Raw genomic sequence first — 52,462 nt, 5'->3', positions numbered from 1 at the left:
TCTAACCCTAACTCTAACCTACTCTAACCCTAACTCTAACCCTAACTCTAACCCTAACTCTAACCCTAACTCTAACCCTAACCCTCTAACCCTAACTCTAACTCTAACCCTAACTCTAACCCGAAAACGTTGTCAGGACTGGGCTTGACTTTAGTTGATTTTGGTATTTTTATTTGTATTGTGTTGGTTGATTTTGGTTGATGTGAGGGGTAGGTTTAGGCGAAAACCTCGTCAGGACTGGGCTTGGTTTTGGGTGATTTTTGGTATTTTTTTGGTATTGCATGGCTTGATTTTGGTTGATGTGAGGGGCAGGGTTAGGCGAAAATGTTGTTCAGACTTGGTTCATTTTGGATGATTTCTGCTATTTTTTTGGTATTGTGTTGGTTGATTTTGCCTGAGTTATTGCTGTTGTATTGCTTGTCTTGCTGGGGTATTGTATTGTGGTGTATTGTAGTGTGTTGCTAAGCTATCTAACCGAGAAGCGAGACACCGAGAGAATACGTTTTTATACGAGACGACGAGAGAGCTAACGGGTGGGTGGGTGGGGACGGTCTAACATATGATTGCCCTGCTTATCCTTATCCTTATCCTTGACTATTGTATTGTTATCGTAAGTTATCATATCGTAGTCTATCGCGTTTCTTATCCTTGACTTGCTTATCGTATCGTAGTCTTGACTGTTGTGATCCTTATCCTTGTCTTTTGCTTGTTTTCTTGATTTTTTGCTATCGTAGTCTTGACTATCGTATTCCTTATCCTTATCCTTATGGCCCGGGTCGAATCCTCGTTCAGACTTTGCTTGATTTTGCTTGATTTTTGCATTTTTATCGGAGTAGTTCCCACGGTTGAGTTGCTTTGTTGAACCCTTCGATTTCGAGTATTTTGCTTATAATTCATTAGGATCTTATCCTATTGATGTCATTAGACTATGGATAGACTCCCCTTGACGAGGGCTACGACATTGGTTTTCATCAATTAGTTGATCAGGTATTAGCTTACATAATGTCTTTGTCTTGTCATGGAGTCGAGCCTCCGATGGAACTGTTCCAGTGGAGATCATTGTTGTTGACACCCTGGTACTCTGTGACCCTCCAGTGGAACGGTTCCAGTGGAGATCATTGTTGTCGATACTCTGGTACTCTGTGACCCTCCAGTGGAACGGTTCCAGTGGAGATCATTGTTGTCGACACCCTGGTACTCTGTGACCCTCCAGTGGAACGGTTCCAGTGGAGATCATTGTTGTCGATACCCTGGTACTCTGTGACCCTCCAGTGGAACGGTTCCAGTGGAGATCATTGTTGTCGATACCCTGGTACTCTGTGACCCTCCAGTGGAACGGTTCCAGTAGAGATCATTGTTGTCGATACCCTGGTACTCTGTGACCCTCCAGTGGAACAGTTCCAGTGGAGGATTATATTTGTGAAATGTCTTGAAACGACCCCTTCTTAACCACGACCCATATAGAAAAGTGCTATATAATTAACGTCTCTGCAACTCTGAATGTGCACAGTGACTATCGCAGAACACTGGCAGTTGTCCGAATCACCAAGGTTGGTTTTTGTTAGTCTTTTAATCTTTTGTGTTCACTGGACAATCTAGAATTAGTGCTGTCAGTGAGAATATGTGCAGATTGCCAAGCTGTTCTTCCAACCAGCTGCTTTGACAGTACATCAATAAGAAGGCATCGACAAGAATCAGGAAGATTGCCAAAGCTGGTATCATACATCTCTCCAACCAATTCCACCAGCCACTTGGACAATCTGTCAACAAAAAACCAGCCACTTGGACAATCCATCAATGAGAAGCACTGGTATTTGCTATTCTTCCAACAGTGTACACTTACTAACTGAACCTCAATCTAGTTTACATTGTTGCAATGTCTGGGCGCATTCCACATACTCAACCACCCTGATGAGACCATAGTGCACTCCAACTCCCATGTGGAAGTTGTTTGAGGTAGTTCAAGACTACTGCTGGGTGAATGAAACACCATATTTCAGCACATCCCATCATACCAATACTGCCTCTGCAGAACCACCAACATCCTCCAGAACCTCATCCATCAAGCCCACAGCCTTCTCATGACAAAGAATGCACTGGCCATGATGCCGAGATGGACATCAATGAGGGACCTGTGGACAACAATGATATGAACATTGATATAGATGAGCATCCACACCAACCATCCTCCCAGCTGAACAATGCAGAATTCATTGGGCCTGGAGATCACCTGTATTGAAATTATCATGTGGATCTTGATGGTAAGTTCATTTACTACTGGCTGATACTCTCCAAGTCCGAATTGTGTGCTGAATGCCAGCACAGGCAGACCATGTGATGCAGATGGTGTATTCCTCCTCCCTGGTGCTCCACCCCCACCTCCCAAGAATATAGTGACTGATGACTGGACACCTTTTCACAACCGTTCAGAATTTGAAACTGCAGAGTTCTTGTATACATGAAATCAGATGGCAGCTGGTCAAATTGACCACTTACTGGATTTATGGGCATCTACCCTCACAAAGCACAATGACAAACCACCATTTGGAGATCACCATGATCTCTACAACATCATTGATAGTTCACCCTTCAGGGATGTGAAATGGCAAAATTTTATGGTCACTTATGATGGTGAGAGACTCACAGATGATATCAAGCCCTGGATGGACGACAAATACAAAGTCTGGTTTCACGACCCACATGAAGTCGTGTGCAATATGCTTGCAAATCCAACATATTCTAGTGAGATAGACTATTGCCCATACCGAGAATATTCAACCAAGGGCAACAAGCGGCAATGGAAAGATTTTATGTCTGGTGACTGGGTGTGGGATCAAGCTGTAAGTGCTTTTTGTCTTGATGTCTGATAATGATGGCTCAATCTGTGTCTAGGATGAGATAGTGAAAGACCCAAGCACACTGGGGTCCACATTTGTCCCTGTCATCCTTGGCAGTGACAAAACAACCATTTCAGTCAGGATGGGGAATAATGAATACTACCCACTCTATGCTTCCATCGGGAACATTCACAACAGTATTCATCGAGCCCATCATAATGGTGTGGCAGTGATCGGGTTCCTTGCCATGCTAAAAAGTTTGTCATCACACAAACTTGGTGGTCTACAACTAATTTACTAATCATGCAGCTACAAATGAACACACTGAAGAGCCAGCATTCTGACAATTTCGTCAACAACTATTCCACTCATCACTTTCAAAAATCCTCAACTCACTCAAACCAGGCATGACAACTCCCAAAGTCATGCGATTTGGAGATGGTCACTACCAGTGGGTTATATATGAACTAGGGCCCTGCATAGTGGATTATGAGGAGCAGGTACTGTTAGCATGTATCATCCAAAACTGGTGTCCCAAGTACTTTTTTTTTTAATCTAATATGTGTCTTCACTAATGTTGTTTTCCAGATGTATGGCAAATCACAATAATCTTGACAAAGACGTGTTATGTCATTTGTGTGACCATACTGAGGCCCTTATTGAAGAAGCTCTGAATCTTGATGGTGATCTGTGGGATGATTTTGGAATAGTTGAGCAACTCGTAGTATGTCAGCATGCTCATCTTGGTGTCATTTTTATCAATAAATGTGTCAACAGCCATTTACAAATGACTTTCCCTGAGCCAATATCTATCAAATGATCTCTCTGGACATCCTCCACCAGCTTATAAAAGGAACCTTCAAGGACCATCTTGTGGCATGGGTTGAGAAATACCTCAGACACACGCACTGCAAATGAAAGGCAGAGAAAATCATGGATGACATTGATCGCAGGTAAGCTCAACTGAATTTAGATTATACAATTACTCATTGCCTTAGAATTGCTGCTGTCACCTCATTTTCAGGCTTACAGCGATTTCCTCAAGGATGTGGCTTCAAGCAATGGACGGGAGATGATTCTAAAGCTCTGATGAAGGTGAGTCCTCGTTTTTTTGTCATGCTATCACCATATTGATTCATTAGGTTTACTTGCCCACCATTGAGGGTCATGTACCTACAGAAGTTGTGTGCGCCTTTCACACACTTCTAGACTTTGCTTACTTAGTCCATCCTGATATAATCACAGAAGACTCTCTACTTGAGATCAAAGACATGCTTGCACGCTTTCACCATTATTGTGAAATCTTCAAGATGACAGGTGTCATTTCTACCTTCTCCCGGCCTCGCCAACATTCACTATACACTATATAGCTATATATTATATATATCTTGACACATTTTTCTGCCATTATGGATGTCTCATATGATGCAGTACATCACTGGGATTCCATTGCACCAACATTTAAGCAATTTGGTGGTCAGGAACATGAGTTATGATCATTTTACTGTTGACACATTCATACCACTGAATAGCTATATTAGGAGAGAAAAACTTTATCAAGACACCCAGATATGTCAGAGATGGCTCTATATTTGCTTTAGTAATGTATATACATGATTTTGAAGTGATTTGAAATATTTTCATATCATACCTCATAATGGAGGAGGAGAAGGGCCACAACCTCACAAAAAATTCCTGGTGTTTCAGCACTTGGTCCATCATCTTCTGCAGCCTTGAAAATGGTGGGGAGAAGTTTCCTTGGATGTTGGAGGCAGTCTTGGGTTCATGGTATCAGACCACCCTCTGACCACCACATGCATCTAGTCTATCACTTTATAAAAAATTATATAGGATTTTTGTAAGTGGGTAAGGGTGAGGAACAGTGTTTCTACCCTTTTTTACAAACAGAGTCACAAATATCTGCCATCCTACATGTGCCAACTACATCACCTGCGCCCATCTAGAGTCAACACCAGATGGGCAAACTATAACTGATTCACCACAGTGCCACATCTGGAATCAACACCAGATGTGCACATTATATAGGATTTTCATAAGTGGGTAAGGGTGAACATATGGTTTTGTTATGCCATACCCTCCTGAAACTCCACCAACGCAACTGTTCCAACCACTACTGGAACAGTTCCAAGGGCTACATCTGCTTATGTAATCAACTTAATCAATCAACTTAATTGATGAAAATCAATGTTGTAGCCCTCATCAAGGGGAGTCTATCCATAGTCTAATGACATCAATAGGATAAGATCCTAATGAATTATAAGCAAAATACTCGAAATCGAAGGGTTCAAGAAAGCAATTCAACCATGGGAACTACTCCAATAAAAATGCAAAAATCAAGCAAAATCAAGCAAAGTCAAGCAAAGTCTGAATGAGGATTTGACCTGGGCCATAAGGAAAAGGATAAGGAATACAATAGTTGAGACTATGATAGCAAAAAATCAAGAAAACAAGGAAAAGACAAGGATAAGGATCATGATAGTCAAGACTATGACATGACAAGCAAGTCAAGGATAAGAAACACGATACCATACGATAGTCAAGACAAGGATAAGAAATGCGATAGACTACAATATGATAACTTATGATAACAATATGATAGTCAAGGATAAGGATAAGGATAAGCAGGGCAATCATATGTTAGATCGCCCCCACCCACCCCCCTGTTAGCTCTCTTGTTGTCTTGAATAAAAATGTATTCTCTTGGTGTCTCAGTTCTCAGTACCTTAGCTTAGCAAGACACTACAATACACCACAATAGTCAAGACAAGGATAAGGAATACAATACCCCACAATACAATACAACAGTAATAAGTCAAGTAAAATCAAGTAATATAATAGCAAAAATCACACAAAATCAACCCATGTCTGAATGAGTTTTTCACCTAAACCTACGCTTCAGATCAAGCAAAATCAACCAACACAATACAAAAAAATACCAAAAATCAAGCAAAGTCAAGACCAGTCCTGATGAGGTTTTTGCCTTTGCTTACCCTTCAGATCAAGCCAAATCAACCAACACAATACCAAAAAAATACCAAAAATCAAGCAAAGTCAAGCCCAGTTCTGACAAGGTTTTCACCTAAACCTATGCCTCAGATCAAGCAAAAATCAAGCAAAGTCAAGCCCAGTCCAAACAAGATTTTTGCCTAAACCTACACCTCAAGATCAAGCAAAGTCAAGCCCAGTCCGGATGAGGTTTTCACCTTCACTTATGCTTCAGATCAAGCGACATAATAGCAAGAAAATACCAAAAATCAAGCAAAGTCAAGCAAAGTCTGAACAAGGTTTTCACCTCAGCCTACGCATCAGATCAAGGAAAAATCAAGCAAAATTGCACCCACACATCGCCCCAGACAAGGATAAGGATCAGCAAAAAAATAGTCAAGACCACAATAGCAAAAAATAGCAAAAGACAAGGATAAGAAATGCCATACCATAGACTACGATAACCAAGTAACCAAGTCAAGTCAAGGATAACAAACACCATAGACCACCATACCATACAATAGCAATACATTATAATATCACACAATACAGTACTATACAATACAATACAATATGATTGCATACAATAACAATACAATAGTCAAGGATAAGGATAACAGGGCTTGCCATACATCAGATTCTTTAGATTCCCCTGCCTGCCCACCCCTTAGAGTCGTTAGTCATTATGTTTAGGTTTAGCTGTTATAAAACCACCCCCCACCTGTTAGAGGCTTAGTTAGCTTTCTCGTTGTCTCAGATAAAAATGTATTCTCTTGGTGTCTCAGTTCTTGGTACTATACAATAGTCAAGACAAGGATCAGGAATACCATACAATACAATACCAATAAAACAGCCAAAATAATGCAACACCAGAGTCATAAAATAGCAAAAATCAAGCAAAATCAAGCCCAGTCTGAACAAGGTTTCGTCCTACCCATATACCAATGGCTCAATGGTCCATAAAGCCACTTTGCCAAGTTCCATTTGTTTTGTCCCATTCCTTCCACATTTTATTAGCACATCTTTATCTCATCTTGTAGCCCTTGAAAATCTCAACCTCCCGCGAAAAAGACTGGTTCCTTAATGTTGAGTAATGGTTGAGTAATCATTGACTCAAAGGTACCATCACCTTCTTAATAACTCACACCCACTGGACCGCCTTCTTCCACCTGTCCCTCCTCACCACGATCCCTTGAGGACTCAACACATCCTAGGCTGCGAAAGTTGTAGCCTATGATGTTCCCACACCAAGAATTTTGCCCAACAGATCAGTACTTGCTGAGTTATGCCCTCATCTCTGTCCTTCTTGGTCTTCAAGGAGGCTGGGATGTGTTCCACTCATAACTTTTTTTGCTCACACCTCCTAACCTCAACCTTTTGTCATCGTGCTCTACAGACCCACAGCTCACTCCCGCTCCACTTTTTTTATCTCCCAGGTCAAAACTGCTCGACCCATAACCGGTTACTTCAGTCTGGGTGGCTTAGAGGGGGAGGGGGAGGTAATCCACCCACATCTTTTTTCTATAGCAACTCCTGATCTCCATCTCTTGTCATCCTACTCTATAGACATACAGCTCGCTCCCGCACCACTTTTTTTGCCTCCTGGTGTAGAGACTCGCACCTCTGTATGCCTGTAGAGCCCTATATTGCAATGTATCTGCATACAGTTCACAGCACGAACTTGCAGCATCATTCCCTATATCATTCCTTCACTCAGCCTATACATGCGCGATCTTCCCACGCATCATGCGCGCTACTCTCCTGTGATGCATTCCTACATGCATCCCATGCGCTGTAGAGACCCCGTCCTCTACAGCCGTATAATAGGCATATTTTCGTGTTTTGGCCTTTGTGCTGAAGCCCCCAATAAGCGCAATACATGCGCAGTATTTGTGATGACGCGTGCTTCGAACGTGCTACGAGCGCACTTTCGCGTCCTCATCGCCAACCATCTGCATGTCCTGTCCTCGTCCTCCAAGGTCCATTGGTGCGTGTTCTATCTATTTTTACTTCAGACACATATCACAGAGTTACATATGGTATGCAATTACACATTGCCTCACTATTTTTACTGCAGTTACATCACTTACGATATTTACTGCTACCTATTCGCTTCCAAAGCCTGGGAATGCACTTATGAGGCATTACATGTCTCTGAGTAAATTTTAGTTACTGGGTTCCCTTCCACTAGTATCCTGATAGCAGCAGATAGTAGAATTGACTACCACCTTTGTCAATTTTCACACTTGAACTGAAAAAGGGATCATTTAGTCTCGATCATCTCCCACCAATCCAAGAAAAATATCAGTACCGCTCGCCTTGAGGTCTAGAGCCTAGCCATGAAGTGCGCATCTTCGTGTACCTATTGCATCCAGCGCACTTTGGCGCCTATCGTCGCATTCCATACTCTCGTGCTCCACCAGGCCCTCTGTCGAGAGCTAGTTCTTGGCATTTCCCCTCAATTCTTTAGAGGAATCCTTTCTCAGTGGCAATCCCCTTGGGTTGAGTTTGACTCGCATCCAGGGGAGCTCTGAAGGGTTCTTATCTTTAGTTTCCCCCCCCCCCCATCCGAATTCCTCGCCTTCAGCGCTTCATCGCCCATCATCCAGGAGCATCCATCCATTGTCCAGCAAGTCCTACTGGTATGTCTTTGCATTTACTCTTATCATGACACCATATTCCATCATGGACCCTTACTTACATATACCTTCTTCGTTCCTGCGCCTTACTCACATCGGCTCCGCATCGTGGGAACGTGCTTAGTTGCCTTTTGCATGATAGCATTCACATTTTTTATCAGTTAGTTAAGTACCACTTAGTTGCCAGTTAGTATCCCTTAGCATCCCTCAGCATAGTGCATGCTTTTTGAGCCATAGTCAGTAGCATTTTTGACAATCACACTTGATCATCATCGCATTTGTTGTTCTCTCACCCATTAGTATCAGTCATCATCTTCCCCTAGTCCCCATTGCATTCCTAGCCCTTTGCGCACTTTTGCCTATTAGCACACGACTTTCCCACGCTTCGTGCATCCTACTACTCTCTGTGCATGCCTTTGCCTCCGCACGCACGACTTTCCCACGCTTCGCAAGACCTGTGGATGTGTTGCACTTGCTTCCCCTTGGGTCGAACACACTTGCCTTTGCAAAGTATAGCAGCCTAGGCAGAGCTGAGATGACCACACATATACTCTGACTTAGCATCCCTTGTAGTGCCATAGCTTAGTAGTTGATTCCTTCACTGGGTCAAAACTTTGGGACTTATGCCTTAAACTTCGGTCTGGGTGCCTTAGAGCAGGAGGAGGAGAAGGTCTGCCCATAACTTTTTTTGGCTCACACCTCCTGACCTCTGGCTTTTATCATTGTAATCTATAGACTCACAGCTTGCTCCCACACTACCCATTTCATCTCCCGCACACAAACTTCTCGACTTATTCCCCAACATGTCAGCCTCCTCCAAAGTTAGGCATCAGGCTTGGATAGATCCTCAGGACTTTGTCATATTCCACCTCGTTAGTATTAATTTATTTGGGTTCTAACTATTCATCATATTCAACCTCGGTCACTCAATGTTAGGCGTCAGATTAGTTAGTTAGTTAGGATTAGGGCATATTCTGCCTTGGTCCTTCATTGTTAGTTAGTTAGGGTTGGTTAGTGTTAGGATAGTTAGGCTCAGCATCAGCTTCTCTAACCTGCTCCTCAACTTGCACAATCCACTAATGCCCAGATTAACCTTGGTCATTAGAACATACCCTTCCATCTACACACTTCCCACACCAAATTCTCCTTCAAGCCTTTTGTGGCTTCCAAGACTTCTATGACATTTGCAAATCTTGGCAATCCCCTTGTAATACCATCATGCAATTCTATGACGATGCTGGACCAACATCTACCCAAATCTATCTTGTGTCGTTCACATGGTCTGTGCGTGCATTCCCTGACAACATTCTTGATTCACATGTCCCATACCATTCATGTTCCTTGGTACAACAGTTTAGTTCACTTGCCCAGCTTCAATTTGACCTGTTGTCTTATTCCTTGGAACTTTGGTGTCTTATACATTCACACCTCCTATTCTCTCCCAACCAACTTCTCCACTCACTACATACTTCAACACTTCACATTCATACTAGTCTCAACCATGTCTCTCATTTTCACAACCTTCCTCATAAACATTTTTTCATTCATATCAACTACTTGCATCTTTCCTGTGAAATCATCATAATGTCATAATAACATCTAATAACTTGTGGCATGCCCCATGCAACATCAATGCTCACTGCAAACCCCTCAACACCTAAGACTTCTGTTGCCATCTATCCCTATTCAGCCACCTTATTGTATCTACTATACAGTTCCTTGCACACACCATCACAAGCCACTGATCATTATGCAACTACAATACTCTTTGCACCCATCTTGTTCTACCTTTACCTCTTGAGAGCATTGTTCAATCACCCGATATTTTTCAGTTTTATTAGTCACAAGTACTGACTCGTACCTAGACTCTATTTCAGCTTCATACAACTTCCAATGCCTGACTCAGCCCTCACCAGGGCAACTGAGAGGTCCTCTAGGAAACACACTCATGTCTAAATTAGGGAAATAGCATTTACAGCTGATTTTTGTCACACCTCACGTTCAGAACATTCAAGTTCAGGGCCCTATTACACCTTCCTTATTAATGTTCCCTTGGGATTTTGCTGGCAATCATTTACTCCACGTATATGTTAAATCATTCATACAACAAACTCTACTTTTATGTAGTTGTCTAACTCTCAATACATATTACAACCATTGCTCCAATGTGCACTTTTTTCATATGACATAGTTGGACATGTGACTTGGAACTTTGGAAGCCTTTGAGCATCAATTGTTGGACACGTGACTTTGCAGACTTTCAGGACATTAGTGTTTAACATTTAACTTTGATGATGTAGTCAGACATGTAACTTTGATGACATCGTTGGACAGGTGACTTCAAACCTCGAACACTTTCAGGACATATTCAGACACATGACTTTGAGGACCTCTGCAACATGGTCATGTGATATGTACTGTCCCAAATGCAACTACTGTCATCTCTGCCACATCGTTTTTTTTATTTACATCATTATCTATGTTCGGTCAAATTTCCATTGATGTCTGGACTGTCCTGTGGTGGTAAGCTGTGCCTAGGTGCGCTCCCAGGGCTCGGAAGCGAATAGGGAGCGCTCTAAGTATGTAAATGATGTAAGGACAGGGTCCATGACAAAATAATGTATGGTACGATGCTAAATATGAGAATAAATGAAAAGGGATGCACCAGGGGACTGGTTGGACAATGGATGGATGTGCTGGGACACTGCACAACAATGTGCGACTGAGCGCAGGAAGAGTGTGCTAAGCGCGTGCATGGGAATCCATCGTGCCTCTGGCGCATTTCATGGGAAAGTCATAGCTAGTGAGTTGCACACTATACCAATTGTTGTGAGTCGTAATATGGGTGATCTACGCCTGGAGGAATCTCATTCCCTACAGCATCCAACTGTCCAGTACCCCACCTCTGGCCAAAAACCAAAACAAAACAGAAGACTCATCAAACTAAGTACCACAGCAATGTCACTGTTATGTGGGAAGGCCACTGTTTTCCAGGGGTTGTATCCAGAACTTCTCAAGGGCAACTCCATTGTCCATGCAGGTTGCTGTCACATACTCATGTTGACTTGCACCTCTTTGAAAGCCTCATGAAACAAATTGTGCACCCTGGCCCCACAGATGAAGTTGCATTACCTGATCACAAATCCCCCCTAGCTAATGATGTTGCAATGGATTTGGCTGATGAGGGTTACTGTAAGTCAGCTGTCACAACACACTTAACACAACTCATGCATGCCTCTCCACATTAGACACACTTGGCAAGCTCGAGTCTGATGAGGGCACTGATGGTGGTGCAACAGAACACAAGGACAATGACAATGAACTATCCCATGGTCTGTGCTCATCCAACGAGACACTACCTAACGCCCAGCATTTGTCATCCAACAACACCTCTCCAGCCACCAATCTCCCAACCACTTCCATACATGGAGCTGTTCACGCTCGTGTGCACATACTGCTCGAAGTAACTTCCACACATGGCAACACATTTTCTCTCACACATTCATTCAAAGGTGACACACTCCTCAATGTCAACCACTCTACCCCTGAATCCAAAGCAAAGATTGATCAAACAGACAATGAGCGCTTTGAAGCTGACAGTGACCTGAATGCCGATCAATCAGACAAAGATCAATCAGACGCAGATGATGATGGCAAGCTGATGACATCCATGGACCTTGATTCACCACCCAATCTCACTGAACTGCTTGCCCACATTGTTCAATGCAGCATTCATGTTGATCCTGTTTTCCATCTGACTATTTGCCTGAACTGTGCCATTGCCATCCCATGGCACAAAATGTGGGGCCATTGTCACAGGCATCATAAACAGGCATATATTCTGCCCAAAAATCATTTTAACACCATCCTTCAACAATTAGAAGGTCATACACCAAATCATATCCCAAATGCCCCAGTATTCGCCATTGACAGCATGAAAATCATCCCAGGTCTTTTCAAATGCATTGTGTCAGGCTGCACAAGCCACACTCTATTTAAAACCAAAAAACACCTTCACAGTCATTGTGTGCAGGAACACAACAGTATTCCGTTGTCACATTGCCCGCACCATTGAACCATCAGTCACCAGATTGGGATGTTTAGAGGAGATTTGCGAGATTTCGAGGTTGACCCGCTTCCCCTTGGATCCAAAACAGATGCCCTAAGAGAAGTTAAGGCTTTCATCACTGAACGTGGTCTCCATGCAAAAGAAACTACTTACCACTGCCCATTGAATCAGAGACCCAGGGGTCCCCTTCTTGCTCAAACTAACTGGGAACACTGTATCAAGAACATAGACCTCAAGAGCCTCAGGCAAACTGTGTCTAACCCTGATGGCAAGCCAGACTTTCTGTACCTCATTGAGGTCATGCAACAATATTACCAGAACATCACAGCCAACCTCGGTCATCTGTTGGCCCTTACTCTTCGCACACTGTTGTCCACTAGTCCATCAGGTGAATTGGAGAAAGCGCCATTTTGACACCCCCAGGAAGATCCAACTCTTGAAAAATATGGCGCCTTCCTTGCCAAATTCATCATCTTCCTCATTCGTCATCTCTACCGCCCCATTGAAAACTTTGACATTCCTTTACATCTGCAACATAGCACCGACCTCACCACACTTCATGCCCATTTGCGAACCACAATCTCCAAATTCTCCCCAGCCATCGACTTACTTTCTATCAACTTAGTACACAAAGTTATATTTTCCCTCCTCACTCACGTCAGTTCAGAGTTCTTGAAAAATGAGATGAAGGACCTATTCACTCTATTCCTCATCACATATCACCTCTCTGACAATTTCGGCAATACCAATTGTGTATGCCAAGTACCCCCCACAATCAGCAAGGCCCAGTGGTGCTTCAGGGCAATGGCTGGCATGGAGATTTATATGAAAATGGGGCAATTCAACAACAACTCATTCGAGTATGTATTCACTGTCTCTGTTATGAACTTGGATAGACTGTCATTCCAATAAAGGAATCAAGGATCAAGGTCGATCAAGGACTAAGCCTTATCGAGTCAATGCCCCCCTCAGGAGCAATCGTCTAGACTCCTGCAGGATCTAGAGTTCAAATGGGACAAATGGCTAGCCTCCTTCCCAAGGAGCTAGAGTTCAAGTATCAGAGAGAACCAAGTAGATTCAAGTTAGAGAAAATACAAGTGGTAACTAGAGTTTATATACGTAAAGGAATCATGCACAGACCAAGCTGGGCAAAGGGTAACTAGTACTAAGAATGGAAGGTTCATGGGAAACAAGGTATGAGTCAGAGATAAGAGAAGTCATGAGGAAACAGCACAGTTAAAAGGAAGCATTTAATAGTACAGCCATTAGGCATCCACAGTGATGGTGAGAAAAAGAATAGGGGTACTGTAACAATCATATTGTCTTGCATTGTTTTGTATGCTGGTCTATTGTGTTTGTTATCCTTGACTTGACTTGGCAGTTGTAGTGTGTGGTGTGGTGTTTCTTATCCTTGTCCTTGGCTTTTGCTGTCATAGTCTTGACTATTGTATTGCTCATCCTCATCCTTGTCTGGGTTGTGTCATTTTTGTGCTATTGTGTTGCTTGATTTGAGGCATGGGGTGAGGTGAAAACCTTGTTCAGACTTGGGTTGACTTTGCTTGATTTTCGCTATTTTTGTGCTATTGTGTTGCTTGATCTGATGCATAGGCTGAGGCAAAAACCTCATTCAGACTTTGCTTGACTTTGCTTGATTTTTGCTATTTTCTTGCTATTGTGTTGCTTGATTTTGCTTGATCTGAAGTGTAAGGGAAGGCAAAAACCTTGTCAGGACTGGGCTTGACTTTACTTGATTTTTGGTATTTTTTGTGTATTGTGTTGCTTGATTTTGGTTGATTTTGGTTGATGTGAGGCATAGGTTTAGGCAAAAACCTCATCAGAACTGGGCTTGGTTTTGTGTGATTTTTGCTATTTTTTGCTATTGCATGGCTTGATTTTGCTTGATGTGAGGTGCAGGGTTAGGTGAAAATGTTGTTCAGACTTGGGTTCATTTTGCATGATTTCTGCTATTCTTTTGGTATTGTGTTGCTTGATTTTGCCTGACTTATTGCTGTTGTATTGCTTGTCTTGCTGGGGTATTGTATTGTGGTGTATTGTAGTGTCTTGCTAAGCTATCTAATGGAGAAGTGAGACACCAAGAGAGCTAATGGGTGGGTGGGTGGGGGTGGTCTAACATATGATTGCCCTGCTTATTCTTATCCTTATCCTTGACTATTGTATTGTTATTGTAAGTTATTGTGTTGTATGTTATTGTATGGTATCATATCATAGTCTGTCATATTGTAGTCTATCATGTTTCTTATCCTTGTCTTGACTATCATATGGTATCATGTTTCTTATCCTTGACTTCCTTATCATAGTCTTGACTATCGCATTTCTTATCCTTGACTTGCTTGTCATGTCATAGTCTTGACTATCATGATCCTTATCCTTGTCTTTTCCTTGTTTTCTTGATTTTTTGCTATCATAGTCTCAACTATTGTATTCCTTATCCTTTTCCTTATGGCCCAGGTCAAATCCTCATTCAGACTTTGCTTGATTTTGCTTGATTTTTGCATTTTTATTGGAGTAGTTCCCATGGTTGAATTGCTTTCTTGAACCCTTCGATTTCGAGTATTTTGCTTATAATTCATTAGGATCTTATCCTATTGATGTCATTAGACTATGGATAGACTCCCCTTGATGAGGGCTACAACATTGGTTTTCATCAATTAGTTGATCAGGTATTAGCTTACATAATGTCTTTGTCTTGTCATGGAGTCAAGCCTCCAATGGAACCATTCCAGTGGAGGATCATATTTGTGAAATGTCTTGAAATGACCCCTTCTTAACCATGACCCATATAGAAAAGTGCTATATAATAATCTCACACTATTGAGACAGAAAGAGGGAAAACTCCTGCACTTCAAATCTCATGAATCTCATGGTTTGAGACAAGAAAGAAGAGGGAAAAAACTTGTTGATTATGTGAGAATTGTTACAACCATGTATGCCCCTATTCATTTTCCCTTTCTTACTGTGTATTATATCATGAGCCGCATGATGCTGCCGCTAGACTTATCTCTGACTCATGCCTTGTATTACATCACAACTGCTGTTGCCATTGCTAGATGACCTATTCTTACTATCGCTTATGCATCTCTTATCTCTGACTCATTCTGCTTCCATGCCTGCCCTAAAGTACAGTAGTTCACTATAAATAGTTCTCCTGTATGCTTTAGTTCTTTACTTTAATCTTACTAGGTTTTACCTGGAATATCCTTCACTTGAGACCTCCAATCTCTTGCTGTCTGAATTGTACTTTAAGTTGGAAGCACTCCTTCTGATTTAGCTTACATTGAACACTTGACTTATTGTCTTGTGTAGAATCTCAGCAGAGATCCTGACTCTTATTGAGTTGTCTGTCATTAGAACTATCCTAGTTCATAACAAGAATGGAGTCCTTATATACATTTTAGAAACCATCCTTACTAAGCAATGACTCATCACTGGATTGGTAAGAATATGCTTACAAACCAAGCCTTTTGGTGTGCTAAATCAGCTGCTTACTAAAGTACATGAGTAAAATATTACAAAGCACTGTGGGATTGGTGAGTTTAACTACCAAAATCACCATCTCATCAGATCCTACCTCATGCCCCTGTTGAAACCATGTTGGTGATAGATTTATGCATCCAGGAGCTATGGCAATATTTTCTGAGCTTTGTTTGAACCACTCTTGATTAGTTTGCCAACTGCTATCAACCTTTACACTTTTTTCAAGGTTTGGACTGAGCAAATTTGGCACAGGTTACATTGAGAATTGTGGTGAGTATGCTGACCAACTTTGTACCCTCATGGCCAGGAGGACACCTCTCAAGCAACTTCTCCTCTCTCTCTTCATTATGCCCAGTGTCCTTCAAGGAGATCAATTTGCTATATCTTGCAATATTGGTCTGCATTTGAACTGTGATGAACGAATTTGAATGATCAAATGGACTCTCTGAATCTGCAGGAAGACCCACTGGTATTTTTATATGCCTTTATGAGGCAATCCACCAATTGATCACAAGCCATCACCAGATCAGTGTCTAGGTTAGGAGCAGGTATAACTGGGTCTCCTCCTGTCTTCTCTGCATTGAATTTCTGTTGGGTATATTCACATGCCTCATGAGTGACAGTCAGGGCCCAAGTGCACCAGAAGGCTATTTCAATATCAGAAGTGGAAGAAACATTCATGATGGAGTTGATCTTGGGAAATCAGATGCTGAATGCTGGATGTCCAGACTTTGGTGTTAAAGGGGGTGGAGATAGTGAGGATCAAATATGATTGGAAGTGTGCTGGATATCAGATATTTGATTGTTGAGACCTGGGGCTTGCAACTCAGTACATGATGCTCACTTCACTCTAATTTTGATAGTCGGAACTTGGCATTTGGCACTTGGTAGTCAGTACTACATGTTTGTGTCTGTACTGGGTGCTCAATTTTCTGGCACTTATGACCTTGATCTTTAGATGACTTTGAACCATTACCTCCTCTGATTTGTATGATATACAACTACCTCAGCTCTGTCATGTCTACAATTATCATTCACCTGGGCCCACCCATCTATATCATATAACAACCTCAGCCCATCCATCAACATGATATACATCTGGGCCCACCCATCTATATTATATAACAGCCTCAGCCCACCTGTGTATGTGATAACAAGTACCCTTGGCATACCCATCTATCTGATACACATCTACCTTGGTACATGCATCTACATAATATCCAACTATCTCAGCCCATCCATCTATAGAATATTCATGTCCATCAGCCCACTCATCTACTCTACATATTCCCCACCCACCTCCATCAGGAATAATATCGCCCTCAGCCCATGGTTTGTATTCTACATAAAGTACGAGGCACAAGCACGTGCGTAGAATGAGGTCTATGCAAGAGCCGAGTAAGGTTAAACATCTTCATTCTTTTCACTACCACCAACTTGGTGCAAGTGCTCGTAGGCCAACAATCGTTCAAGTGATCCCTACTTGAACAATACATTCTACAAAATCAAATAGATCCTTTTCTGCTATCTACGTTATGAATAGACTTCATGCTGACCCACACTTGGACCAGTGTCCTGACTTTGCTTCTGTGGAATTTCTCACGGTACGCGCCCCTCTCCTGAGCCCCACTATCAACGACACACAGGCTGCAGCTCTCCTCCAAACATTCTGGATAGCAACCAATGCTGCCCTTAAACTTCAGTGGCAACAGCAGCTTGCTGCAGACAAACTCATTGCAGCAGAGCGTAGGCGCCTACTCATCGAAGAAGATGCCCAATGTCTATTGGCACAGCAAATCAATGACACTGCCATAGCTGCTGAAGAGAAGAAAAAGAATTGCATCCATCACATTCCCATTCCAGACCGACCTCGCCCGCAATGCAATGCTGCCAAATCTGTCCTCATATCAGACTTCGCTCTTTGCAAACTCGACAAAGCTCAGTTTGTCGAGCTGTACTACTGGATGAATCGTGGTTTAGCAGCGGCACACCTCAATTATTGTACCCTAGACGACGACAGCCTCATGCCCACAGCTGGAGCAGACAGTTCCACCACTTGGACCTCTGCAAGTGCTTCTTGGCCCACAGCAGGTGTAATTGCCGATCACCTGCTGTCCACAGTAGACTTTTCAAGAGCCGTGCCATGTTTCATCACCTCCTTACAAGAACGAGGTTGGGTCAACTCATGCATAGTGATGTTGGCCAACTTCTTCATGGCCCTCATGGTCCATCCCTACTGGTCCTCAGATGATGTTTTTGAACAGTGCGCCATTCTCACCTACCAGGAAGAACAACGTCGGGCTTGGCATCAAGCCATACCCCTCCCAGATGGCGCCTGGAACATCTCCATTCTAGACGAAAAGGAACTCACACGTCTTTTTGACTGGAGTTACCATGAAGAACGCGATTGTCGCGATCTTGTCCATGATACCAAGGTATGTTCCTTGTCGCCTTCTCCCAAATACAATAGCTCATCAGTCATCATCTCTTCCCTCTCGTGTCATTTCGCCACACCACCTACCATATCTTTTGCATTGCGTATCGGTTTCCTCTCCCTTGCATCCTGTGTCTTGCATCCTGCATTATGCATCCTGCGGCCTGCCTCATGCCTATTGGCACATATCCTTGTTGTCTGCGTCACATGTACCTTTAGCATGCACCCTGCACTCACAATCCCAGCCTGTTTGATGACACCTCCATGAGTTGCTCCAAGCACAATGGTCATCCCTCCCTCCCAGCCATGTCTGATAGGAAGCACTCTGGCTCCTCCAGACAACATTCTGCCTCCCCAGCAACACATGGCAAGGGATCTGCCCAAAACACCAAACCCTCCCCACCTACATTGGGTTTTTCTGATGGTGCACACAGTCAGCGCTCCTCCACTGTGTGCGCCATTTGTCTTGGGCATCACAGTCACCCCTTCGTCGAGTGTTCAGCAGAACGCATCTGGGACCACTCTCATGCAACAGTTGCCAAACGCGTCAATTGCCAGCTCCTTGTGTGCAGCAATGACAAGCCCCTTTGTCTCAACTGGCAAAGGGGTCGAGGTTGTTCTACACAGTCCCACAACGAGTGTCACTTGTGTGCGGGTTGTCTCTCCTCCTCTCATGGTGCTCAGTACTACCCTCAAATACAGGCAGTTGCACCCCATTTGCCTGTATAATGCAAATGTTTGGGAGGCCCAACTTCGTCAACATGGCCTGCTCGCCCAATACCCCAATATTCCCGCTGGTTTTCAGTTTGGTTTCAATCTGCATCTTCCACCACTATTCACCTCTCAGTCCCCTCCAAATCATCCGTCTCTTCATCTATACCAACATGCCTTCAACAACATTCTCCAGCACAAACTCAATTTGGGTTGCTACATTGGACCGTTCACTCAGCCCAACTTACTGTCTCTCCTTGGCCCCTTCCAATTGTCTCCACTATCTGTCATTCCAAAATCAGGGCGCCCAGGGAAATTCTGCATCATTCAAAACTTCTCCTTCCCCCACTCACCTTCACCTCGTCACCCCCAACCTTCCATCAACTCGTTGGTGGATTCTGACAATTTCCACTGTACCTGGGGTACCTTCGACACTGTCTGTTCCATCCTTCAACATCTACTGCCTGGCTCACAAGCCGCTACATGTGACGTGGCAGAGGCCTATCGAACTGTTCCCCTCCACCCTTCACAATGGCCCACCACCGTCATTCAACTGGACGATGACTTGCTCTACACAGACACCTGCACCTTGTTCGGCATGGGCCCATCTGCAGGAGCATATGGCCATGTTGCAGATGCAGGTGTCGACCTCCTCTGTGCTGCTGGACTGGGTCCCATCCTCAAGTGGGTGGACGATCACCTCTTCTTCCGCATCAAGTGGAAATACCTCTGCGAGTACAATGAGTACTGTCTCTCCCTCTCCAAACAGCTATCCACCTGTGGTAAGCATCAAAATGGCGGCCGTCTCTGGTTTGAAGGGGACACCTTCCCAGATGGCTCTTATGAAGTCTTTGCAGAAGACTGTTGGTTTCCCCTGTGAGATTTTCATGCTGCATCTCCATGATCAGGTGAGGACTCCCTTTTCACCTCGAATTTTCAGGACATCAATGGCACATCCACAGTCCTGCACATCCCCTGGGAGCTATCAAAGGACTCCGTGTTTGCCTTCATCGTGCTCTTCATCAGCCTCCTTTGGAACCTGCCCAATCTCACCATTGAGTTGGGCAAGGGAAAACATGAGAAATACCTGGCTGCCCTTCATGCATGGTCCACAATGGAAACCCATGTCCTGGCGGAGGTCCAGAAGCTCTATGGTAAGTTACTCCACACTTGTCTTGTCCTTCCAGTGGGGAGAGCTTACCTCACCTCACTGGAAGCCATGCTTGGAGTCTGCAGTAGTCGCCCTTTCGTGCCATACCACTCCGTCCAACATCTTCACAGCAACTTGGCTTGGTGGTCTGCATGACTCTCCAAACCCTTGCTCCATCCCATCCCACAATGTTTCTCCATCATCAACGCCCATGCCTACTCCGACACAAGTTCCAGTGTCGGCATCACAGTTATCGTCAATGGGTTTTGGCGAGCTTGGTCCTTGTTACCCAGATGGCGAACTCTCAATGGTGCCAAAGACATCAGCTGGGCCGAAGCTGTCGGTTTCAAATTCCTGGTCCTATATGTCCTTCACCTTAAGCAAGGCTCATCCCACTCACACTTTCGAGTCCACTGCGACAATCTCGGTGTTGTGGAGGGCTGGAAGAATGGGAGGAGCCGCAATTGGGCAACCAACTCAGTCTTTCGCTGTATCCACGCCTTACTCGATGCTCAGCCTCTTCCAACCTCCTTCCACATCTCCTACATGCCAAGCCACGAGAATCCCGCCGATGGCCCATCTTGAGGTGTCTTCCCTCCCCAACATCTCCTCCTCCCTCCCATCCAATTACCTGGTGATCTCTCCTGCTTTCTCACTGATGGCATCGTCCACCGCAGCAACAATAGACCTTGTGACTCTGTCACCAGAGACAATGGGGCTGGGCGTCCTAGCCCATTGGATGACAGGCCAGAGGACTGGCACTTTGAGGACCAGCTCCTCAAGTTTCACGACAGCTGGTGCGACTAGCCTGTCCAAATTCTCGTTGCCTCAACCAATCCTACCTTGAAACCACTCTCCCGCCTACCCTCATCCTTATTGCATCGGTCTTGTCCCCTTACCTTCCACCTCTCGCCCTCACTGTCTCACATGCGATCGTCTCTGCCTTTGGACGCCCAGCATGCATCGTTCGTGTATCGACAACAATGGCTTCCAAGTCGCCATCTCCAATGCAGATCTGGATTGTATTCTGGTCATCATTGTGCACGCTCATGCACCCACAACCTGAGAATCATATGGCTCAGGGTTGCTGGCATTCCACGTATTCTGTGATGATCGCAAGATTGCAGATGTCCAACACACTCCTGCATCCTCCGTGCTCTTGCTAGCGTTCATTGCCACATGTGCAGGCTTGTACTCAGGAAAAACTCTAGAGAACTATGTGTATGGGGTGTGTGCTTGGCATCTCCTCCATGGTATGCCATGGGTTATTGACCAAGCCCAGATCTCCGCACTAGAAGGTGCCATTCGCCTCGCACCCCCTGTGTCCAAGCATGCAAAATACTATCCCTTCACCGTCGACATTCTATCATGTATACACTCTGCCCTTGACTTGTCCTTACCGCTTGATGCTGCCTTTTTCGCCTGCCTGACTACCACTTTCTTCACCCTCGCACGCTTGGGGGAATTCATGGTCAGATCACTGAAAACCTTTGATCCCGCAGTTCACATCAAAGTCAGCAACATCAAATTCAACCAGGATCACAATGGATTCCGCATTACTGTGTTTCGTCTGCCATGGACAAAGACGTCCACAACAGGCAAAGATCTTTACTGCACTGAACAGTCTGGAGTAGTAGACCCACTAGAGGCCCTCCTGACTCACCTCAGAGTGAACAAACCTACTCCATCTTCCGCCCTCTTCAGCTGGTGTCACTCATCAGGTCTCCGACCTCTCACGCGCTCTGTATTCCTCCATCAACTGGAGTCAGTAACCACGGGTATGGAAAACGGCCTGCTGAAAGGACATGGGATCTGCATTGGTGGAACGACAGAGTACTTACTACGCAGGGTGCCATTCGACACCGTAAAAGTGATTGGGCACTGGAGCAGTGATGCCTTCACACTCTACCTCAGAAAGCACACCATCATCATGGCCCCTTATCTTCAAGATTCACCAGTGCTCGAGCCATTCATGCACTATGCGATTCCACAGACCTAATATGTGAGTTTCGCATCCTCTCCTTAAAATTGGGGGCAAGCACACACTAGCTGTGTCGTTCAGCTCCTAACTCTAGGGAATCACTGCTCATACTTGCCCTTAGGTTCGAAGGCCTGTTTCAGTCGATAAAACCTTGCTAGGTTTTCTGCCCAATCATGTAACGCTACTAGTATTTGCGTTAGCGTATTGAGATGTTTGAAGCAGTCAACAATAAAAATATTTATCTTACACTGCCTTGTCTGAATAAGCCTCGAAGATCAAATGCATAGACTGCTGGTCTGTCCCATACAGGATATTATGTACACCAGTTAGGGATCAGCATGGGTTACCCACAGGTATATCAGTGGGTTTTGAGTATTCTGAGGCATAGTCCTTCATTCTGGCTTGAAAACAAAAAAGAATTCATGCAAAACAGACCAGGATTGGGTGAGATATGGCTGGAATTGTCACAAATTGGTTGACTCTCTCTGAAAGATTCAGATGTGGAGGAATAAACTTTGCAGGGTTTTGCTTAAAACTTGTTCCAGCCATATCTCACCCAATCCTGGTCTGTTTTGTATGAATTCTTTTTTGTTTTCAAGCCAGAATGAAGGACTATGCAAACCCTCCAATATACCCATGGGTAACCCATGCTGATCCCTAATGTCAGTTCACTCATATAATATGAAGATAGGTCACTGTAGTATGTGCTCCCACTTACCCTTCCCAGAAAACACCCTTGTCAACATGATCTTAATGAACCTATCACTGCCACATGCTTGAGATCCATTTGGGAAACTCATGCTCCCAGGGCAAAGTCACTACACCTGAATTGGGACTCAGATGAAGAAGATGAATGTAAGAATGTGTAATGAGAAGTTCAAATGAAATGGGTCACTTTTACCCCTCCTCCAGCAGCTCTTGTCAAATACAGATGGATGAGTTAGACAAATTGACAAACAAGATGCATGGACTCGATATTGGGGATGCCACCTATTCTTGTGCTTTTTCTGTGGAGGACCAGATGTCATGCACTCCTGCTCAATTGCAGGAGACAATTTATGAGCAAAATGAATCATTTGCAATGGTCAATACTTTGCTTTTCCTGACAGGTTGCGCATATGGTGACTCGGGAATGAGACATTTAAACAGGTCATCAATGCTAGATATGCATGGCCCATGACTCCTGCAACCAGATCTAACACCATTCCCATTGATAATGCATGCCAAGAACCTTTGCAACAAACTCCCACTAACATTTCCTCCTCCACCTTTATATCTGAACTGCTCATGACCATCAATGTACATTCCTTTTATTGCCTTCCTATACCTCTAATCCATCTTATGCAGCCAACACTGACCTGTCTGAATGGTAATGCCAGTCTTCGAGCCTAGGTACTGTTTCGTCTCTGTAGCTGCCATAGTATCTGCAATGCCTTGGAGACAGAGATACATATGTGTGCAAGGTCCTCATCTTCAAGAATGGAGGTTCCTATTTGGCTATATCTATGGAGGGGCAGTGTCCAGAATTGCATGTAGTCCATAACCCATCTGCATAAATTTCAGGCATGATCAACCCCTCTTCTAACTGCTTTCGCTACAAGCTTGGAGCATTTCATCTGACCAAATCTGAGCTCTGGATCAATATACAGACTGATGAGAGCAATCATACTGGCAACATGAGCACAGATAAACATGTCGAGGTTATTTTTCCCATGCCTCACTATCAATTCAGCCTTGGCTCTTTGCAAAACTGGGAGATCTCGATGATCCAGAATTTTGAATGTGGCTGGGAACTTGGATTCAGCATCTGAATCAGCTGCAACATTAGTTTGTGGATCTGTGACTCGTTCAGCCTGAGATGGCAGGTGGGTCTGGACAATCTCCAGATCTGCAACATATCTGGTTCCTTGCACCATTTGTAATCTGATGGAAAATCATTCAGCATATTCCAATTTTGCATCTGTTATTTCTTACCTGCATTCTGTCTTCCTGTTTGTAGCTCTCAGGTTCTGCATTCTTTTGGAAGAATGACACTATGGATGGGAATCCAGCAGCCTCCATTTTCTTTCCCTTGAGTCTCTGCCTCCATTTTGTCCAGTGTGATAGACACTTACTTTCTGAGTCTGGTACAGAAACCCTCGTGGGTCAAATAGCAGCTAGGCATGGCACTCCAGATCCAACATATTGGCTGGGTACTTTACCAAGTATCCAGCCAAGTTGTGTCACTCACACTGGTCTGAATTTCCTAGGTAGACTGATTTTCTCATTGTGGTTTCTTGTCTTTGCCTAAAGGCAAGAAGGTCTTGACCATGTGCTTGGGTGATCCTACAGTGACTTGCAAAACCATTACAATGTGTGGTATCCTTGTAGTATACACGATATAGTGCCTGTAGGCATGGAAACCATGCTTTATGCTGGTGAGCGAAAATATAGTACTGTTTCCTGGCTACATACTGCTGGCACTTTGATTGTGTGATTTGGATCACAAGGTATTGAGATATGACCATTTTAAGATGGAGATACCATTGTAACAGTTTTGCAACTGTTGATATAGATGGTAGGATCTCAGTCAAATAAAAGGATAGTTATTGTTATTTGTTAATACAAATAAAGATATACATAAAAACATGATATCTGAGTTTGAAATTAGTCCCACACTTCATTATTCTCAACCATCACCACCATGAGATCTCTCTCTGCCACTCAAATGAACACCATTCTCTTCCAGCTTGATGCTGGTCATTCTATTCGCTCTATTGCCTCCAAAACTGGTTTCAGCACTGCTACCATCTCCAGACTTCATTCCAAAGAGCATTCTTCCTCGCAAAAGTCCATTAGTGGTTGTCCAACTAAGCTTTCCTCTGCTAATATTAGTCATGCTATTCATCTTATCTCTACACAGAAGGCAGAAACTGCTGTCCAAGTGACCAAATCTCTTTCAAACATTATCAACCAGCCTCTCCATCCAAGTACCACTTGTTGCTACCTTAAAAAGCTGGAATGAAGGCTGTAGTCAAGTCCAAACACCCTCTACTTTCTACCAAACACCCCAAAGCACACTTAGACTTTGCCTATGCTCACAGAGATTGGACTTTGGAGGACTGGAAGTTGGTTATAGGTACAAGGAACTGTCAAATTTGGTGGAGGTTCCTTGATGATGTGGGGTTGTATGACCTGGAAGGGAGTTGGCTATGCTGCTAAGATTGATGGTAGAATTGATGGGGATCTTTACCTTCAAATTTTGAAGGATGAGCTTCAGAATTCCCTGGAGTTTTATGATCCTAATCCTTCTGATGTCATCTTTCAGCAAGACAATGACCCTAAGCACACCTGCAAAAAGGTCAGGGAGTGGTTAGATGACTAGGAATTTAGGACTATGATATGGCCTGCACAATCTCCTGACCTTAACCCCTTAGAACATCTCTGGGTTCATCTCAAAAGAAGGCTTGCAGAGTATGAGCACCCTCCTAAGGGAATGGAGGAGTTATGGAGAAGGATTGAGGAAGAATGGAATAAGATATTAGCAGAGGTGTGTCAGGGATTGATTGAAAGCATGCCTAGGAGGATTCAAGCAGTGATTAGAGCAAAAGGAGGTTATACCAAGTACTAATATTTCTCAAATACCCTGATCATTACAATAGTTGCAAAACTGTCACAATGGTATCTCCACCTTAAAATGGTCATATCTTCAGGCCTTGTGATCCAAATCACATAATCCAAGTGCTAGTATGTAGCCAGGAAGCAGTACTATATTTCTTCTCACTGCCACAAAGCATGGTTACCATGCCTGAGATTTGTGAGCCAATGTCCTGGTAGACTTTGCTTCACATTTTTAGTGGATCATGTAGGATTTTATATATCACATGACATGGCCAAATTCAGGACGTCGAATTTATGTTCCCTCATCAGTCTGCGTCTGAAGACTATTCGAGGTGTTTCTAAAAGTTGAAATAACGTGACAGGAAATAAACATTATTTGATTTTTTTTTTCGCAACACATTGTAGTCAAAGGTATCTGGAATGCATTCTTGCATGCTAATAGGCTCTAATGTGCAGCATGTTTGTGAAATAACCTGTATGCAGAGGTGATACAAAATGTGGCTGGATCTGGATGTCGTCTGCCACTATCAGCAGTCCCAGAGCACCACCGTGGGGCAGGGTCATTGTTACTCTGCACTATCTCGGGTAGCCAATGGTCACCCCCAGCAGCGACCAGCAACTCCCAATTGTTTTTCTCAGTGGCTTTGTCGTGCATGGTATGGAGTTCATACCATGACATATGCAAGAAGAAGTATAGAAGGAGATGATTAGGAGAGTGTGTGAGGATATATCTCTCACTCACAAGCTTAGTCATCTGTTTCCCATTAACTTGCATTTATAGTTTCAGCCACTTGATTACATCAGTGAACCACTCAGATATGTTTGCAAGCACGACATGTGACTGGTGATATTCTGATTTGTAAGGATTTTTCCATGACTTATCATGTTTTGTCATGCAGCACACCAAAAGGCTTGGTTTGTAAGCATATTCTTGCCAATCCAGTGATGAGTCATTGCTTAGTAAGGATGGTTTCTAAAATGTATATAAGGACATGATCAATAAGTTTTTCCCTCTTCACCGTGAGATTCATAAGATTTGAAGTGCAGGAGTTCTCCCTCTTTCTGTCTCAACAGTGTGAGATTACAAAGGAAGTGAAGGCCTCGAGATTGCATCAGAAAACCATCGTATTAGTGAGTTTCCATTAACCTGACGAAATACCCTACTCCTTCACTTCTCAAGAAGTGATCGAGCAGAGAAGTAATTCATTACCCTTCGGCCACCCACAAACAACGCGTCATCAACCGAGAAGTAGAAAATCCGTTGACCGTGAACTCGAGGAGCCAGCACCTCAGTCTTGACCTCGACTCAATATAAGACCCTCAAGTAAGAAGACAGCGTTAACGTCACACTACCTTTTCACCATTGCCATTATTGTGGCTTCACACGCCATGGCAGTCCTAGAGTGCTACTGCGGGGGGGCAGGGTCGAATTTCCATGCAAAGCAATATGCCATGCACTGGATTGAAATTCAACTCTTAGCATGGCAGTCTTGGACTGCACTGCCATAGTGGGGCAGGGTCGTTTTATTTTATTTAACTCGCCTCCTTTGCACCATGGCAGTCTCAGAGTCCCATGGCTGCATGGGAGCAGGGTCGATTTTGTATGCAAAGCAATATGCCACACGGTCGTTTGAAATCCATCTCTCAGGTTTACTTGCTGCAGCAGTCTTGGACTGCCGCCATGGGGGCAGGGCCTTTTCGTCACAGAAGCAGGTGGATGCTCATTTCATTCATCTCAACTGGCTTTGCACCACGGCAGTCCCAGACCACCACCATGTGGGGGGGGAAGGGTCATTTTTTTCGTGCTCTCATTCATGTTTGGCTTCATGTGCCACGGCATTCTTGGACTGCCACACATGGTGGGCCAGGGTCGTTTTTACAACAGAAGTGGGGGGGGACATTCATTTTATCTCATCCACGGCAGTCCCAGAGCGCCGCCGCGACTGGGGGTCATTTTTTCAATGAGCGCCCATTCGAGAGGCATGGGGGTGGAAGTGGCAGTCTGGCGGATTTCGACCTTCATGCCATGTGGGTGACAGTCTCAGACAGTCAGAAAGGGAGTCAGTCCGAGAAGGGCCAAGGGGAAGATGGACAGCCCCCCCCCCCATGGGCAGCCGTCCTGGAAGGCCGCAAGCTGGTGTTTCCTCCCCTGGAGCATGGGGGAACCAAAATCTGAGGGGCCATGGGGAAGATGGACGGCCCCCCCACAGGCGGCCATCCTGGAAGGCCGCGAGCCGGGGGTTTCCTCGTGGGAGCGTGGGAACTGAAACCCTGGTGGGAAGGGGGGCCGTGGGAAAAAGGGACGGCCCTCCATTGGCGGCCGTCCTGGAAGGCCACGAAGCCGTATTTTCTCCAAGGGGGGGGGGGGACCTGCGGGCGGCCGTCCAGGAAGGCCGCGAGGGACCGTTGGGAGACGAAAAAAAAAACCTGAAGGGGGAAGGCCGTTCCCACGCCTGAGGGCCGCCTGGAGGGTGCTCATACCAGGTTACAAATGTGCCCTTAGAATGATGTTAAACAGTGCACAAGAAAAGGCCATCAGTTCGTCCAAAGTCATTGACATCCGGGAGTTGTAGAAAAGCTCGTCATCACCCATCGTCGAGAGAGATTGAGCATAAAGCTCGGTGAGCAGTAGTAGATGTGGCCACGCTGACGCCAGCGAGGGGTCTTGATCATGATCAGTATGATTCACTGCGGGAGGTATAAAGACGAACCCATCAAAGATGACATATTTTCATCTTTCCCGAGTGGAGAGTTCCGTACATAGTCGCGGTAAATCTCATGCACAAGTCCACCCCCTCCATATAGCAGCAGCGTACTGAGTATTTTGTCCTTCCGAGTAGGCCATACGGTGCACAAGTTAACATGCCATGATACAAGATCGGGAAGTGCGCCACGATCATGCTGAGCTGCCTTGAGCAAGGCATTCAAGTGCGAAGGACTCGGAATTCCGAATCACTAGTGTCTGCCCAAGACATTGCGGGGGCGCGGGCATCAGATGCTGATGGTGGATCGAGCGCGTGCACAGGGAGGATGCTCAGTGAAGCAGTCATGAGCTGGAGATATGTTTTCAAAGACGAAAGAGGCAGAATCGCGTATCTTGGGGAGGTAAAAGCATACAGGTTGGCTATGAGATGCACACAAGATTGGAGAGGGATTGTGGAGACAAGGTCAGCAATAGAAGTCGACAAGAGTGACAATGAAGATAGAGGAAGTTTTTCGGAAAGGGCTGTGAGTGACGAGATCGGGATTCGATTTGAAAGAAGAGGGATTATGGATGACGAACGACTGAAAACACTGCAAAAATGCCTCTGATGAGCGTTGTAATGTGTTGAGCGGGCGATGAGTCCCACAAAGAAAGGTAGGGTTGGGGCATTCTTTGTCTCCGGCCCCTGTGGATGATATAAAAGATATAGCCTGGAGCTCCTACTTGACACGATTGCTGTTGTTATTGGCTTGAGAGGCGAGGGATGCAGCACGTGGCTCAGTGTAATAGAGTGGTGCACTCTGGGTGTCAGGTTAGTCATTGTGGGTGATGATGTCGAGAGGAGACATTCAGAAGCTCCGACAACTTCGCTGATGCTGATATCATCGATGAAGCGGAAATCTTTAAGATTTCGCCCGCGTCGAATGTAGGCTCGAGTACTAATCCTGGATTTTCCTTGGACAGATCAAAGACAAGTGAAGCTAGCTGGTGTTTTGAATTTTATGGTGCCCACTGAAAGCACAGCGTCGGGAGTCAATGCTGCAACAAATGAGTCACATTGCCGAGAGGCTTGCAGTCAAAGATATGATCTGATAATCGATGTACATACCCCTCAACGCTCCGTGACTGCATTGAAGAGGCTAATGCGGACCTTGGGTCGAATACTAGATGCATCGACAACGACTTCCTGGATCACCGCTCACTGGTACGTATCTTGAGTCTGGTGATAGGATCGATTTGATGTAGGGTTTCTTCGTTACTTCCTCTTTGTCGTGGAAAGTCTTGGCAGAATTGTCCTCCTTCGTACCGAACAAGGGGAGCTCGGCGAGCTGAATATCACTTGTCCCAAACAAGTACGAGTATTTCTAATAGCCATAATCTCACAGCGACAGAAGTAAGACTCGCTAAAATATCCGACTCATTATGATAAGAAGCGGGTTTAGCAACTTTGCTCCCCCTGCCAAAGTCTACAACACACACGAAAAACCCACCAGGTTAGAGTTACTGAATACAGGAATGCCAGGTGGAAGCATATGTACTGGGCTACTGGGCATGAGTGAGTTGCGCGCGTCTGCGATGGCTTTGAGGATACCGCAGACGATGGCGGTTGCGGTTGCGTTCACGTACCTGAGGGGAGTGACTTGTGGGAGGACGGACATGGGTTCTGACTAGCGCAGTGTTAGGGGACATATAGAGGTCTCCATAGAGCGATTCAAGAGAGAAGAAAATGGTTCATTAAATGCCGGTGTCGCCAATGTAAATATCTGTTTGTTGGGGGTCACGTTGAGTTGGAGTATATAAATTGGATATGAATGACGCACCAGAGTCAATGAAGAGAACACGTTCAGACCGGTAGGGATGATAAAAGCACGATTGCACTGGCGCATGTGGAAGCCTGTGTCAGTCTGTGGTAAGAATGCATATCCCTAACGCACTGCTTAGCTGGTAGAGTCAATCAGAGTTGAAGTGGGACGTACCATCATGTTTGTCTCGATGACTGGGTTGATACAGATATTCCCCGCTGCTGAAACTGCTACCACCCTGGGCCTCGACAGTCGGCGGAATGGCGGCAAAGAATGCAGCTAGATACATGACGAATATGAGCATAGCGTTGTAAATCCAATTGAATGGAAATTTGGCCGAGTCTGTGTGCTGTGCCACGAGACCTGTCAAGTCCAAAATTACATATGCATGTACCCCTTAGAAATCTCCTCAGGTCAAAGGCCTTCAAATCGAAATACTAGGCTTGCAGTCGTTGTAGTGAGCGTCGAACTCTGAATCAGTCGTCATACTGCTGATCAGATATTACAGTAGCACTGTTTGGTCAGCATCCGACTTGTTAGCGCTGTTATTAATTTATTACTTAGCTGCAGGCCTCGTGAAAACCTGTTACTTGTTCAGGCGGTTACAGGCTATAATTGCCTCGTGTATCCCAGGATTATTGCTTCTAGTCCACGCACCGGAACTTTTGTCAGGAAGCCATAATCCCAGTCCCCATTCAACTCATCACCGCAGGCTTTCAAAGCATGTCCTCCAATAAAGGCGGCCCCAATTCCTACAACAACGGCGCTCCTCCCAAGTGAGATCACTATAGTTTTTGCGCGGGAAGGACGCTAGAAGACTCATGGATGGGCCACACCAGATACCTCAACGATTTTAGCAAAGCGCTTGCGAGCGAAGTTCGCATCTTGCTGGCAGAGGTAGGAAAGCTTAGGGATGAGCGCAGACAGCTTCAATTGTACGCATCCGCCTTTATCTGCTCAATGTGCGCAGCTGATTGCCAACGCGAACAGCGAAATTGCCGAGCTTATGGCCGTTAAATCCAAACACGGCGCAGGAGGTGAATATTCTCCTGATTGGAGGCCACCTGTGAGTGCTATGAGATCTTGAGGCATCACCGAACCCTGATATCTTGTAGCCTCAGGACCCGCCTCCGCCTCCACCCCCTGCAGCTTCGCCTCCTCCAGAAGAAGGCTTAACTGGCCCCGCCCGCCCAGCCTGGAGGGTCGTCCACAAACCACAAAGACGAGAAAAGCCGGCTCCCAAGAGTCTGCCTGCTCCGGCTCCCGTTCCTGCGATCGAGCCTCCAAAGCCAAATCTGCCCGCATGGGCGCAATGGAGGCGTATGTGTTATCTCGCTTCTGATTCATATCTCATGATTGAACCAATCTGCATGTTTCAGCAAATCCTGCGCACGCACCGGCACCGATGCCTGCGCCTGTTTCGCCTAGGCCTGTGACGCCGGCTGCACGTCCCGGTCTTTTCGGTACGTCAATGTGTCCCATGATTAGGCCATGTTAACTTTTCGTTGTCTTCAATTCCAGGTCCACCAACTCCCCCACCAAAGTAGAAGAAATCAAACAATTATAGAACCCATCCATCTATATCAACCGGTGTTTATATCCTTCATCTACTGTTACCATCTTGCATGCTCTTGGAAGTCTACCTGTCATCGTTATCTCTGAATTGTATGATGTCCACTGGAGTGTGTACGCAATTTATTTATATATCTTGACTACCACACAATTAATGATCTAAGTTGCCTATTCCTACTGCGTGATATATTCCGATTGTGAAACTAAACACGAGGCCAATGAAGTTGGAGGTAACTTTAGTTGATAGCACACATTACGAAAAGAGTGGAAAAGAGATACTGCGAGAGTTGCGTGTCGTGCAGGGGTAGATGACGGTAGCCTGCAGATGTGACGTCAATACCTGAGAGCCACGCCACAGCCCTGAAAATACTGACCCATCGCCAAACTTCCGAGGCTAACGCAATATACGGCAATCGGCTCTTCATCGTTGTCGCCATCCCTGCGCACCGCGAAGCGCACAAAGATCAAATCAAACATGTCGCCAACACAGTCGAATGGAAGGCTCAGTGCCTCCTGCCAAACAGGGTTGAAGCCATTGTTCTTGACTGAATTGGTGCGTCTGGATAGCAGTCGGCCAGTAGAACCAGTTGAGGAAGGTGGAGGGGTTGCAGGAGAAGAGGATGAATGGTGATGCGAGGCGTGAGGCCAGTCGGGAATGTGGATGGAAACTTCAACGTATGGGTCTACCATGGACTTATCCATGATCTCGTGCCCGAGGGAGTCTTTCGGACGAGGTAGCTGTTGAGCGGAGATGACCTATGAAAGCATAAAAGTTGCTCGCATCAAGTACAGCGAGGAAAATACATACCACTATGTCAAGCGAATGTTGAGTATAACGAGATAGCAACTCCTTGTCATGTGTACGGAGGGCCAGGGGCTTTAAGACGTAGCCCGCTCGTCCGTTTCGCTGGAACATGGCATGGTTGATCATGTAACCCAGATCTTGACACCAATCAGCACCAAATAACGATAACCAATCTTAGAAATGTACCGAACGTCTGCCAGTTAATAGCCACGAGCTGCGCGCCAGCAGTCCAATAGCGATGAGGCAAGTAATTAGACGAGTTCACCCTTGAGCCTTTTGGATACAGTCGAACTAGATGTGTCCTATTGTGCTTGATAAGATCTACCGTTCCTTGCTTCATCACCTTGTTAGCCGTCTTCTCTGACAGAGAGAACATGTGTTCTGGTGCGTAGTGCTCTTTCTTGTTAATACCTCGGCACTTGACACCAACGGTGTATACAAGGAGGCTCGCGACAGCGATCGACATCTTAACTTTGCTGACGTCGCGAAATTCCGGTCGAGCAGGGGGCTCAGACGTCGCTATAGAGGTCACAGTTGGCACAGTAAGAGCAGCTACGCCAGACATGTTGTGGGAATGTCCACTGCGAACACGATCAAATAGACCGCGGGCCTTCTTTAACTCGTCCTTTACCTCTATCGCATCTATGAGCTACGAAAAAAGTAGACTTGCTGCGCGTATCTCACCGTTGATAGCGTCCATTTCAAAGACCTTTGGCCTTATCCGTTCGTCCCTGATGTCTTGAACAACATCTGAGTCTGTGGATGTTTCGGTAGAAGAGGAGTCCATGTCGATGCTGACTTCTTTCGTACGAATAGATTCGTTCTCTGAGACATAGAGGTTCTTTGCCTGGAGGTGGCGGTGTTGTAAACACGAGGATCCACCCATATGAAAAACAAAATCCACCTTCAATAGCACCTTCCCTTTCAAATGCTCCGGACTTGGGAGAACTTCTAGCGTTGGGCGTCCTTCCAGAGGTGCACTGATAAGTGCATTTTGGAATACATCGCGCATGACCTCTACCATCATCTCCTGTTGCAGCACCGAACAGTGGATTTCGGCAGATATGATGATGGGGTATGGAGACGTAACGAAAGCGTACTTTGCGATGGCTTCGCACACTTCTCTCACTGGAACTTTAGAAGTGAATGTCTTTCCATGAAATATCATCGGCCCACTATCACCATCGTAAACGTCAACTGTGACAAACGTAGACGAAATGAGTCAAAGAAACTCCAGAAAAGATTGCACTTACTCTCGACGCTACGGCAACTGTGCAGAAGAGCCCGGATGTAACCCTCGATTGTACTAGAACCAACGAGTTGGTTGCCGATAAGATATGTATTGTGCGAGGAAGAGATAAGATACTCCGAAAGTGGACGCGTCATATCGTGCCACACTTTGCCTTGCTGCTCTATGAAAGCTGAATTGTCGGAAGACAAAAGAAATGAGGTAAAACCATCAAGTGACATGACCAGTTTGGGAGACCGAGAAGATGCAGAAAGTTTGTGAGTTACATAGGCCACTGATACGTCGATGGGAGCTGTGAGTGCCTGTGAGATCACAGTATCGGACGGGGGAGAAGTAGACAATGGAGGAGAAAATAATCTTGCGGGCGGAGATGCGGGTCCCTCGGGCGAGGGTGGGGAATGTGGTGGGCTGGCATCCGATGAACCATCCGGTTTCTTAGCGTAATGCGCGAACAGTTCTAAGAGTTCCTGGCGGGACAGTGTAGACTGAATGATAATCAGTTTCGCAAAAATGGATCAAACCGAAGAACATGCCTTCTGAGTATTACGCATGAAATGCTCAAAGACGCTAAAATCAAATTGCCCGTCGTTGCTGTAGCATAGTCTCTTGTACAACAGGGTGACATCTGGGCGCGCCTTGAGCAGTTTGACGAAGCGCTGAAAGCCAGAGAAGTCAAGAAAACTTTGGCACTTCGTGTCTGCTTGCTGTGCAGTTGTGAGCTTTTTTGTGCGAGAAAAATGAAAATTTCCACCTTGAACAGTCGCTTTAGTTCCTCTGTCGAAGTATTAACATTAAGGCGTCTGCAGAGCTTCTCCACTTCATCAAAGCGCAACTTCTGGTCGCTCGACTCATCCGATGCCGTCCAGTACTGCTTCTCCCAGATCGCACGTCTGATCTCCTCATTCCCAAGACCCGTCATAAGTTCTTGGCGTATTGCATAAAGCTTCCTCAGTGTGATGTCCCACATGCGGAATACATCCTTAGTTGAAGAGATCAGGTGAAGGGTTTTATAGGCGCCATTGAGAATGTAGATGATGGTAATCCATCTATCTTCATAATCCTGCGCAAGTTGGAATTGTTGGCGATAATAGCGGGCGTCAGATGAGAAGCGAAGCTCCTTGATATTCTCGATAGGAACTGCAATGGTTCGGTATGTCAACAGCCCAGAGGAGAGTCGCAGGTCAAAGTACATACTGATACGCAGTTTCTTGGATTGCCATATGATCTGACCTTGATCAGGATCGAGTTTAAATATATAGCTCTTCTGTTTTCCAGGAGATATTTTTGTCATATGTACTCCTTCTCTTAGCAGTAGAGGAACCGTTCCGTCGGCCATGGATGACTTTTCAGCGATGCGTTGTGCGGATGGTGCGATATCAGAGCCCGTTGTGCCTGGTAAATTGGGCACGGCAAGCGTCGTCGTCGATTGCTCTTCTGATGACAAGATTGTGCTAGGCGTACTCATTGAGTCACAAAGAGGAAGACAATGATCGTCCTTCCTATTACGGCGAGCATCTTGACTCCTCGATCGAATAGACTTGACAATTGGAGCCGTTTTCGCCTTGAGAAAACCTATCATAGAATCTCTTAGCGTCCCATTCCCATCATCCAAGTGTTTCGTGTGTAAGGCCATTCCCCTGTCTGAAGACGGGTCCGGTGCGAAAATTTGTAGTGCTTCCTGCGCAGCTAGCGTGGGTATGCCAGTACTTGTCAACAAGCCTTTGGCACGTTCCAGGATGTGTCTCGGAGTTGCTATCTGCCTCTCTATAGCACGTATGGGTCTACTGTGGTCGCCCATGGTTGTCCAAGGTCAGAGTGACGCTTTGACGAGAATGTGGAACCCACAGTCGTTGTGCATGTGTGATATATCTGGTAGAGTCGTAATAGAAGTTACAAGCCTTGGCGGTCGGAGACGGTGTACTGCGCACTGCCTATTGATGGATTTCGAGAGGAATGGAAGTCCAACCCCGGATAGAATTTCATCGCGCCCGTGTGGCACGTTTGCAACGCTGGCAGCACGAGGGAGGGTACAAATTTAGTAATAAACAAATCTATGTCTATATATACAAAGTTATAATTATGGTTAGTTCAAGTTCCTGTGGTTGAATCATGTACTTCTATCAAGTCAGTTGTGAGGAGTGTAGGATTGTGAAGAGACGATGATAAGAAAGTTACAGTAAGAGACGAAATAACTAGGGCTACACGTGCACGAGTGTTAAGTATGCTGTGTTGGGTGTGAATTGTGAGAAGACATGCAGTGATGACCAACAAGTCAAGTCCACGACTCCGCTTAACGAAAGTCAACAATGACCTCAGCCAACCAAACGTCATCATGGACGTTCCAAAGGGCTGAAAGCATGAGGCGATTAAAACCGATTCCACCATTTCCGAAGCGCCAACTGGCGCCATGCTGTGCAGGGGGGTAACCTTGCAGTTCCTGTAGAAATGCTGTGAGTGTGAACGCGACCGGAACCGGAGAAAGGACGAACCTCAATGAAGCGCGCAAATGCATGCGCAACTTGGACGGCGAGTTGCCCGCGGGTGAGAGGACCAGCCGGAGTGTGAATATCAAGGGGGTGACTGCGATCAAGATGCTCATACCCCGGCCACTATAAAGTAAAGATAGAGATCAGGCAACAGGTAAGAATACATGGCATGAGTTAATTTACCAAGATCTTGAGATTGACTCTGCGAAAGCCAAGAGATCCACTCATTTGAGCACCGACGCCATCATTCGCACCGACGAGCATACGTTCCAGTGCACCTCCTGAACGAGCCAGCAGTTCACACATAGGAACGCCAAGGCCATGTGAGGGAGCCCCATGAAGCTCAAAAGTGATAGCAGGACAAGGAGGTGAACGACGAGATGTCGGCATCTTTGATAATGGCGCCTGAGGCAGGCGTCGGTGGGTGGGCGGCATAGTTTGAGAAAAGGGAGGTTGATATGCGGAGCAGGCACCAGCAAGAGCAGTGTATGATGAGCGAATGCTGCTGGGAACGGGGGGATGAAGAGGGTTCATGTAAGACATCGTAAAAAGTTATGCGTGTACAGGGAAAGAAAGATTATTAGACTGAGTACTTGGTGACGACAGAACATGTAAAACTAACCTTCATTTTATACCATCGTATGTCAAAGAGCGACACAAACTCGTATGGGTGGCTCGAGCCAACACCGTCAAAGGTACGTAGTCAAAGCGATTGCTGCAGATTGTGTAAACCAAAAGAAGTGTACACATCTTTGTGGAAGGTTGCCTTACGGATGATGTTTTGTGCGTCATCTTGTCCGCGAACTCTTTGACTTACGCTTTGATGCGAGTCCTTTCATAAATCTCTGCTTTGAAGATATCGATAAGCGCCTCCTATTAATTGCTTTGAGCGTAGTATGTGACGTGAAGAGGATAAGTTGACACGAGGCAGTCTCTCAGAAGATAGTCGGAGGTCTTCTGTGAATTCCCACAGTGGTTACTATGATACTTACACCCTCGATAAGATCACAATCGCGACTCAAATATACGATCTAGAGGACTTGGGAGTTGGGATACATCAATCACTACGTCGTACAACTACATCATCGACTTCAACAATACAATCATTCTGAAGCTTTCTTCTTCTTCTCTTCAATGATCACAACATTGTCCGCAGGCACGCCCTTCAATGGACCAGCTCCACCTTCCATAAGCTCCAAAACATCGTCTGATACATCTCCCTGTACTACGATCTCATCCTGTCCCTGGGCGTTCTTGGTGACGGATGCCCCAGTAGCGAACTTCTGAGCAAGGAATTTAGCAGCTTTCTTCAAGTCAATGTCTACATGTAATTAATTTCATTTAGTGGGTTACCCTCGAAGCGATAGACATACCAAATGCCTCAAGGCCATGGATAGCTGTAACGTGTTTCCGCTTGTTACGCTCGATGCGTTTAATCGATACTTGCGACGCCTGGAGGAATTTTAGTGATGAATGTGTAATCCAGGTAGCTTAAGAACGTACCATCTTTTTCTTAAGCGCAGCATCCGCCTTTGCCTCAGCCTTTGCCTCCTTTTTTGCAGTATCCTTCTCAAGTTTTGCCTGCGCCTCCAAGCTGAGGGTACCAATCTTTGACTGGAGAGCCTCTTTAAGATCATCGAGATCAGTAGAGACTAGTGCTGAGATGGAATGCTTACCATCTGAGTAGTACTTTTCAAAGAGCTGAGGGCGTGCTCCCTGGAGCCATTCCTTGCATCTCGTCAAGCTGGAGCCAAATTCACAATATTCAGGAGGAAATGTGCAGACTAAGAAATCGACGGACATCAGCAACACGGGTTAAATAGTGAAAATCGTGTTTACTTTGGCAGTACAGGACCTCTATCGGACGAACAGCCTGGGGCTCTTGTTGGTCTGAGGAAGACATGATATTGGTGGACACGTGACTTATAGGCCATGACGATCTAACCCCACTAGCTAGGCTGCACGAACCTAGTACTTCAGTCCTTCCGCATATACTATCGACTGTGCCTTGTGATTTATGGCACTATTAGTATATAGCTTTCCAGCCTTCAAAAGAAATTTCTTGGTGACAAAGTTCTTCCTTCAGATTTTTCCGTCTCGAAATGTTTGTGACATTGCTTATGTAAAGGCGCTAAAAGTGATTAACACAGCGCTTGACACTAAACAACAGTGTTCCTAACAGAAGAACACGAACATGATTATCAAAGCGATATAGGAATGGACAGGATTAGAAGACACAAAGCTCATCACTCCAGACACACGTCATCGGAATGATCGGATGGAGTTTCGTCAGATGAACTCGTGCCGCAGCGGTGCTATTAGCATCAGAATCTACTTGGGACTGGGTGGATAACAGGGATACGCTCGGATGTAACCCCGACGCATCTAAGCGCTGACGCTCTAGTCCCTTCAATTTGATTTCGCCGAGAGGGACAACAACCCTCTGCAGTCTCCGGATCGCCTCGTAGCCTGAGTTGGTTGATACATCGAGTGTGTACCAATATCGAACAGGCCCACATAAATTTCGTAGACAACGTCGGCGCTGCGCACAATTTGTCCACCAAACGCGCCTGCACAAACACAGGCGTCTGCCCAGATACTACAGACAGCGCCTTGTCCTTTTTGCCAAGCGCTAAAATCGGGCATGAGTGTCACCAGAGATCCACTCTTCCCAGTGGTGTCAACGATTCCGTTTGTAATTCCATTCACATTTGTCCGAGAAGTACGAACACGCCGTTGGCCAGTCTTTTCGGGAACACCGTGGGTGGAAGCAGCCATGAGATCTAACCCAAGAACAGGAAGATGAAGAAGCCGAGAAATGTTGGCAAGCACCCTGCCGTCTTCATTCTCTTCGCATCATCCATGGTTGTTCTGCTTGAAATCCAATGTTTGGTTTGCGAAGAGGTCGGCTCTGATCGAGGAACTTTGAGTCACGATTGAGATTGCTGCAGAAATCATCTGTACATGTTCTAGATGTTAATACATACCAATTTGTACTATTGACTCAACGATTGCTGTACCTTGACGAGTGGCAGAGGGTGGAATACACGGTAGTCTGGTTGATGCTGTGTTAAGAGTATACAAATGGCGGATATGGAGAAATTCGCCATTACGCAGGTGTGGCAGCATTCTCGATTGTGATGGACCACGAATGTTTGACTTCGGAACTTTACCGAAATGAATACCTTGTAGGTGAGGCGGCCGTAGTACTATAGCATAGTGTTCAAAACCCAGCCTGAGTGAGGCCTTCTCGCACTACAGACGTCCTTAACCGGTCTTAGCCAAGTGGTAAGCGTGACAGGACGGAAATCTGCTGCAGGTTCGAAATCGACTCAACAATATTTTTACTTTTATCACGTTTTGAACATTCACTTATGGATGTGAGGGTTGTTTGCCTCTATTGAATTGTAAAGCTGCTGACTAAGCACCTGCACGACTTCATACCTACCTAGTTTGCTAATGTTGAAATTTAAACGTCTTACTGACGCCCATCGCCTAATACACGACCAGCGTCCAACTCAAGGTGATCTATAAAGAAGTCAAACACCCGCATTATTTCCTTATAATATGAGGAGATTTCATTCTATTTTCGAGTCCCGAGTCGGATAGATCATAGTTTATTGGGACTCCTGGGAGGCTGTCTATTATTTTTTGACTCGGGATACCAAGGGTCTTACTGACAAAGATACATCGTAAATATAACAGTACGACGTATTGTCCGAGGATTCCAGAGCTATGGACGTCCTTCGGGCGACCAAGGAGGGTTGTTAGTCTCAATGCCGCCGACACCACCTTCGTAGACGCCTTCAATGGAGAGCTGCAAAGTTGGAGTGACAACTGTCGGTTCCATAGCCCACAGCGCGACAGCAACAGTACTATACGGAAGTCAATAATCATCTTACGGTCACACCAAGGGTCGTACTTTGTGCCATTGTAGTCCAGAATACCTTGCTGGACAGGGAACTGATACTGGGGCCTGTACTTTGCTATCAGCCCAGTTCATATAACAAATTGAAACAGGCGTACCCAAGGTTGGACACCCTCTTACCCATCATCCATCCGTTGACGTATAACTGAGATCGATACGGCTGAGAGGTGTTGTCAAACACGAAGGACATTGGAACATCAAATCCATCTGGGATGCTTAAGTTGAATGTCGTAATAAAGAACCCAACACCGGCGGCGGCGTTGGGCAGACCCTCAGAGAGAGATCTCAGCGCCCAAGAAGAAGTATCAAACTCAGGTAAGTGCCAGCCCATGCGTTCACCATAGAGACCTCCTTCATTCAGCACCCCGCGTACCTTGTCGAGATAACTGTGTCGTTATGAGCTGACGAGGTGGTCATGCCGGAAAAAGGAAAACGCACTTGGTGTATCCGCCAATTTTACCCTGAACCTTCCATTCACCGAACTCTCCAGTATTGAGCATGAAGCCACGGATACCACGAGGAGATTTCTCTTCGTCGATAACAGCTAAAATCGTCATCAACGTCAGAATCGCTTCGGTCTGAGTTCAACACGTGGCTTACAGCCCGACTCATTGAGGCCCATATTATCCTAGATCTATCATCGGTGACAGCAATGGCCTAGAACATGAGAACCCACCTGAAGGATAGTGATGACGTTCTCTTGCCCGTAGAGCAAAGATCCTGGAGGGAAGTAGAACTTATCATCCGTTTCTTCCAGAATATTTTGGTCGTTTGTGGAGCTATGTAGTTGGGGTTAGTAACACCCTCAGATCGTATCCATGATGATGATTTACTTTCCGTAGGACGTGTTCAAGAACACGTCGTTCACCCAAACAGTGGCGGCGAAAGCTAATTGACGTAATCAGCATTCAGACATCTCTTATTCCCTTTAGACCCACCTTCGCCGCCATTGATGGAGAGATTGACAGATTGTGTGTTTTCCGTGGCATTGAAGTGCCCGCGCCAAAGTACGATGTTCTCGCAGCTGTTGGTCAATGAGCTATAATAAAGGACGCAGACCAGTCGATGACTGACTATTCATAATCACAGCCATAGAGAACCCTCCCGTCCCCGTAGTAAGGCTTGAAGGGCATGTTCGTGGTGGTATGGTCAGCAAGAGTCCAGTTGGCATCAGAGAACCCGCTGCGGATTTCCGGCAAACTGTCTGCATATCTCCAGTTTGTAAGTGCGGGTGGAGCAAAGCCAAGCACCGTGGATGAGGGCTTTAGTTGTGCTACAAAGCCTCCTTGGATGGTCAAATTTGAGACTGCAGCAACATCAAGTGAGATAGGAATTCCGTTCCATGTAACGGTCTTCACGTCATCAGGCGCAATGACTGTAAGTTGAACGCTGTCATTCAAGTCGCCACGAAGGGCGAGCGTCGATTCGGTGATTGTAGCATTGCGAACTAAATAAGGACCTCCAACCAGGATGGAGGTATTCGTGCCGAACTGCCAATAGTTGGCAAACTCGACAGAATCATCGGCAGAGATTTCGGGCGACCAAAAGGTTCCAGCGGTGTCGGTATCACTATAGAGGACAAGCTGCTCATTGGAATCCCAAATCGTGATGAGCCCTTGAATGCCTGGGAGGAAAGTGACGGAAGTGACGCCATTAGAGGATACCGAAGAAACTCCTGTCCCTTGTATGCGAGGTGTACCATTCAATGTCAGAGCAGCCTCTGACTCAGATGTGGGATCGCCGTAGAGGAACAGTATATCCCTCCCACCAATCTGGCCTGCAAAAAGAACCTGCGCTGTGGAGTAGAGAACCTTCGATGACAAGCCAAATGAGTAATCAGTGATGATAATTTTTGATTGTCTGCCCTCAAGTGTGATTCCTGATGTAAAACGGGGGACCTCAAAGCTACCAGCAGAAGTGGTGACATTCAGCTTGAAGGTGGTTACATCCCTAACGGAATTGTAAAGACAGGTTAACGTGATGGCATAATATGAGCTCACGTTGTTGTGGAATTTCCTTGTCTTGCAATATAGAACGACGCGGCTGAGTCGGGGTTCCTTAACAGAGTTACAAAGGCAGCCGGATTGGAGACGAAAACCATGCCACCAGTACTGTTTCCAACCCAGTCCGTCTTATAGAAATCTGGGGAGCTTCGCAAGAAGAGACCTTGACGTTTAAGTTCCGGATACTTGACAGTCAGCTCCCTGTTCTCTGCAATGGCACTCCCATAATCGTATGAAGCTGTGAGTCGATGAGCTAGCAGTTTCACTGTTGGAGGGATAGAGCCTCACTGTAAACTCCGGGGAAAGGAAGGGCACCCCATGAAGTTCCTCTGTAAGCGTGTTGAGCTTTACACCAAGTACAAGAATGAAAGGCTTGCCCGTATAGCATGTAGTAGTTGATTAGTTTTGCGTTGGATGCCCAAAGATTAAGGTTGAAGACATTCTCGAAATTGGCTCCTGTGAGTATGCGGCATTGATCGTAACCTAACAGGAAGGTCATGTCAAGGCGCAACCAAGGCGTAGACTAATGATTTACCTGGTGCCGTTGGACCCCAAGCATCGAAAGAACCACCCTGGAACTCTGGGAAATACCAAGGTTGGCCAGGATCAACAACTGGATACTGACTTAGTATTAGAAGTAAGAGGTACTAGTATAAATCACATACACTCATGATAGCTATAATAGTTCGTGACGACCGGGCTCCAGATGTCTGGATTGGAACAGTCAAACCCTTGTGGGTAGGAATCCAAACTTGAGGACAATAATTGTGTCAACACGAGTCCAAGTGTCATATGAATGGACTTGCCCGTAGATATTCACGGCACCCTACATGTCATGGAACTCAATATAACATTCATCTGGAAATCATTCAGCTTACCGTTCCATTGATCCACGCTTGATTTTCTCCCGGGTCGTTAGCGGTCAACGGGACAACAATACTAGAGTTCAAATAGACAGTTTCCAGCTCGTGAAAGTATTCTGCATGCATGGCTGGTTCCTGGGAGTATTCGTTGTCTTTATGTCGCAATTAAGCTTGATTCAATCATATGGGTACGCCAAATGTGAGGGCTACTGACCGACTTGGATTGCTAAGAATGAAGTGACTATCAGACAAGTTAATGTAAAACGTGATCAAGGCCAGCTTGCCTATTACCGGTCCGCCTTGGGTCACTTGGTAAGGAGCAGTTTCAATAATGACACCTTGCACGTAGTCCTGCCAAGCTGCATGCCAGTCCGTCGCATTCGTCCGCAGTTCGCCTGCAACTTCTGATGTTATCCAGTGTGCAATACCTCCTGCAGTTGTCTCCGCGTTGATATAAGGCCCTGATCCTCATTAGCATTAACCCCTTCAAAATACAAAAGATCATACCTGGACGGAGAACAATCCATATGCCAGTCTGTCTCGCAGCCTCATAAAGGGGCTCCAAAGCGCGGTAATCATTGAAGTCGACAACGCCAGGAGAGGGATTGATCAGAGCCATGTGGGTATAAACACTGATGGCGTTAAATCCAGCAGCCTTCACTTTCTGCAGGATATCAAGCCATAGTCCAGGTACAGGTAGTCGAAATGTGTGAAACTCTCCTGAACTGAGTGCACAACGAAAATGTATCAAATGTGATTTGAGTGTTCGTCGAGTACTCACTGTATGAAAACGCGCTGCCCTTTGATAATTAGACTGTACTTATCCCACAGGACATCATTCGTACGTCCATTTCCAGTGACGCCCATGCCTGCCGGCATATTTACTTCTGGTTCTGCCCTCGAGAAATCAAGATGAGACGCCGGGGAGAAGATATTCGAGCGCCTAACTGGCAACACCAGAACGCACAGAACCGAGAGAATTACAACGAGGACCCATGACAGTCCACGATATTTGGGGGACCTAGACGATGCAGGACTACTGAGGGGTAGCATGTCTGACTGCAGCAACTTGGGATCCACTGCCTCAAGTGTTGCTCTCCCATTCTTAGCGCTCTCAAGCGCATTTATACCGCGCTCCGAGTCTTGAGGTAGGGTCATGTTGCCAGCATCCTCGGATATTTTGAGCCGCATGACCTGCAACCTATCACACGCGAAGCTGTATGTCGCGGTCCGCTGTGCTACGCGTTACGGGAGAATGTTACAGCCCGGATGAACTGAATTCCGAAGGTGCAGGAAGTTTGTCAGTTCCGAGTCATATGACATAGACTCTAACTATGCATACCTCGAGTTACAGCAGCACTGATGGGCCAAAACTTGGCGGTGAATCAAATGATATGATGACGGCCGTCCTTAGGCTTGTGTCCCACAACGAGTCGAAGTGAGTGGAAGAAAGGGTGTACGTTATGGTTCATTAGTCAATTTCCGCATGGTCATTCTCACCAATATATGTCGCTGAAAAGACTTTGACAATTGGACTTCGTGAGACCTCGGAAGTCTCACCGTACTTAAATCGGCGAAATACAGTAACAGGTGTTCTGCAGGGAGTTCAACGGACCGCCTCAATTCTCCCTTATACGTGCCGAAATATCGGACGAGGCTGAGCGCTGATCGATATGCACGGTGCTCGGTGATGAAGTCAAGGTCTACACAATATATATACTTCTATGGACTTTTATGGCCATGGCTAAAGTTAGTGACCCCTCCGGAGGAGATTTTCCTGATTGTGACACATCCTATTCAGGATTGCCCAGTCAAATTATCGAATATAGAGATATTGCCTAGAGGCTGGAGCAGAAGTTCTCCGATTTAATGGGACCAGGGTAAGATCGTCTTGGGATCAAAAATGTGCAAATGAGCCTCGAGGTCAGATGGGGGACTGGTCAGCTTCGTTTACAACACCTGATTCATGTCATGTAGGTGAAATAGTCCTACGTACAAAAGTCATGGTTGCACAATGAACAATGAATCATATACGTGATAATTCAACCTAGATGAATGAGCACATCCAAGCTTTAAAGACGTCCTGTAAGATGGGCCAGCCTTTGAGGATCCCTTCTTCTTCGAACCTCAGAGTTCTTAATTTCGTCGCCGTAGTAGCCGCCGGTGTATTCTGCATCGCTTCGCAGGACTGGGAATGATACACCTTGCGCTTTGGAACGCAAGATGCTCGATCGAGTCCTATGTATCTAATCATCAACTTGACTGTGCACGCTCGAACAAGGCATTTACCTGCAAGTGCTTGGGTCTCCGATCTGGAGGGAAAGTTCATGATGCCATTGTGTAGTTGCGACCTGTAGCACATATACACCTACCATTAGTCGTTGGATCTGAGCATGGAAACTTCCCTAACTTATATCAGCTAGGATCCCTGATCTCGAATAAGGCGTAATGGCGATAAAGACACTAAGAACATTCCGGCGATCCAGAGCCACGACATAAAATCCCCGATTTTGGAATCATAGGTGAGTAATTTACCTGTGTCAAGCCTATGTGTACTTCTCTGCAGTGGACCAGACAGCTTACCACGCCACAAGCACTGAACTAAACTTTCCAATCAGAGATAACGCAACCAGAAAAGTACCTCATACACCAGAGTACGCCTGGCCACTTCCTCTGATTTATATCAGAGAGAATTGACTTATTGTACGACTGCATGATGTCCTCGCTCCTGTGATACTGGTATGAGAGATCGACCATTGTGTTTGAATGCGTTTCTGAACGCCAGAATAGAAACTTTTCCAAGTGGATTATCTACACAGCAGGATTGCAAACTGGATGTGTGTTAAGAGGAGGTGACAATATGCAAGAGGGAAACTCACCATGGGGAAGGTAATTTAATAGTGCCATAGCGTCGACGTCGCAGTTTCGCCGAGTAAATTATAAGTGATGGTCTGAGATCCGCGCTTCGCGTTCTATTATGTAATTATTCAAATAATCGTTAATCAAATCTTTGAACTCCGAACATGATCTTTGCAAGAAATTGATCTCCATCGTGCACATCACTCACGATGCCTCCCTCAGCGTCAAAGCAGAAGAGGCTCGCAGAAAAGGCCGCAAAACAATCCGCAAAGCAGAATGGCACAACGTCGACATCTACACCCAACGACTCTATGCCAGGCAGCATGTCTCATACCCCACTCACCAGCTTTTCTGCCGCTAACAGCACGGATGACTTGACATCCATGGCCAAGCTCCAGATCGCCACTGATAGGTGTGTATCATGTTTATTGTGATGGAGGATCCTGATCCGGCTATAGGAGTGCAGCAGGAGTGCTTGTATCAGACGTGAAAGGCAGAGATATTAAAATCGATTCCTATACGTTATCATTCCATGGTCGTCTGCTCATCGAAGGTGCAGAAATTTCCCTCAACTACGGGCAGCGCTATGGCCTATTGGGTGAGAATGGGTCTGGAAAGGTATATTTTATACTCTTTCCGCAGTCTTACCATCTTATACTTTCCCCCCAGTCTACCTTCCTCCAATCCATCGCGGAGCGCGACATTGAAATCCCACCACACATTGACATCTACCTCGTCAGTGGCGAGGCAGAACCATCCGATGTCAACTGCCGTTGACTTCATCGTGGCCTCCGCTCGCGAAAAGGTCGCTAAACTCGAAAAGCGCATCGAAGATCTCAGCATCGCAGATGATGTCGATGACGCCGCCCTAGAGGCTGCCTACGAGGAACTTGAGGAGATGGATCCAAATACATTTGAGACCAAGGCTGGCAGTATCCTCCATGGTCTTGGCTTCAGCCAGGCTATGATGGCCCGTCCTACAAAAGATATGAGTGGTGGTTGGCGCATGCGCGTTGCCCTTGCGCGTGCACTCTTTGTTAAGCCACATCTGCTCCTTCTTGATGAGCCGACGAACCATTTGGATCTCGGCGCTGTCGTTTGGCTTGAAGCATACTTGTCGACATACAACCATATTCTCGTTATCACCTCTCATTCGCAAGATTTCATGGACTCGGTCTGTACTAACGTCATGGATTTGACGATGAAGAAGAAGCTCGTCTACTACACTGGTAACTACACCACCTACGTACGCACTAGGCAGGAGAACGAGGTGAATCAGATGAAGGCATACCACAAGCAGCAAGAGGAAATAGCTCACATTAAAAAGTACGTCTAACTCTCCTTCGCAATTCACCATTGATTGAACGGTATCAGGTTCATCGCTTCCGCCGGTACATACGCCAACCTCGTCAAGCAGGCCAAGTCGAAACAAAAAATCATCGACAAGATGGAGGCAGCGGGACTCGTCGAAAAAGTCGAGACACCTCGGCCGCTGCGCTTTCACTTCGAGGATATTCGCAAACTTCCTCCTCCCATCATTGCATTCGACGAAGTCGCCTTCTCATACTCGGGCAAGCCTGAAGATTACTTGTACAAAAAATTGTCATTCGGTATAGAGTGTGTCTTTTCTTCCTATCTTAATTCTTGTCCGGCTGACTCGTATGTAGTATGGACTCTCGTGTAGCCATCCTCGGTGCAAACGGTGCCGGAAAATCGACACTCCTCAACCTCGTAACTGGTGTCCTACAACCCTCTCAAGGCACTGTTTCCAAGCACGCTGCGCTCAAACTCGCCAAGTACAGTCAGCACAGCGCAGATCAGCTACCATACGACAAAAGTCCGATCGAGTACTTCCAATCACTCTTCCACGATAAGTACCCCGAGAAGGACGCTATGGCGTGGAGACAGCAACTCGGCCGTTTTGGCTTGAGCGGTGCGCACCAGACGAGCGTCATTAGCAATTTGTCGGACGGGTTGAGAAACCGGTAAGCAGTCTCACATAAATGGTGATGTCAGACTCACAGACGTTCAGAGTGGTATTCGCACAGCTCGCGATGGAACATCCTCATATCCTGCTTCTTGGTTTGTTCTTTTTACACTCGCTTTCTGACAATCCGCTAATCAGCAGCGAGACAGATGAGCCGACGAACCATTTGGATATGGCTTCCATCGACGCACTCGCCCTTGCAATCAAGGACTTTGAAGGTGGCGTGGTGATCGTGTCACACGACTTCCGTTTGATCAGCCAAGTTGCTGAGGAGCTTTGGGAAGTCGCTGATAAGACGATTCGCAATCTAACGAAGGAGGATATCAGCATTGTTGACTACAAGAGGAACCTTGTGAAGCACAGTACGGTTTCACTCCACCCCCTCATCTGATCGTGTGCTGATCGTCGTGCAGGTGAGGCTCAATTGGAAAAGGCCAAGCTCATCAGCAAGACTGCCACTAAAGGCAAGACATAGCGAGTCTCCCAATCCCGTTTCATGTGTACATCCAAGCATATGTACATACCGTACACTGCGCCCCTTACATGGGCCACACACATGTCTTGCCATTGTAGCCACACCTTTTTTCATTTGATCGTTGCACAACTAGCTGGATCTTGCATCTGTATGTTTGTCATGTCCAAGGCCACGTTTTCGCTTTTAGATGTTTTATTGACGACCGTCCCTACTTACTGAGATCGGGCCCTAGACCTAGCAAGGGAGCTCACGTTTAATGTAGCCAGTGTTTAGCCATGATTAGATTGTTTGCTGTCTGTAGTTGAATCGTACAAAGACCCGTGCCAATAAATGTGTCATAGATTCTGGGCCCTGATGCTAGCACCGCCATGCATACAGCCACCCGAGTGGATGCAGTCTAGCTACTATCTGGACCTTCCGAGACCGACGCACTTTAATGTGCAATATGACCCATGACACTGTAGGATCAACTTCAAGCCGATTTGGGTAAATCGGAGTTCGAAATTGAACTTGAAGAGCTGCAGTCACCGACGCCAACAAGTTGGAATGAATCATTAATCATTCTTGATGTCATAACTTTTGATATTCTCGACCAGGATTACAGCTGTGCGATGCAACAGCCCCAAGTTATGGCCCAGCGCTGCCTTACAACATTTCTGTTGTATGCCACTCATGCTCCCGCCATCGTCAAGAAACTCGACATTGCTCGTTCTTGTTTCGTCTCTGGACCTAAATGCATTCCTCCTTGTTTCCATCAGATTGTGGAAATTTTATCATGCACCGTTGACCTGGCATCTCATTTTACGAACGTTGTCGGACGTCTGGGTGCATCACGTTAGGTTCATCAAAGTGTACCCTGTTGACGATGGCGCTGATCAGTGCTGTATTTGATTTAAAGACACGCTGCTCAAGCCAGGATCTGCCGCCCCTACGCAAAACCTTTAGACGACTGCATCCTCCACGCTATGAAGCATGCAATATGTCTAGTTTGGTTGCCGCTGTTATTCTCCGCAAGTGGAATAACCGCTCTGCAAGCCCCGTACGACCCCCTGAATTTGTCCTGTTGGGTAAAAAGTGGCCCTCCGCCTCGAAATGGGTTTCGTTGAACGTATCCCGGGAAGGATGATTTGAAAATCTGCAACCTTGGGCTGCTCTATGCTACTCCTCCTATGCTCTGTTCGACTACGAAGAGTGCCAGACAGTCCTTATTGGGTATGACAACGATACGATGGTAAGTCGAGCATTCTTCCTAAACACCAGAACATTGTCGATCCCTCTCAAAACCAGCAGGGAAGTGTCCCGGCGGCTCTGCTGCAGGAGGCGTGCGGCTACGGGAGTGGGTGTCCCCTGAACTGTAGCAACCCCCAGATAATTCGCGATCAGGTGTGTCACCAGGGTACTACGCCTCCTTATAGCGTCGTAATCAGCAATGCAAGTGACGCGAGTATCGCGCTTGGTGTTGCGGGGAGTTATCAGAATGAAGGCGACGTTTTCGAGGTGAACTGGCAGCAAGGTCTATTCTGATTGTTGGCTGCTATCTGCCGCTTCCGAATACAAGCTTGTACAGTGTTCTTTAGGTACAAACCTGTCTTCCAAATGTACGACCCTGGAAACTGTGAGTCGGCACTTGTAAGACAACGCAGACAACACTGCACGTTTAGTCTTTACTACTAACAAGGTTGGTATCTTTCTTCAACGTCTCTTGGTAGAGGCATTGAACGGTGACTTCATAGGGTATGACCAATCTCAAGGTATATCGATGTTACGCTGAAGACTTTCACGTCGATCCATAAGTTACAAGGACCGTTAAGATGGAGCAGTTGCTTTGGTACAACAGTGACACAACAGACTTGAATCCAATTCTTGTTGCAAGTCAAACTATTACTGACTGACCGATGCTACATTATATGGATTCGAAAGGGGTGTGATGGACCAAAGCGAGGTCAACTGTAACTACCTACTGGTGATGGTGGAGATGATGCTATAGCTAAAAACCAAGCGGGATGTCTTTAAGGCTTATCATATCCTCGTAATGAACAGGTTACTGTGCGGAGTGCTCTGTCTGCGTTGCCTCACCTCGTGTACGGCTAACCGTCTCTCGCGACTGGACTCGCTCTTTCTTCTCAGGCACCATGTCGACAGACGGCGCGGTTGACTCCACGCCTTCCATAGAGGCAGGTTGCGAAGATGCGATTGGGTCCGTATCCACATTGGCAGGTGGCGATGGCGTGTGCTGAAGTCCCAATCTCTTTGATCTAGCGGAAGGATTAAGGAAGCCACACTTCGGGCATACGTATTCTGGCAGATACATCAGTATGTCAAAGCGAACAAGTTTGTGCGATCTCACGGGTGTCCTCCCAGACGCTCTCCTTAACGAGCCCATTGTGTGAGAAGCATTTCTGGCAAATCAATGCATAGCGCGAGGCAGCCACGCTCATTGATGATTCCTCGTCGCCCAGAATGGCATCGGCAAGTTTGTCATACCATTGCTTACGGGTCGGCTGAATAGGCTGTGGCGTTGCTGCAAAATGCGTCAGTGTCAAATTATCCATAGACACGTAAATAAGTACGCGAAAGCTGTAGAGGTAGATTCCTTTGTTGGACGACAGGTGTTTGCAGGTGTGCCTGTGGGGTTGTGGGCAGTGGTGTACGGGGCTGTGAAAGAGGCTGCAGACGGCGTATCGGGGTGCTGGGATCAGCGTATTTCTCAAGCAGGCTCCGTGTCGAGTCATAGTTGGTCTTTTTCTTAATTTCTTCAACTTTGGCTCGCTGCTTTTGAGTGACAGCTCTGAGAGTTTTCTCTGTCGTACTTTCATTGGGTGGTGAAAGAATTTGTTTCTGAGAAGCTCACCTTCGCGTCCGCCTTTCCATGAATACCATATCTGCATCATTCTCCGTGTAAATAATATTCTGAAGTGACACATGGATGTGGTGGGAATGTATTCAAGTGGATGGTGGCACGTACATTACAGGTCCCACTAGGACTGCTACTTTCGCTAGTAGCGAGTCATGCCACGACGCAGGAAGTATACGCGCATACCACAAGTATACGAATGAAATCCATAGAGAGAGCGTTCCAAGCGTGAACTGGAGTGTCGTCCGCCGTTCACGGAGTCGGATCTCTGCTAGACGTGTCTGCCGTCGTGCAACATCTGCTGCAAGTGCGGAGAGAACTTCTTCGTAGTTCTCTGACCCACCCTAGTGGAGAATCTTAGAACAAAACTACAGAAAAAGTACTGATGGGCCTTACCTTTGAGAACCAGCGGGTTACAAGGGACATGACGGGTAGGAAGAAGCAGAGTAAGTGCACAACACGTCAGTTGAACAAATTGGGCTCATTATGACACGCTCTGCACAGCCACATCATTCACTGTTTGTGATGTACTACTACTACTTGCTAACCGTACCCGACCGTCAATACACTGTTGCGTGCAGATTCAGACGTAAGTCTGACGTGCTCACATGCGACGGGGATCAGAAGTTAGTCAACTTGCCGGTGGTCCGGATTGTTTTCACAGCCAGAAACTCATCACCGGCTGTCTATTGCTCGTTCACTCCCAGAGTCCAGGCTCTTGTTGAAGACCAGTGTCGAACTGTCATCTCCATTATGTGACGGAGGCCACGGCGGCGAGCCATGAGCATTATGGACTCAGGAACATGAACCTATACGATTTCCCTCCACGATTGTTTAGATCATGTCCAACTGACTCGGATGCGTGCCCACTGGTGAGCTGCAACTCAGGGCCACAGGAGAGGTCACCGCTTGTTGGTCTTGGATAAATGATTTTGTTCCACAGCACTAATGTT

General features: G+C 46.0%; 18 protein-coding genes across 18 annotated transcripts; 7 read left to right on the top strand and 11 right to left on the bottom strand.

Moving 5' to 3' along the window:
• Positions 1-526: 526 nt before the first annotated feature.
• On the bottom strand, positions 527-1,060 carry BJ212DRAFT_1303559 (uncharacterized protein; the record flags this gene model as incomplete). The annotated part of the gene is made up of 2 exons (XM_041333439.1): positions 527-885; positions 1,000-1,060. The coding sequence occupies 2 exons, from the start codon at positions 1,058-1,060 to the stop codon at positions 527-529; spliced, it is 420 nt and encodes a 139-aa protein (XP_041188021.1).
• Positions 1,061-2,468: 1,408 nt separating this feature from the next.
• On the top strand, positions 2,469-4,207 carry BJ212DRAFT_1449365 (uncharacterized protein; the record flags this gene model as incomplete). The annotated part of the gene is made up of 8 exons (XM_041338679.1): positions 2,469-2,840; positions 2,893-3,094; positions 3,243-3,375; positions 3,426-3,565; positions 3,640-3,719; positions 3,759-3,790; positions 3,836-3,932; positions 3,980-4,207. The coding sequence occupies 8 exons, from the start codon at positions 2,469-2,471 to the stop codon at positions 4,205-4,207; spliced, it is 1,284 nt and encodes a 427-aa protein (XP_041188020.1).
• Positions 4,208-11,568: 7,361 nt separating this feature from the next.
• Positions 11,569-13,463, top strand: BJ212DRAFT_1485744 (uncharacterized protein; the record flags this gene model as incomplete). Its single annotated transcript, XM_041341026.1, has 4 exons — positions 11,569-11,674; positions 11,731-12,200; positions 12,573-12,939; positions 12,979-13,463. 4 exons carry the CDS (start codon positions 11,569-11,571, stop codon positions 13,461-13,463), a joined length of 1,428 nt encoding a protein of 475 aa, XP_041188019.1.
• Positions 13,464-16,267: 2,804 nt separating this feature from the next.
• On the bottom strand, positions 16,268-16,727 carry BJ212DRAFT_1303555 (uncharacterized protein; the record flags this gene model as incomplete). The annotated part of the gene is made up of 2 exons (XM_041333438.1): positions 16,268-16,455; positions 16,514-16,727. The coding sequence occupies 2 exons, from the start codon at positions 16,725-16,727 to the stop codon at positions 16,268-16,270; spliced, it is 402 nt and encodes a 133-aa protein (XP_041188018.1).
• Positions 16,728-17,594: 867 nt separating this feature from the next.
• BJ212DRAFT_1303554 (uncharacterized protein) lies at positions 17,595-18,401 on the top strand (the record flags this gene model as incomplete). Its single annotated transcript, XM_041333437.1, has 3 exons — positions 17,595-17,650; positions 17,671-18,271; positions 18,294-18,401. 3 exons carry the CDS (start codon positions 17,595-17,597, stop codon positions 18,399-18,401), a joined length of 765 nt encoding a protein of 254 aa, XP_041188017.1.
• Positions 18,402-23,881: 5,480 nt separating this feature from the next.
• BJ212DRAFT_1303553 (uncharacterized protein) lies at positions 23,882-24,337 on the bottom strand (the record flags this gene model as incomplete). Its single annotated transcript, XM_041333436.1, has 2 exons — positions 23,882-24,245; positions 24,297-24,337. 2 exons carry the CDS (start codon positions 24,335-24,337, stop codon positions 23,882-23,884), a joined length of 405 nt encoding a protein of 134 aa, XP_041188016.1.
• Positions 24,338-25,698: 1,361 nt separating this feature from the next.
• Positions 25,699-28,098, top strand: BJ212DRAFT_1485742 (uncharacterized protein; the record flags this gene model as incomplete). The annotated part of the gene is made up of 2 exons (XM_041341025.1): positions 25,699-25,851; positions 27,847-28,098. 2 exons carry the CDS (start codon positions 25,699-25,701, stop codon positions 28,096-28,098), a joined length of 405 nt encoding a protein of 134 aa, XP_041188015.1.
• A 566-nt stretch (positions 28,099-28,664) lies between these two features.
• BJ212DRAFT_1213533 (uncharacterized protein) lies at positions 28,665-28,868 on the bottom strand (the record flags this gene model as incomplete). The annotated part of the gene is made up of 1 exon (XM_041329269.1): positions 28,665-28,868. A coding segment is annotated over one exon (204 nt), but the record flags the coding sequence as incomplete, so codon positions are not given.
• A 921-nt stretch (positions 28,869-29,789) lies between these two features.
• Positions 29,790-30,717, bottom strand: BJ212DRAFT_1303551 (uncharacterized protein; the record flags this gene model as incomplete). The annotated part of the gene is given in 5 exon segments (XM_041333435.1): positions 29,790-29,990; positions 30,010-30,092; positions 30,253-30,265; positions 30,447-30,520; positions 30,603-30,717. The coding sequence occupies 5 exon segments, from the start codon at positions 30,715-30,717 to the stop codon at positions 29,790-29,792; spliced, it is 486 nt and encodes a 161-aa protein (XP_041188013.1).
• A 105-nt stretch (positions 30,718-30,822) lies between these two features.
• Positions 30,823-32,157, top strand: BJ212DRAFT_1387851 (uncharacterized protein). Its single transcript, XM_041336898.1, has 8 exons — positions 30,823-30,885; positions 30,937-30,948; positions 30,999-31,204; positions 31,268-31,363; positions 31,419-31,494; positions 31,544-31,748; positions 31,808-31,891; positions 31,950-32,157. The coding sequence occupies exons 3-8, from the start codon at positions 31,152-31,154 to the stop codon at positions 31,973-31,975; spliced, it is 540 nt and encodes a 179-aa protein (XP_041188012.1). The 5' UTR covers positions 30,823-30,885; positions 30,937-30,948; positions 30,999-31,151; the 3' UTR covers positions 31,976-32,157.
• On the bottom strand, positions 32,006-36,047 carry BJ212DRAFT_761120 (PLC-like phosphodiesterase). The gene is made up of 10 exons (XM_041344007.1): positions 35,900-36,047; positions 34,806-35,835; positions 34,588-34,758; positions 34,059-34,539; positions 33,710-34,002; positions 33,490-33,652; positions 32,992-33,438; positions 32,809-32,942; positions 32,375-32,756; positions 32,006-32,319 (listed from the first exon to the last, which is right to left on the bottom strand). The coding sequence occupies exons 2-10, from the start codon at positions 35,685-35,687 to the stop codon at positions 32,237-32,239; spliced, it is 3,036 nt and encodes a 1,011-aa protein (XP_041188011.1). The 5' UTR covers positions 35,688-35,835; positions 35,900-36,047; the 3' UTR covers positions 32,006-32,236.
• Positions 36,048-36,344: 297 nt separating this feature from the next.
• BJ212DRAFT_1485738 (uncharacterized protein) lies at positions 36,345-37,083 on the bottom strand (the record flags this gene model as incomplete). Its single annotated transcript, XM_041341024.1, has 3 exons — positions 36,345-36,491; positions 36,544-36,663; positions 36,724-37,083. 3 exons carry the CDS (start codon positions 37,081-37,083, stop codon positions 36,345-36,347), a joined length of 627 nt encoding a protein of 208 aa, XP_041188010.1.
• A 444-nt stretch (positions 37,084-37,527) lies between these two features.
• On the bottom strand, positions 37,528-38,449 carry BJ212DRAFT_1387833 (translation initiation factor SUI1). The gene is made up of 5 exons (XM_041336897.1): positions 38,380-38,449; positions 38,217-38,324; positions 38,044-38,165; positions 37,914-37,992; positions 37,528-37,861 (listed from the first exon to the last, which is right to left on the bottom strand). Exons 1-5 carry the CDS (start codon positions 38,441-38,443, stop codon positions 37,644-37,646), a joined length of 591 nt encoding a protein of 196 aa, XP_041188009.1. The 5' UTR covers positions 38,444-38,449; the 3' UTR covers positions 37,528-37,643.
• Positions 38,450-38,731: 282 nt separating this feature from the next.
• Positions 38,732-39,751, bottom strand: BJ212DRAFT_1387830 (uncharacterized protein). The gene is made up of 2 exons (XM_041336896.1): positions 39,561-39,751; positions 38,732-39,498 (listed from the first exon to the last, which is right to left on the bottom strand). The coding sequence occupies exon 2, from the start codon at positions 39,316-39,318 to the stop codon at positions 38,950-38,952; it is 369 nt and encodes a 122-aa protein (XP_041188008.1). The 5' UTR covers positions 39,319-39,498; positions 39,561-39,751; the 3' UTR covers positions 38,732-38,949.
• Positions 39,752-40,273: 522 nt separating this feature from the next.
• Positions 40,274-44,201, bottom strand: BJ212DRAFT_1449360 (glycoside hydrolase family 35 protein; the record flags this gene model as incomplete). The annotated part of the gene is made up of 19 exons (XM_041338678.1): positions 40,274-40,415; positions 40,463-40,516; positions 40,567-40,854; positions 40,907-41,012; positions 41,069-41,096; positions 41,145-41,247; positions 41,302-41,356; positions 41,407-41,492; positions 41,543-42,418; positions 42,469-42,709; positions 42,760-42,800; positions 42,849-42,954; positions 43,007-43,084; positions 43,137-43,222; positions 43,278-43,297; positions 43,350-43,486; positions 43,619-43,795; positions 43,842-44,059; positions 44,116-44,201. The coding sequence occupies 19 exons, from the start codon at positions 44,199-44,201 to the stop codon at positions 40,274-40,276; spliced, it is 2,928 nt and encodes a 975-aa protein (XP_041188007.1).
• Positions 44,202-46,297: 2,096 nt separating this feature from the next.
• On the top strand, positions 46,298-49,067 carry BJ212DRAFT_1387807 (P-loop containing nucleoside triphosphate hydrolase protein). Its single transcript, XM_041336895.1, has 9 exons — positions 46,298-46,605; positions 46,652-46,811; positions 46,863-46,955; positions 46,999-47,519; positions 47,568-47,810; positions 47,861-48,178; positions 48,226-48,275; positions 48,330-48,542; positions 48,594-49,067. The coding sequence occupies exons 1-9, from the start codon at positions 46,403-46,405 to the stop codon at positions 48,653-48,655; spliced, it is 1,863 nt and encodes a 620-aa protein (XP_041188006.1). The 5' UTR covers positions 46,298-46,402; the 3' UTR covers positions 48,656-49,067.
• Positions 49,056-49,956, top strand: BJ212DRAFT_760870 (uncharacterized protein). Its single transcript, XM_041344006.1, has 3 exons — positions 49,056-49,489; positions 49,554-49,886; positions 49,943-49,956. The coding sequence occupies exons 1-2, from the start codon at positions 49,319-49,321 to the stop codon at positions 49,779-49,781; spliced, it is 399 nt and encodes a 132-aa protein (XP_041188005.1). The 5' UTR covers positions 49,056-49,318; the 3' UTR covers positions 49,782-49,886; positions 49,943-49,956.
• Positions 49,957-50,696: 740 nt separating this feature from the next.
• On the bottom strand, positions 50,697-51,935 carry BJ212DRAFT_1485734 (uncharacterized protein; the record flags this gene model as incomplete). The annotated part of the gene is made up of 6 exons (XM_041341023.1): positions 50,697-50,953; positions 51,003-51,176; positions 51,226-51,456; positions 51,507-51,565; positions 51,621-51,853; positions 51,906-51,935. 6 exons carry the CDS (start codon positions 51,933-51,935, stop codon positions 50,697-50,699), a joined length of 984 nt encoding a protein of 327 aa, XP_041188004.1.
• Between the last annotated feature and the right edge of the window lie 527 nt (positions 51,936-52,462).

Source organism: Suillus subaureus (assembly GCF_016647635.1).
Source record: "Suillus subaureus strain MN1 chromosome Unknown BJ212scaffold_44, whole genome shotgun sequence".
Taxonomy (NCBI): domain Eukaryota; kingdom Fungi; phylum Basidiomycota; class Agaricomycetes; order Boletales; family Suillaceae; genus Suillus; species Suillus subaureus.
The sequence above is the reverse complement of the archived record's forward strand: the minus strand, read 5'-3'. Positions and strand labels throughout refer to the sequence as shown.

Coding starts and splice junctions, on each gene's coding strand:
- BJ212DRAFT_760870 (XM_041344006.1), top strand. CDS start 49,319: ATGCCACTCATGCTCCCGCCATCGTCAAGAAACTCGACATTGCTCGTT. Junction 49,490..49,553: donor CGGACGTCTGGGTGCATCAC/GTTAGGTTCATC, acceptor TTTGATTTAAAG/ACACGCTGCTCAAGCCAGGA.
- BJ212DRAFT_1387833 (XM_041336897.1), bottom strand. CDS start 38,443: ATGTCTTCCTCAGACCAACAAGAGCCCCAGGCTGTTCGTCCGATAGAG. Junction 38,325..38,379: donor AGAGGTCCTGTACTGCCAAA/GTAAACACGATT, acceptor TCGATTTCTTAG/TCTGCACATTTCCTCCTGAA. Junction 37,862..37,913: donor CCATGGCCTTGAGGCATTTG/GTATGTCTATCG, acceptor AATTACATGTAG/ACATTGACTTGAAGAAAGCT.
- BJ212DRAFT_1387807 (XM_041336895.1), top strand. CDS start 46,403: ATGCCTCCCTCAGCGTCAAAGCAGAAGAGGCTCGCAGAAAAGGCCGCA. Junction 46,812..46,862: donor GTGAGAATGGGTCTGGAAAG/GTATATTTTATA, acceptor CTTTCCCCCCAG/TCTACCTTCCTCCAATCCAT. Junction 46,956..46,998: donor GCGAGGCAGAACCATCCGAT/GTCAACTGCCGT, acceptor GCTCGCGAAAAG/GTCGCTAAACTCGAAAAGCG.
- BJ212DRAFT_1387830 (XM_041336896.1), bottom strand. CDS start 39,318: ATGGCTGCTTCCACCCACGGTGTTCCCGAAAAGACTGGCCAACGGCGT.
- BJ212DRAFT_761120 (XM_041344007.1), bottom strand. CDS start 35,687: ATGGCCTTACACACGAAACACTTGGATGATGGGAATGGGACGCTAAGA. Junction 33,653..33,709: donor AAGGGAAGGTGCTATTGAAG/GTGGATTTTGTT, acceptor CGCCACCTCCAG/GCAAAGAACCTCTATGTCTC. Junction 32,320..32,374: donor CCTCGGAAGTTTGGCGATGG/GTCAGTATTTTC, acceptor TCACATCTGCAG/GCTACCGTCATCTACCCCTG.
- BJ212DRAFT_1387851 (XM_041336898.1), top strand. CDS start 31,152: ATGTCCTCCAATAAAGGCGGCCCCAATTCCTACAACAACGGCGCTCCT. Junction 31,495..31,543: donor CTCCTGATTGGAGGCCACCT/GTGAGTGCTATG, acceptor GATATCTTGTAG/CCTCAGGACCCGCCTCCGCC. Junction 31,892..31,949: donor TGCACGTCCCGGTCTTTTCG/GTACGTCAATGT, acceptor CTTCAATTCCAG/GTCCACCAACTCCCCCACCA.